The sequence below is a fragment of the Tinamus guttatus genome, unplaced genomic scaffold, assembly GCF_059628265.1.
Source record: "Tinamus guttatus ecotype Peru unplaced genomic scaffold, ASM5962826v1 Tinamus_guttatus_pri_ptg000639l, whole genome shotgun sequence".
Classification (NCBI taxonomy): domain Eukaryota; kingdom Metazoa; phylum Chordata; class Aves; order Tinamiformes; family Tinamidae; genus Tinamus; species Tinamus guttatus.
This window is the reverse complement of record NW_028289173.1, coordinates 2,796,831-2,867,674: the sequence shown is the minus strand read 5'-3', so window position 1 is coordinate 2,867,674 and position 70,844 is coordinate 2,796,831. Positions and strand designations below refer to the sequence as shown.

General features: G+C 45.3%; 3 protein-coding genes across 3 annotated transcripts in view; 1 reads left to right on the top strand and 2 right to left on the bottom strand.

The window, feature by feature from the left end:
• The window catches only part of CNDP1 (carnosine dipeptidase 1), a 12,984-nt gene extending 8,802 nt beyond the window's left edge, over window positions 1-4,182 (bottom strand). Inside the window, exons 1-4 of the mRNA XM_010223576.2 lie at window positions 4,081-4,182; window positions 2,945-3,088; window positions 1,226-1,388; window positions 223-311 (exon numbers count right to left, since the gene is read on the bottom strand). Of these exons, the coding sequence (XP_010221878.2) occupies window positions 223-311; window positions 1,226-1,388; window positions 2,945-3,088; window positions 4,081-4,164 (480 nt within the window). The 5' untranslated portion in view covers window positions 4,165-4,182. The remainder of the gene's footprint in view (window positions 1-222; window positions 312-1,225; window positions 1,389-2,944; window positions 3,089-4,080) is intronic.
• Window positions 4,183-24,748: 20,566 nt separating this feature from the next.
• Window positions 24,749-35,994, bottom strand: CNDP2 (carnosine dipeptidase 2). Its single transcript, XM_088535669.1, has 11 exons — window positions 35,917-35,994; window positions 34,822-34,965; window positions 32,820-32,982; window positions 31,334-31,422; window positions 30,278-30,478; window positions 29,696-29,780; window positions 28,959-29,119; window positions 27,094-27,258; window positions 26,456-26,597; window positions 25,700-25,847; window positions 24,749-25,432 (listed from the first exon to the last, which is right to left on the bottom strand). The coding sequence occupies exons 1-11, from the start codon at window positions 35,974-35,976 to the stop codon at window positions 25,363-25,365; spliced, it is 1,428 nt and encodes a 475-aa protein (XP_088391795.1). The 5' UTR covers window positions 35,977-35,994; the 3' UTR covers window positions 24,749-25,362.
• An 18,174-nt stretch (window positions 35,995-54,168) lies between these two features.
• Window positions 54,169-65,486, top strand: DIPK1C (divergent protein kinase domain 1C). Its single transcript, XM_088535666.1, has 4 exons — window positions 54,169-54,348; window positions 59,706-60,383; window positions 64,487-64,651; window positions 65,292-65,486. The coding sequence occupies exons 1-4, from the start codon at window positions 54,169-54,171 to the stop codon at window positions 65,484-65,486; spliced, it is 1,218 nt and encodes a 405-aa protein (XP_088391792.1).
• The last annotated feature ends 5,358 nt before the right edge of the window (window positions 65,487-70,844 follow it).

Below are 70,844 nucleotides of genomic sequence, written 5' to 3'. Positions count from 1 at the left end.
ACTATATTTACATTGCACACAGCCTATTCAAAATATAAATGCTCAGGACAGATGGTTCCTGGAGTGGGACCAGTGTCCTAGATGTAATATTAGAAATAAGCCAGTATTTTAAAATGCACATCATCTGTTGGAACAGACACATATCCTCTAACTCACAGGAGGGGAGGTTTATTCCTCCAGAGAGACACTGTAATAATAAAAATATTTCTCTCCAATACCTACTAATTTCAAGGCTCTGAAAGTTTCCACTGCATTTATCCAGGCTAAGACAGGTCCTTTATTATCTGTTGCTCCACGCCCGTAGAGATTTCCTTAAAAATAAAAGAAAAATCTCTTAGGCAACCTTTGAAACTTCTCTTGCCAGTCCAGTGCAATCAGAAATCCCTGCTGCCAGAGAAGGCACAGCAGTGTGTCAAGTGACGGGTCAATATCATGAGATTTTTGTCACCTTGTTTTAAGTGAGGTGAGGGATGTTTCCCAGTGGCCTCGTATGTTATTGCACCAATCTGAGCTTCACCCCGTTCTTGGAAGCTCTTAGCTCACCCCAGGCATGCCTGGCACCGCGGCATGTCTCGACACAACATGCAGCTTCTCCCCGTGGATCTGTTGGAGTCCCTGCTGGAGGCAGTGGAGTTACTGCAATGTGTTTGTTTGGAAACGATCCCCACAAATGGAAAAGAGGGACTTAATTGCTATAGTGCAGAATTGGCAATCACGATTTGAGTTCTCAGCCTTCCTTGGCCACTGACCCTCCATCTCTCCTTTTTCTTCCTTCAGTGCATGGTGCTTTTTGTGCCCAGCTGGTTGGAGCAGAGGGATTATTACATTAAGTGAGACCTCTCCTTCCTCCCCTGTGAATGCTCCTGCTCTGCAATGAGGAGGGCAGAGGGAGTACAGTGTTATGGAGCAAGAACAAACTGCGGGAGGGGGGGTCATGGTTGATTCAACGAGAGTGATAGAGCAGAAGTGCATTCTCTGTTTAATCGTCTATAAAGCAACACTAATCGCACGTGGCTCTTCCACACCACATATTGAACAGTAACTCTGAGATTTCACTACTCAGAGCATAGTCATCTAGACCCAAGTCCACAGGATTTGTCCCAGAGACTTTCATGAGAGAAGTCATCATGCTTCAATTAAATATGTAAGATATATAACCTCTTCCCTCTCCAGATCTCGGGGATGCATTCGCATAATGATGCTAAACCTACGATCAGGTACCCACCATTGATTTCAGTCAGCGTGTAGGGGTCAGTTTTCCAGCCGTCTTCTTTTTTGGCAGGCTGCACATCCACATGACCATAGAAGCATACAGTGGGTTTTTGTGGATCCTTGCCCAGTTCTGCAAGAATGACAGGTGGCAGCAGTAGGTTCCGCCCATCGGGCAACTATAGAAAATGTTAAAAAAAAAAAAAAAAAAAAAAGGCAAAAAGCTGCAGAAACTTGCAAGTGCTATAAGAAAAACAGCAATTTTCAGCAATGAAAATACTTTTACATTACTCTGATTTGAAATACTCTGATTTGATCAGATGACTGAATTTGACTTTGACTCCAGCTCCAAACTACACAGAAACTAAGATCCCCTCCCCACCCATCACCTTCTATAGGGACTTTATGGAGCATTTCTAAAGTGTTACTTTGGCAAACATAGTTTGCTGAGCTTTGCTCAGAAACAGATCTTGATGGTAGAGAAGACAAAGCTGTAGTGCTGTGTGACAAAAGTACATGTCCCGACATTGAAATAGTCAAAGCCACACAGAAAATAACTGGCAGGTTGGTTTTGCAAGAGACAGATACCAGGAGGCCTGTAACAACCTCAAAGAAAGAAATGAAATGAAATTGTGCTCGCAGAAAGCAGCAGCAGCTATTTCATGCTGTTTTGAAAGCAGGTTAAGGCTTCAGACCAATCCTGTAATGTACAGCTATGTGAAACAGATCTCAGCATTGGTCAAGGGCTGGGTGGGGTTGGGGCTGCATGTCTCTCAGAAGTGAGAAACGAGTCAGAAGAATGTGTGCACTACGCTGTATTTGCCAATAATATTAGTATGTTGCAATATTAAAGCATAGCAGCTTCTTCCTCAGAAAAACCCAGACCCAAAAGAAAAAACAAATTTGCAAAACAATAGTTCTTTTTTCAGCAGAGAAAGGCATCTCTGGGGTCTGCTCCAGAAACGGTTAATCTACTCCCTGTTGTTACTAACATAGACTGTTGCTACATATTTTGACAATCATAGTTGTATACCACATGCATGCTGATGTTTTAATTTTAACTGTATTTGTTACAACCAATGAATCACATAACCTTAGATTATTAAAGTTTTGCTGTTCTGCAATATCTTTGTGCTAGGACTATCATTGACCTTCCCAGAACCCCAGAGAAAGAAAAACACAACTGGAGAATTAATGAACTTTTAAATTCTTTTTAGCTTAGAAACCTAACAGCACAGGGCAGCAAAGAAAGATCCACTATGATAAGAAGTGGTAAATGAGAGACAAAGACTCCTCAGGGATTAACTCTTGCCTGCCATTTTCCAAGGATCATCATTAAAACAAACAAACAAACAAAACAAGGCTTGTGTGACAGAAGTTTCTGAAGAGATGATATTCAGGATATCTAGCATTCTTAGCCTGGTAAAAATTTAGCCTCACATTTTTGCATACTTCTTTCACCCAGTTAAAAGTGTTGAGCAGTCCCTGGTGTGCTGATAACATCCACTTGCATTTGGATTGTCTGAACAATCTCATAAGGTTTCATATTCAACCTGAGGAAGGACTGAGTTTGGCAGGGATTATCTGACTATGGGACTATTGAAAAACTCTTGCCCAGCTACAAAGAATATGAGTAAGTCATAGCATATATGTGCATATGCATAGCAGTGAATGTAATAGGTATAACATGGGACAAGAAAATCCAGTAATTTAAATACAGGAATGAAAGAGGCACCTGATGCGACCCCAGGTTTACTGAGTTAACAGTGGCTCCCAGTGCTCTGAGTCTGTCGGCTGCTAATGCCACCATTCGTATTACTTCTCTCCTGAGATCTGGTTGAGCAGAATCGCTTTCCACCGCCACCCATTCCTCAAGGTTCTGGATAGGAAGACAAGAGATACAGCTAAATAAATCAATGGGTCTAAAAAGCAGGACTCTGCTGTTTTTCCTGTGAACACAAATAGTATTGCTCTTGAAGATGCTTTCTTTTCTGGCCTGTCACAGCCTCGATAGAGACTCTGCACCTTTACTCTGTTAAAGGATCGTTAGGACCCTGGATCACCTTATTTGCATCTGAAACGTCCACTTCAGACTTGGCCCACGACAAAAGCATCAGCTCTTGACTCCTTCACCGTTCTCCTCCACAGGGCTTCCCCCAGAACCTCTCCTGACCACAGCAGGAGTCGGCTTCCTGCTACCCTCCTCCCTCGTGACATTGTGCCTGTCAGAACCCCTCTGTTCCTGGGAGAAAAGCTTCAGGCCACAGAAGAATTGCTGAGATGGCTTCCTGATCCTTCCTTTTTAAGCAGACAGGGCACCCACTGTCACCAGCAGATCTAAAATTCTGTCTCCAAGGAGTTAGACTGGATCACAACTAATAGTTTGCATTGCAGGAATGCCCTTAGGTCTAAATGATATAGGCAGTCCTCATAAGGATGCAGAAGTGCTCATAACTTCAAAGCATAAACAATATTTACAGGACTAATTATGCCTAATTCCTGTTTCTGCCTTTTCCCAGGAAAATGACCAAAAAAAAAAAAATCAGAAACAGCACAAGATTTGGATCTTTGAGAGCAAAGCTACGCCAAAAAAGCAGCTGTGCTGCAAAGCAAGTGAGAGGCCATCGTACCCAGTCTGCTTCTCAGGCCTAGCTAAGGCTTCGGCTCGGTGAAGCCCAGGTGTGAGGCCGCCTGGGGATTCCTGCGCCCCCTTCCCCCCGGAGGACCCTGGCAGCGGCGCTGCTCGCCCCAGGCGCCGAGCCCGGAGCCCTGCTCCTTCCCTTGGTGCCAAACACGGCCCTGGCGCGCAAGCACAGGGCCCTCCAGCATCGCCTCTGCGCTCGAGTCGCTTCACTGCCAGGTAGTTCCTACCGCAACAAAGACATTCTGATGCAGGTCAATGTATTGGAAGATCTCAGTCTCCAGCGCTGAAGATGAGCAGGAGGGGGAGGACATCCCTGCCTTGAAGAGTAGCAGAACGGCAGTATCTGAAAGTTAAAGATGAAATCCAGCATGTTAAGGACACACTTATGCAATAATATACACTTTCTTCAGTGCTAGAAGCCATAGGGAGTTGACAAGCGATAGCTTATTGAAGTATCATTTAAGTCCTTCAAGACAGAAGAATGTGTATCTGAAATATTTTATCATATACAGACTGCAATAACTTCATAATTGAGTTTACAGAAGAAAAAAAGTGTGAAAAATACAGCAAAACAAAGAATAAACAGCTTTGCATTTTCTGTTTTGTGAGTAAATTCAGGGATTCTAAAGAAACATCACTGCTTCACAGTTTTCAATGCACAAACTTCACATCATATGTTCTAGCCAGACAGCCACAAGGGAAGACTTGCAAACACCAACACCCACCAGCTGCTCAGTATACTCATCTTTCTTTTTCTTCATTCCCATAAGAAAGGAGAAAAACAGATTCAGTAACATAAATACCGTGTTTCGCATGGGTAATAGATAACATTCCCAACACTGGAGAGGATTGGGTAATAGTTTTTGCAGCTAAATATGAACAGTCGCAAAACCAAAACGTTTGATAAGTGCAGAAGTCTTTTGGTACTTACAAACCTCTCTGATATCTTATTTTTGACTAGATGAACGAAGATTTTAAAAAACATAACATTTGCAAAAGTGCTTTGCTTCCTTTCCAGAGATTTCTTCCGTTCTCCCGAGGTGGCTGCCAGTTTCTCGAGTCTGATTGCGAGTTGAGCAATCCTTCGAGGGTGGAGCTGAACGGAGAAGGGTGGCCGCGCTGCGCTGCGGGACGGAGTGGCTTCCAAGGCCAAAACTCTACGCTGCTGCTAAAAAATATCCTATACTGGTGACGCAAAACATGCAGCTGTGCCTCCATTCACTTCTCTACTTCTCCCATTAATTTTGAAGCATTGCTAAGGTGTAGCCTGCATGAGCCTATAGTTGTGATAAATTTCAATTCCATTTGCTTGACAGAGATAAAAGGTGGAAACGCCAAATGTGATGAACAAGAGGAGGAAAAGGAAGGGAGGAGTTAGACAGTGGCAATAAGAATTAAGATTATTCCCTCTGGAGCCTCCTGTGAGCAGAGGCCCTGCAGCGCCGGAGGTGCGATGTGGCATGGGGCACACAGCCGCCTTTACTGGGCAACTGTTCAGAACACACAAAAAAAACAGGAAGGATTTCTTCTTAAAAGGGTAACCATACCCTTTTAACCCAGTTGGAGCATTCAGATGATTGATCTCCCAGACCTTAATGACCCCAAAGAGATGAGAGGCTCGATCTTTGAAATATCAAACTAGAGCTAGCGCGTTTCCAGGAGGTGCCAAGCCCAAATGGCTCTGGTCATTTCACTGTGGCAGAAAAGCTTGCAGGACCTATTCTTAAACAGGAAACTGTTTCTACCTTTGTCAAAGTGTAGCGTTTGGCAAAAAACTACAGGGGTTTCCAGCAGAAAGAAATAGGGCTGTAGAGACAAATTGCACAGAACAGCTCTGCAAATACTTTCTGAAACATCTGCTTGTTTTAGCAACTAATTAAGTATCAGTTCTTAAAGTTAAGACATGATGGTGATTCAGAGCATCTGAGGTTGAGGCTGTGGCAGGACCAAGCTCAGGCCCTGCTTTCCAGCCTTTCCCAGGAGCAAGGTGGCACCACGTGGCGCTGAGCACAGGCCACTCCGGAGCAGAGCTCCTCTGCGAAAGCCTCTGGCAGCAGATGCAACAGTCAGAGGCTCCTGGTGCCTCTCGGCACTGGAAACGACCCAATGCTCTTTTTGCAGTAAAGTATCGTGGTGTTGCAAAGCACAGCTATGGAGATCACTTGTTCGCTGGCATAGAGAAAACCCACATTGTGGCAGAGTGAGGGATTAAATGTGGGAATATTGCTTAAATGCTAAGACTTGCTGGGGAAAATAACCCTCGAGCCATGATGGAAGTTTCACGTTCTTCTCGAATGATTTTCTCTGCATAGACGTAGCCTCCAGCAGGTGGAGCTAAGCGAGCATGCCCTCCCGTTTCCCTTCAGCAGCCACAGCTGCAGCAACTTGGCCTGAAACAAGAGGAAACTACCGCAGCGAGTCTTGAGGTGAGCCCGAGAAGGATGCAGAACATTGTGAGCAAGATAAACCATCTTCTGGGGTTAGCAACAACGAATTGGTGGAGGACAAGGTTTCTAGTTTTAGAGCCTCAGCAGGCATGGCTTATCCATAGAGCTTTTGAAACGGGCACCCCCTACCTCAAATTCCCCCTTTGGCTATTACTTTTAGCCTTGATTGTGCAAACAGCTGCAGACATTTGGCCCCTGCGTGTCTTTCCCGGGGCACGCGTGCTGAAGCACCACCACATGCCCATCAGCAGGGCTGCAAAGCCATTTCAGCAGAGCAAAGAGCAGGTCAGACCAGGAATCACAGGCCTGCACGATGCCAGCTTTGGTCCCTGATGAGATGTATTGGTGATAGAATTGAGACGTCAGTGCCTGCAGGTGTCCAGGCAGATGATAAAATGTTGTTTGAGCCAACCTTGCAGGTTGTGTCCCAGAGATCGCTCATAGAGGGTGAAGAGCTGCAGGGAAAAGCATGGAGTCCGTAGTTGCTTTTCCTTTTGTTGCCCCTCACTTCTGAAGTGTAGGCAGCTCTGATTGCCCTGGCAGCACTTCAACCAAATGCTGGTCCCTCATGGGAGAGGTTTACATTTGTGCTGGTTGTACCATGGGCATTGCCGATAGAGATGCCAGCACTTGAGGACTTGAATCAGAAGTTTGTCTAGAGAGAATTAGGGGCTCTTGCTTTCATTTATTATGAAACTTGCTTTGTGGTTTTATCATCCTCTCTGCCATTTCCAAACCTTGATGGGGAAAATATTTGCAGAAATCCCTGTCTCCTCAGTTAACCCCACCAAACACAAACCAGGCATCTCTGGGGTCCGCTACTTGCAAAAAATCTCTCTTGGCTCTGCCACCTTTTCACAAGGAAGCAGCACAATCCAGAACGTGATTGTCAATATAATGGAGTTTGTACGACGAATAAGTACCCATTTCTTCATCATACGGTATTCCCTCTCTGCTCTTATATGCTATTTTGCTGAATCATTCTAAAAAGAGCAAGCATCACTGGCAGGTTAGGATGAGTGAAGAAAAGCAATGCTGCAATACTGTAAGGACAGAATGTCAAAAACGCTTTCTCATACTTGGGGCTACAGTGAGGGTGGTCTTCCTCCTTGTATCTGCCTTACATGCAAGTGATCAGGAAAGATGCAGACAGGAGGTATATGTCTGCAAGCCACACTTTATTAGCTTTTAAAATGCTTAAGAAAAAAAGTAAAATATTGCAGAAGACCAGCATTCAAACAAGGAAAAATTCTCTAGAAATAAACTATATTCTGTAAAAATTTCTAAAGAGAGGGAGACATTAATAGAAGCTTATGGAGAGTCATGAAAATAAACGCTTTCATAAGAGAAACAAACGTGAGCTGTGGCAAAGTTCAGAAAATGAATGTGAGGAGATACTCACGTGGTCCTCCAGAGGGGCAGAACACCCCCAGTACTAATAATTCTCCCAAGGAATTAGAGAGCAGCTTCGTTGTGCTGTGCTTTGGGGAGGAAGGGAGGGAAGGAGCGGACGGGAGTACGAGATAACGCACCGCTCATGTACGGCCCGTGCTGCTGGACAGCACTTGGCGAGCGCCTGGGAACGCTTGGGGGAGAAGGGGAGTCTGTTTGGTAAAAGAGTGGAGAGATTTCGGGCAAGGCTAAAATAGCTCAGTGTTGCAGGACGGTGGAAAGTGCAAATTTCAAAGGAAGATAAAGCCTGGGAAAGAAAGAAAATACTCTTCAGTGTTCAATTTCAAGGTCATATGATTTAGTGTCATTTTAAAGAGGGCTGATGCTCTGATGCTGATGCTTATGGAAAAATGAAATATAACTATTTTTAGAAGTAACACATGAGAGTCAGGCAGTTTCTCTTCCTCATTCATTAGGAAAGAGAACATTTTGTCTCACTTCCCTCCTATCTTGTCAAGTGCTGCTAAAAGAAAAGTTAGCGCTCTTCAGGGCTGATTTAATGAGATCCTCTTGTAGCTGTGTCTTTGGTGCAATATCCACTAAACTTCAACACTGTGGGGAAGCTCCGGACCGTGCGCTGCTGAGCTCCCAGAGCTCCCGCCAGATCCTGGTGTGCTCCATCCCCACGCAGCTCCCACACGAGAGAGCTGCAGCCTCGTGCGGGGCAAACTCTGCTGAGCCTTGCAGTCCTGGAAGCCTCCGGGAGCGCGAGCTGCTCCCAAGGGTGAACGTTGCCCTCGGAGCGGCTGGGTCCATGCAGGGGTGAAAATCTTGGCATTATAAGAAAATAAGCATGGAGAGAACGGCAGTTTTGCTTGTGTGACTCCGGTCAGTGTTTGACCTCTAATTTTGTCTGAGATGAGGCCAACATAGGAAGAGACACAAGGAATTGTGGTTGTTATTCCTAAAATGGATAGCCTAAACCTAAAATGGATAGTACAAAGCAAATAAACTATCCCGAAAACAGAAAAAAAATACACATAGAAAGACAATATGAAGCGTGTGCATGTGTGTGTTGAAAAAAACCCAAGCATTTTGTAACTGACCCAATGGAAAAATCAAGTCAGCATGTTACAAAATTGCAAATCACATGAGGAACATTTGACATGAAAAGAAAAAAAAAAGTCTGTGGTAGTAGAAGCTCATTAATCAAACAGATGTTGGGCCATCCGGAAAAGAATGTTCCCTCTAAGGAATTACAGTCAAGGAAGATAAACAAGATAACTAGGTTAGTGTTTAACTAACTTAATAACACCATATTCACTGGAAAGGGCCCTTCCATTGGTGGCAGCAGCCTGTCCAACCTCAGTCTCCTCCCAGCTGCCTGGTGGTAGGGGAGGCCCTGGGTGACAAATCATGACTCTTCCCATGGCACCTTCCCGGGCGAAGCCCTGGCCACAGGCAGCCCCTGCCCTGTGATGACAGCGGGGAGCTGAGGACAACCCGGGCACATGCAGGGGTACCAGTGTCTGACCAAAAAGCCTGACCCTGCTTGAAGTGATTCAAGACATGGCATCAAATCCAGTGAACTGCAACAGCAACGAACGCGTTCGGTGGAAAGTGTTCAGTGAAATCTGGCGTTTGCTGACAGATGTAATCCTGAGTGAGGACTTTCTGCAGTCAGCTCTTACGAAGTGCTGCAGTGGGAGCTAAGGGCATTTCGGAGGGCGGGAGTGAACAGCCCTGCACTTCTTGCTCAAGCTGACCCTTTAACAACAACAACAAAGGGACTGTTCATTAGTTGTGCTTTGCTATATTACAAATGATATTAAAAAGAAAGCCCTTACCTCTCTGTGCCTTTCTTTTTCAGCTGCCTTTATGATTGGCGATGAGACTCTGAACTGGAAAAGGCTGTTCTTCTGCCCTTAGAACAGGGACATTTTATCTCTGTTCACTGATATGTTCTATAGTTATGAAGGGTTACTTATAAACTAAAGATTAACTTTCAGGGTAGATTTTTAAGCCTGCTTCTCTACCATGTCATAGTGCAAGCAAGCTACCCAAGTAATGACATCAGGCCATAACAAATTTCCTCATCTCTTTCCTCCTTCTTTTCTCTTAGGCCATTTTGCAGAAGTACCTATTTCAAACAGCAATCTTCTAATCTTCTAAGAGGACTTACAGAAAAGAGGGGACTTGCGTTTGTTGTTTGGAAGTGAAAACCTAAAGAAAAGCATTCTGCCACTATTATTCATGCCACTCACCATGTGGTGAGATTCAGTAAACATTCTGTACTAACAAGTACCAGTTCTAACAGGAATCCAAAGTCCTGTCTTAGAGTCTTAAAAATACCTTTTCTTCTTTCAAGTACTTGTTGTTCATCTGATTAATATATAAAACCTCCTTTGCAAATGAAATGCAAAAGGTTAGGGAAAATGATTATTTGCAGTATTGATAACTGGCTTGTGATAAATAAATAAATAAATTCACCCTTTCCTAAGTGGCAAAAATTATCCAATTGAAGACTTAATTTTCCTAGTCCAGAAAAGTAGGATATGGCCGGAGAATGCCACTTCTTAGCTTTCTGTAAAGGCTTTTTGCAGTAGGCAAATCAGTCTTTGGGATAGCTACCCTAATTGGTTTGAGAGTCAAAACTAGCCTTGGACTATCATAGTGGTTTTGGTGAAACATAAAATTGTCTAATAAGAATAACTGCCCCTGTGGCTTACTGAATATTTGGTGTGTAACCAAGTTGTATTTCAAAGAGATAAAATAAGAGTGGATCTTTTCACACAGAAGTGCTTTGTGGAGAGATCATTAAATGCACATAAAGTAAATTAAATTTACTGACATTGTTGCACTGCTGTTGATTCTGTTTGATGAATGAGTGAGGTCATGTCCATCTTCAGTCTGACTGACAAGCCAGTTTCTTTCTCTGCTCTCTAGGTGATAAAAATGGGACATAACTGTGATGTAGATCTGCACCGTAAGATAATCAAATCAAATAAAAAGGGAGCTTTCAAAGCAGGTTTATGTAAGCGTCTAAATAACTAGTTTTCAAAATCGCTTATCAAAGGAGTTCTACCTAGTCCTATGGTACCTCACAGGCACATAGCACCTTGGAAAACCATCTGGTCTGCCTACGAGGTCCCATGCTTTCTGTAGGTGCATCTACATGGCCATGAGGATGCAGAACAAAATATCACTGTTCCTTCAAAAGCAGATTCACATGTTACACAACTACTCATTATTCCAGGCTCAGCTTTTCTTTCCTGGAGTAGCCAAATTCAGTTTATCCCCAGCTGAGAGTCTTTGAGAGACCTCTGCCTAAGCCATGCCACAAGGCTGTACTCTTTCTGAACGCTAATGCCCACAAATCACCTTGTTTGCCATCATGTGCATGTCCAGCTTTGCCACATGCTGCTGCTAGAATTCCATTTGAAAGTCTGTGAAGCAATATCACTGTTGCTCTTTTCACTGTTAATATTGTAACTCTGGTTTGTCATTGTAATTATGAAACTGTGTAACTAGTATATCAGTTCCGCTGTTTTGAGTATCATTTTGTCATTCCCCACCTCTGTAAACACCTTCACTATATCTAATAAAAAACAAGAAGTAATAATAATTAAAAAAAAAGCATGAGATACTCAAAGACATAATCTAACCTCTATATGATCGAGAAAAGTGCTTTGAACAAGCATTTGGTACAATGTCTGGGCCTTATTAACAGTCTTACCTCTTCCCGATACTACTTGATTAAACCTAAAATGGCAACATCAATGTCAGCATGACATCTTCAAATCCCTGCTATGATTTTCAGTATGTGCACAGCACATTTCTGCCTGGAGCGGCAGGTGGGCTGCTCCTGGCAGGGGCAGAACCGCATGATCAGCTGTGTTTGTGTGCTGTAAGCCCTGAAATGTTTTCTCCTTATGGAACAACTCACCTTTGCTCCTGCATATATCAGGGGCAATGTAACTAGCAGCCATTGCTGAATTCGGGTGATGCTGCTGGGCACTCTCATGTCTTGTTGTAGCTGTTGGCTCCTAAACAAAAAATGACGAAGGAAAAGCAAAGAAGAATACATGTAAAGAAGACAGTTTCTGAAGGCATGCGTGAAAATCCTGCAATGAAAGTAGGTCCTTCAATAGAATAAAGCTATTTCCTACTTAGGCCTTGGTCTAAGCCTCAACAACCTCAAGGAGAATGCTTTCTGCTGATTTCTGTGGCCCATCAATCAAATTCTTCGAGCAAAGTTACATACATCCTACCTGCAACATACAGAAGTGGCTATGGTTTGTAAGAAATAGGAACACAACTTCTTTTTGCTCCTTTTCCTATATGAAACAACCTCAAAGCTCTGAAGTAATGCTTGCTTCGGTAGCCTTAAGCTTAAAAGGAGCTCAACTGCTTATATGCAGGGCCAGCTTTTCAGAAAAGCTCAGCTTGCATATAAAGACCAACCCAAGTAACCTGAGCCATGAAATGAATCCTGAGCTGCCATAAATTGTTTTAATTCAGTCATGGTATTAGGACAGTATATGACTGCTCTGAGCTTGTCCAAGGGCTCCTAAATGCCCCTACCACATTAGGCTAACATTGACTTTGAGCTCTTTTGTAAATCACAGCAAAATTTGGCTCATTTCAGGTGCCTAGAAACATAAGCTGAGCCCTTGCTGTGAGTCTTCATTGAATATTTGGTCCCCTAGACCTCTCTGCCAAGTAGCCCCATATTAACACTGTGCCGATAGAGAGATTGCAGGAAATGTGGGAGCCACACTTGGCACCCTTGAAAAAACAAACTTTTGTCATTTTCCTCTTCAATCTTATCTCTTCTGACAATATTAATCGGCCTCAAGTGACATATTTTCTGATGGTCTTTTTTTTGTATGAAGTGCTAAGCAAAACCTGTATTTCTGCAGAGCACTAAGGGGCCACTAGTGTGAATTTGTCATTAACATGCTGAAGAGGTCTGCTCCAAGAATAGTGTGACCTGTTCGTTCGTATGTTAATAGAACTCACGCCTAGAAAGATTTGAAGGCAGCCTTCCACCAGACGCAGATTGCTCATTAGAACAATGAAAAGGACTCCTGTGAAATAATAATAATAATTAATACTTTTCTGCTTCTGTAGTGCCTCTCATTCAAACAACTCAGAGTACTCTGCAAATTAATGAGGCCTCTCAGCAATTCTGGGAAGTAGCATCCCCGACCGATCTGTCTTAGGAAGTTAGAGGGTGTAGATGGAGAAAGAGAATGATTTGCCCTTGACTTCATATGAGATCTCGAAGGGCAGGGCTCTGGAGCGGACGCTCGTGCCGCAGTTCCTTGTCTAGAGGCGAACAACAGAGCGAGGGGCAGCCCCAGCGCCGAACCCCGGTCCAGGCAGTGCTGAGCTCCGGCCAGAGGCGGCTCTGACTCAGCGGGCGCGGAGCCAGCAGGGCAGGCGGGAATTCAAAAGCTGCCCCAGGGAGCGCGAGCGACCAGGAGCGCGGTGGGGCAGTTAGCGCAGGCAGGGGTCAGGGAGTCTCCCCCCCAGGTATGGAAAATAATCTTCTCCCCAGACTCTTCCAGCAGCGGGAGATCAGGTAAAGCCATGGTCTCCACTCGGCAGAGAGCTTCCACCAGGAAGACTGTGGCGACACAAACTGAACTGCCACAGAAACATACAGCGGCCCAGGTTTCTGGGTGTGGGGAATGTCTGAGCCTCTCCATGTTACCGGGGAGTGGCGAAAACACCGTCTGCCTTAGGTGTGAGCAGGTGGACGACCTGCTCAGCCTGGTGGCGGAGCTAAAGGAGGAGGTAGAATGGCTGAGGTCCATCAGGGAATGTGAAAAAGGAATAGACTGGTGGAGCTGCGTTCTGCAGTCTTCCCAGGAAAGCCACTCAGAGAACCCCCTGATTCAGTCTGAAAATCCAATACCCTCTTGCCATAGGGCAGAGGGGGCAGAATTAACAGTATCCAGGGACGATCAACAATGGAAACAGGTCCCTACTCAAGGTGGCAGAAGATCCCTTCCACGGCCCACCTCACCTCCACCTGTGACCACATCCAACAGGTACGAGGCCCTGGAACTTGGGGATCAGGTAGAGGAGGCCTTGAACCAAGGCCCATCTACAGAGCTGTCTCCAGAGAGGCAGTCTGCTCCATGCTGCAAGGCTGCTCCCCCTAAGGAGAAAAGGAGCACCCGGAAGAAGTGGCGGGTGGTTGTCGTGGGTGACTCCATGCTACAGGGCACGGAGGCACCGATATGTAGACCGGACCCCTCATCCAGAGAGGTCTGCTGCTTGCCTGGGGCCCGAATAAAGGATGTCACAGAAAGGCTCCCAAGGCTTGTTGAGGAGTCTGACTATTACCCTCTGGTACTGTTTCATGTGGGCACTAATGATGCCATGGGGAAAATGAGGGATATCAAGCAAAACTTCAGAGTCCTAGGGATGGCCATCAAAGGTACAGGTGCCCAGGTAGTGTTCTCCTCTATTCTGTCAATGAGGGGAATGGATTCAAGGAGAAGGTGAATATGGCAGATTAACAACTGGCTGCACCGCTGGGCTTGGCAACAGGGTTTTGGCTTCTATGATCATGGGACTCTTTTTTTATGACCACCAGCTAGTGGGGAATGATGGGATCCATCTCAGCAAGAGGTGCACACGTCTCTTTGCCAACAGGCTGGCCAACCTGGTTAGGAGGGCTTTAAACTAGACAAGAAGGGGGAAGGGAAGCGTCACACAGACACGGCAAGCAGTACCACACAGCCTAGGTCAGATGGCTTTCAGCAGGAGTATGCTAGTGGGGAAGTGAGGATAGGAAATGATCACGGAGGGTCCTCTTTCACCCCTCCTGGGAAACCTGTGGGCTCGGTTACTTCCCTGAAATGCCTGTATACCAATGCACGAAACATGGGGAATAAGCAGGATGAACTGGAGATCTGTGTGCAGTCCCAGCTTCATGATTTCATTGGAATCACAGAGACGTGGTGGGATAGCTCGCACGACTGGAGCGCTGCCATGGAAGGCTATGTGCTCTTTAGGAAGGACAGGCTGGGAAGGCGAAGTGGTGGCATTGCTCTTTATGTGAGAGAGCAACTGGAATGCATGGAGCTCAACCTGGGAGTGGATGATGAGTGAGTTGAGAGCTTGTGGGTAAGGATTAGAGGGCAGGCTAATGTGGGAGACACTGTGGTGGGTGTCTGCTACAGGCCATCTGACCAAGACGAGGAGGTTGATGAGGCCTTCTGTAGTCAGCTGGATATTGCCTCACGGTCACAGGCCCTGGTTCTCATGGGGGACTTCAACTACCCCGACATCAACTGGAAGGACAACACAGCCAGGCACAAACAGTCCTGGAGGTTCCTGCAGAGCGTCAACAATAACTTTTTGATGCAGGTTGTGGAGGAGCCGACGAGGAGAGGTGGGCTACTGGACCTCGTGCTATCAAATAGGGAGGGCCTAGTAGGAGATGTTAAGGCGGGGGGTAGCCTCAACTGCAGTGACCATGAATTGGTGGAGTTCAAGATCCAACGAGGAGGTGGCAGGGCTGTAAGTAGCCTTGCAGCAATGGACTTCAGGAGGGCCAACTTTAGCCTCTTCAGAGACCTCCTCGGAAGAATCCCATGGGCTAGAGCTCTAGAAGGCGGGGGGTCCAAGAGAGCTGGTTAGTTTTCAAGTGGCACTTCCTCCACGCCCAGCAACAGTGCATCCCTGTGTGTAGGAAGGGAGGCAGAGGGGGCAGGAGACCTGCGTGGATGAGCAAGGAGCTTGTGGCAATGCTCAAGCAGAAGGCGGCGGTATACAGAATGTGGAAAAAAGGACAGGGCCCCTGGGAGAAATACGGGAACGTAGTCAGGGAATGCAGAGATGCGACAAGGAAAGCTAAGGCGCAGTTGGAAAGCCATCTGGCAAGGGATGTTAAAAATAACAAGAAAAACTTCCTCAAATATATGAACAGCAAAAGGAAGACCAGGAAAAACGTGGGTCCGCTGATGAACGGGATGGGCACCCTGGTTACGAATAACACAGAAAAAGCAGAGTTGCTGAATGCCTTGCCTTGCCTTGCCCCTTACATTGCCCCTTGCCTTGCCTTGCCTTTTGCCTTGCCTTGCCTTTTACCTTGCCTTTTGCCTTGCCTTCCCTTTTGCCTTACCTTCCCTTTTGCCTTGCCTTGCCTTGCTTTTTGCCTTGCCTTTTGCCTTTCCTTGACTTTTGCCTTGCCTTTTGCCTTGCCTTGTCTTCCCTTCCCTTGCCTTTTGTCTTGCCTTTTGCCTTACCTTGCGTTTTGCCTTGCCTTTCGCCTTGCCTTTTGCCTTACCTTGCCTTTTGCCTTGCATTTTGCCTTGCCTTGCTTTGCCTTGCCTTTTGCCTTGCCTTTTGCCTTGCTTTGCCTTGCCTTTTGCCTTGCCTTGGCTTTTTCCTTGCCTTGCCTTGCCTTTTCCCTTGCCTTTTGCCTTGCCTTGCCTTTTGCCTTTTGCCTTGCCTTTTGCCTTGTCTTTTGCCTTGCCTTGCCTTTTGCCTTGCCTTGCCTTGCACCAGATCCTGGCACCTCTATCATTTTGGTCTCTTAAATCCCAGTGGGCAGCTCATCGAAACAGTCACTTATTTCTGGACTTACTTCTTCGGCCACAGTCTGGAGCACGAAGGACTAAGGAGGCTCCAGGACCAGGCTGTGCACTGAGTCTCCTCGGGCGGGATTTCAGGTGAACACCAAGGAACGACTGACTTTTCAGAGTTGTGCAGCATTCCCACACACACACAAAGCTGCCTTTTAATTATCCTGACTGGCTCCTCTTAGCTGGGAAGGGAGGAAATGCCCTGCCAAGAGATTAGAAAGATAAGGCAGTGCCCACAGCTGAGACTTCAGGTGAATTCCACAGGAACGAGGGGAAAAGAGAATAAAGGGCTTTTTCTTCCCCTCAGAAACACTCAGTTTTCAAAGAACTGCATTTTTAGCACAAAAAAAAAGAGCATCATCCTGAAGCAATGTGTGACTGATTCCTTTTGAATCATCTCAGCGTGGTGTCGTTTTATTGGAGATTTCTTTCATCCTCATGACTAGTAATTGGGCCTTAAACCAGATAACCAGCTTACTGGGATCAAGCTCGCAAAATCAGAGCACCATGAAAAACGTATAGAGAGTTTTTTTCTTTAAACGAAAAGATAAATGGATATTTATTCAGGTGACATGCGTCAATTTAAATAATGAAATACTGGGTTGGCAGTTGTTTTTCCTTATTGGCATTTTGTGTATTCCTTTGATAATAATAAAATGCAAGTCACCCTTCTTCCTCCTTCCCCAGCAGTCTTGAAAAGCTGATACATTGAACATTGATACTCTGAGCACTGATAGATCTGAAAAATGAACAACAGGCTGAGCTTGCAAATGTATGCACCCTGTGCCACCATGCTCCAGTCTTACCTGAAATAACCTGTTCTCCTGATCTCAGATTACAAGGAGCAGGCTTTTATATCCATTTTGATAGATTTGTTAGTTTTGAGATGCAAAATAATTTAGTAGGTGGAAAGCAGCTAGGATTCTATGATTCTATGATTCTGGCATGTCAATTTATAATCAGCATAAGTAAAAATACTTAGAACAAGTTGACTACAATCCATTGATTTGCATTAAATTCTTAACTAAAGTATGTGAAATTAAGATGTATTGCCCTGCTTCTGTTATAAAGCAAGAAGTGTTGAACAGTTATTTCGTATCTTTTAATTTAGATCCAAAATTAAATTTTCAGGTTTACAGATCACTCGTTCTATCATCCCAAATTTTTACATTTCATCTGCTAAGAAACAGATTAATATGCAATGTAGGAGAATTTTTTGAATTACTCGTGAAGACAGATTCCAGTCATTCTTATTGAATGAGTGGCAAATAGGTGGCACATATCTAAATTTATGAACAGATTAATATGTATTTCCGTATATATTCTGTGTAGACATATTTGTATACATATAAATGGATGAAAAGACTGTTCTATCACAGACTTTCTGTGCTATGGGGGAAAAATACTCTTATTGCAGATCTCTCGTATTTAATTTTAGTGCTATGGATAATGATTTTTGGAACCTTTCTCCTACAAGCTTAAAGATTTCTGGCCTGTTAGTGGCAGCGATCATGTCGTTAAAACTTTCTTCCATTTAAATCAAGTTATTAGGGGAGCTGGAGGGATACACCCTGCTGAGGCCCTTGCGGCGTCCTCTGAGGCGCCGCGGGAGCTGAACCTGTGTCGCGTTCGGGAGCGACGGCGCTAACCAGCCAGCGCTGAGCACAGCTGCACGGTGCCTGCTGCGCCCGGGAACCTGCCTCCTGCCTGCCCAAAGGCAGATGTGGAACCACAACGCATTGAGAAAACGGAGTGCAACATCTTACATATCAATACTTCATGCTGGTAACCCCATTGCTCGTCATATCACGTGGGAATGCTTTCACAGAGGGAGTGGGCAGCGTTACACAGCATGGTTTTCCATTGCTTTTTACACGCGGCCTGTCTGGTGCTCCTGTTTTCCGTAGCTGCTTCCAAGGGAAAAACAGCTCAGATGTGTTTGTTGCTTTTTAGGGCATTTCTACACTAAACTGATCAGCAGTTCATGAAATCATCTGCAGAAAAAAAACAGCAATTTATTCTCCCTTTCCTCAGAAATCCTTTCCCCAGTAAAACTACTTTTAGCTTAGTAAGGACTTCCAAGGCCGGTCTCTCAAAGTATTGAAACTTATCCATGAGTGCTGGCAACTCCAAGATGTGGGTAGAGCTTCCAAAAACTATATGCAGCTCTATAAACCCACAAAAGTTCATAAACAGCCCAATCTCATTAAAAATAATTTCCAAACCAGTGCAAAGCCATGTCAGCAGACGAAGGCCTTGGAGCTAATCGATGCCAGATGCCTCATTCTGGGTATAGGCTTGTACGTTGACTTGTACCTTTTTCATGAAGCCTGTGTATGCTGTTTCTGAAGGCTGCCCATATCCAACCCACTACTGCTTTTTTTGTGTGTGTATGAGGTAGTAAGATCTAACAAATGGCTAGGTGTCAAGCAAAAACTGTACTTTAAGCAGGACCAGTGTAAGCTCTGAAATCAAGCAGCACCTCTGATAAGGACCTCAGGAGATGCATAGTTCAGATATTGAGTGCTGCATACACTGCTTAGAAACTGCTCAGGAGTCCCAAGAAAAAAGCCCTTAAAAAAACTCTTTACTAACACCTCTAGGGAGTTGTTTTAATGCCAGATCCAAAGGTTAGCAAGCTTCAGTCAACTTCTTAGCTTATCCGTTTGCTTCTCTAACAGGCTGGGCTATCATTTCACATTAACTTGGGTCCACCACTCACTCGTTGATTAACAGGTGGGCAAGGGAGCCCCTGCACGGCGAGGGGGGCTCTGCCTCAGTGCGGCAATAGCAAGTGCAGGCAGCCCGTGTCTCCTGTAGCAGCCCTTCTGAAGCAGCTGCACGTTGCAAAGCCAAAGGCAGGCAGGGGCCCATCGACCTTGCGCACCTCCCTAGAAGGGCCCAGGAGCTTCTGCCCTTTGCTAGCCCTGGGTCAGGACGTCCCTTGTCTCTGCCCCCAGGTCACTCCTCTGAGCGCTGCAGCGTTTTGCAGAACTAGCTTCTTCCCCCCACGGAGCTTGCTCCAGTTTGCTACACAGAGCTGACCCTCCATTTGCAGTTCATCATCACAAAATTCACTGTGATGCAGGAAATATTTATTTATTTATTTAATTATTTATTTGGTTACAGAGTCATATTTTAGTGAGTTCCTACCTCACCAACTAATTGTCCAGTTGGCTTTTGGGGTCTCTGGTACCATCTGGAAAACATCATCTCCACCGATTCTGTAAAGCACATTTGTCACTTTGATGTGCTGCAAAAACCTTGTAGGAACATCAAGCAGCCCACAACCTTTCACTCGCCTTTCTCCATTTATCCTTCAGCATTTGCTGACACGTTGGAAGCTGATGGGACGAAACACTTTGCTTTATCAGCACAAACCTGCAGTAAAAGTGAACTAACGATAGACCAAAACACAGATGCTAAAAGAAGAGGAAGATGTCAGCTCATTACTTATACAGGAGAACAGTCTAAAACAATACACTATCAAGGCATTTTCAAGACAAACATACATTACACAGCAGTCTTTGCCAAGGGTTTTTTGCAGCTGTTCTACTACAACACTTCAGCTAGCTTAGTTATATTGTTGCTTTCCAAGGTACCGCAACTCTAGGGAAGAATCGTTTTACAGGTTTTCTTGAAATTAGGTCATGGTATTTCAGAATTCTTTCTGCTAGCACGTAAAATAATCCAAGAGGTGATGGTATTTATTCTCATGACCCTACAAAACAATTCAAGGTAAGGCAATGTTTCTTCTCAGATCTCTTGTGTTGACTACACTGTTCATTATGTTAACATTCAATCCTTTAAGTAGTTTAGAAACATGAGGAATTTGATTTTCAGGTATCTTAACAGCTGTCTGAAAATTCAGCAGCTAGCTATGATTGTGCACATTTTAACAGTTCAGAAATGTAATTGTCTTTACTTTGTCCAAAAGAGCAGGAAAACATGGTCCACCTAAAACTCACCCTGACATCTCAAGATATTTCATGTTATAAATGTAACAATAACTTTTGAAGAAGCCTTCAGCTACTCCTCCTACTCACTTCTTATGAATTGTTCTTTTATACTAAAGCACATGAGTAACAGCTAACAAAAGAAAAGATGACTCTACACAAAGTCTTGGGTTTTAAGCATCTTCCTAACATTGAACATACTTAACTTCCAAATAGCCGGCACTTCTGTGCTGCAGGTCAAGTCTGTTGCTGTAAACTACAACTATATAAATACTTTTAAAATTATCTTGGGGAAATTAGCTCCTATTTTTTGTGAACTGACCATACACCTGAAAATACAGTTTGTCATGTGTTTCAACAGCAGTGCTTGGAGGAGAGCTGCTTCTCCAAAGGAGAGCACAGCACAGGAACAGTGACAAAAGCAGCTGTCCAAATATACTCAGAATCCTGTTTTTCAGTCTAAAGGGCAGAAACATAAGAGGCTCATGTGCTGTCTCCCTGATTAGACTCCCATGAGTCTGATCAGACAGGAGGAGGACATCACTCACCAATGTAGCAGCATCAGCTCATGCATTTCATTGGCATGCATTTGGAACACTCTGCAATAATCTCAGAATCTCTAGGAATATGCAAATTAAAAGAAAAATTAATATTAAAGTCATAGAAAAAATGCATTACCATTCAGAGTTTGTCATAACCTAACATGATGATAAGAACAGTATAATCAAGCTAGCAAGGGACTGGAATCAAAACCCTCCACTACTGAGACTGTGTAACCTAAGCAGGTTCTCTAAAGAGTGATAAAAATCCTCTGCACAACTTTAATCACAATCAGGCGAGTGATTTATTCAGGCTGAAGCCTAGTAATGTAAGAACATATTTAATGGGTGAATCTGTTCTATTTTAATTAAGTGTGTTCAGATGACATTGAAAAAACTCTAATGTTTCTAAACTAATACTTTGAAAAAAAGAATAAGCCCACTCTCTTTATCTAAATCTACCTCAGTTCTTTACTTTGCCTCAAGGTCAAGATCCCCAAGCTGAAGTTCTTGAAGTTAAGATAGTCCATCACATAGTCTTATGGAGAAACAAGTTTTAATTTATTTGTCAGTACATCAAAACTCATTATGCTAAACTAAAATCTGTTTTTAAAAGTTAAACAGTTTTAAATTGGGAAACATTGTGCCTTGATAAGCCTAAAATGGACTGCCACATAGTAGAAACTTGGAAGCATTTTTAATACACAAAGTATTCTCTCCTGGTAGCAGAAAAAAAGGGAGAGAGAAAATGACACTTGAAAAAGTATGGGCTTATTCAGCTAGGGATGATAGCTCAGAGCTGCTCTTGTGAACACATGCAACAAAGTACCCCTAGACAGGACACGGCTGGGCAGCCGCCTCACCACGGGGACAAAGCCCAAACCTCCTCCTGACGCCTGCGGGCGCAGGGTGCAACCTGCCCAGCGCCGGCAGCCCGTGATCCGGAGAGCTCCTGCTTAGCTACTAACAAACAGGCCTGTAGGGCCGGCTAGAAAGCAGGGCAAGAAGAAGATGCTTTGATTTTGTTGTCAGTGGCCTGTTTATATACTGCAATTTCTTCTTTGCAGCTAGTTCTACTGGTTCCCTGTTTTTCCTCCAGAAAACCGCTGCTGACTTGTAAGTTACTTACTCCAGTGAAAGAAAATTATAGGTTAGGATGCAGATGCCTTTGCATTGTCTTTGAGAAGTTTATCTGGAAAGAGATCTGAACAAGGAAAATGAAGTTATCTTGGAGATGAGAAGGCATCAATGGGGATCTAAATACTTTCATTCTAGTTTTTGAAGTTTAGCACAGCGACAAAATTTGGCTAACTAGAAGCCTACAAAAAATCTCACTGATCAGCAGGCAGTAGCTGGGTTTCTACTGAGCTTAGCCTTAATAGCCAAGCAGATGAGAAGTTAGATCTGGGGAGGAAAACAGCGGGAAAAGAGAACAAACAAACAACACAGTGCCTTTAAGTAAAGGCACTTAAGTATTATATAAGTTAAGAAGACATATATCGGTAGCCCTTTCATGTCGAACCAAGACTCACAAATACTTACCATGTTACAGAAGTACACAACCACACTCATTTTGATAGGCCTGTGTTTACTTAGAGAGCTGATGTTGCTTCTCTGCTCAACAAAACTGGAGATATTATTTGCTCACATTTGAAGTTGTTTCAAGCATAAGATTCAGAGCAACAACTACGTATGTACACGAGCACCACGAGGAAGAAATTGCAAGCCAGCAAGGATGTTCTTCTGTAATTACCAGCTCTTAGAAGCTATTAAGTACACTAAAATTACATGACATAGTGACTAGGATAACCAAAACCAGTTGAACAGTCTCACTTCTTGGTACTTTCCCCAGTCAGAGGTGTGCTTGGGCAGCCAAGGCAGCTCACGCGGGAATCCTGAACAAGCGTGTGCTCGGGGCTGTCGATATGTAACATCGCACCTTGTATAAAGGGTTTGGCCACCTCTCCAGGAAGCCACGCCACACAACCGTGCTGTGAGGTGAGGTTGTGTGCGAGCCCAGCCACCTCTCCAGGAAGCCATGCCACACAACCGTGCTGTGAGGTGAGGCTGTGTGTGAGCCCAGCCACCTCTCCAGGAAGCCATGCCACACAACCGTGCTGTGAGGTGAGGTTGTGTGTGAGCCCAGCCACCTCTCCAGGAAGCCATGCCACACAACCGTGCTGTGAGGTGAGGTTGTGTGTGAGCCCAGCAGGGGTGCCGCGAGCTGCTCCGTGTGGCGGCCGCGTCGCCTCACATGGCGGCCTCACCGAGCCGGGCACCCGCCGCCCCCACGCGACACCGCTGCCTTTCAAACTGCAGCTATTGAGTTTAAACAAGTTTGTTTATACAACCACAAAGGTTCAAAGCAGCAGCAAACTAGACCTCTGCAGTGCACGTTAGCTTCTCAAGAGTCTCCAGGAGTTTTGAGGCAGGCAGACTACACCAGCACACTGGCTGAGCCAGGGGACACCACCTTTGGCAGCAGCAGGAAAGGCTGCAGCTACGCTGAGCTTTGCTATAGCCAGGAATGGTGCACGTACAATTTGAGACTTCCCTAGAGTACATATGGGCTTCAGTGCTGCAGCAGCTTTGAAGTGCTTAAACTAGGCCCTTTCACTTTATTCAGGCTTTAGCCTGACTCATTTTAATCTCCTTTTCACTGCTTTCCAGCATTTACTACAGACAAAATATTCCTGCTGCTGAATGAGTGGTATCCACCTTCCAGCCTTTTCTGCAACTCCCCAAGCCATGTTGCTGTTTTGAACATGCTTTGCAACTGTACTGCAATACCACAACTCTTCAGTAAGTGTATGGTGCATGTCCTTGGTTGCAGTACAGGAATGAATTAACTGACCAGGAAAAAACACAAGTGAAATAAGTTCCTTTGCAGGTCTTTGTTTCTGAACATCAATCACTACTTTATGTGCTTATCTACAGCCCAAATAAGTCTTCCTTCCATTTGTGAAACCAGCAGCCCATAGTCCAGCAGTTTTGCATTTCAGACTCAAACAGGACTAACCAGCTGTACAGGGTCTCAGCCTCCAGCTGATCCGTGACCATGGGGACACAGCAGCCTTGTCCTGCCACTGGTCCTGCAGGCGCTGACTGCAGGCTACAGCAGAACAGTTTCACTGTCACTGAAGGGCAAGGCCCTAGACGCCCTGAGCCATCTAGGGCTGCTTAGTGGTAAGAAATGCCTTTGGGTACACATGGCAGGGCTTAATTTGCACCCAAGCTGGAGGTAGAAGTGTCAAGTTTAATGGATTTATAAGGCTGCCTCAGCTGCTGCAGTAAACTACCCAAAGTAATCAAGCAATGGAGGAAAGGTTTGGAAGTTCCACAGTAAGAATTCTCTCTTCTCTAGCAGCCACCTCCAGTTAAGGCTGCAGACCAAGCAGCCATTAGAGCCAGGTGAAGGAGGCCTCCCTCCCTTCCGGCCCCAGCATGGAGGCACCATGTGCCCTTTGTCCTGGGGGCAGCCCCAGCCTCTTCACTTGAAATACTTGACTACCTGGCTGCTCAGGAAGCTGAGAAACAGTGAGGCAAAGGCAAACCCAACTCAAGGGGGTTTAAGAGGTTTTTGCACACAAGTGCTGACTTACATGTTTAAAAAACAAACCTTGAAGTAGGAGGAAGGAAAAAAGGCTGTTCTTTTCCTGCCCCCACTACAAACTACCACTCCCTTACACTATCTTTGTGTTAGAGCAATAACCTAGCTCAAAGCTAAACAAAAAACATACTCAGAATTTGTTAGCCCTCCTGCACTGAGGAAAACAAGCTTTAAGTTAACAAATAACCTTGAAAGCACAGCTTACAACTTGTTTTTCAGGAAGCAAGGTTTATGCATACTGCCCATCTGCCTTTTTAGGGTATAAAGGCTTTCTCCCAGATTACCCTGAAGTTTTATACTTTCCCTCCCAACCAATCATTTAATTTTTAGAGACCAAGAGCCAAATGCTAGAACATGATTTATTGTCCTTAAGGAATATAAAGAGTTTTACAAAACGATGCCAGTTGTCATTACCACAGTGACTTTGTTTCAACTTAATTTGCTGTAAGGAAAACTGCAGACTTGTAGGAGATTATAAGAATTAAAGTTCTTCTGATATATTCAGTAAGATAAACAGATGCACCAGTACAGTTTGAGCATTCCAGTACCCCTTGTACTTCCAGGACTTTTTGAAATAATCACCTTTAACTTGGCTGACAGCTCTATAACCCATGTGGCTGGTTAACAATTGACAGGAAACAGATCTTCTTGCCTCACAGAAAGAGGCAGATGAGTGCAGCAAACCACAGCTGGAATCAAAGTGACACACAGGGGGACAAAGGTGCAATTCAGCACTACTGGCAATCAAGAGCAAGAATGTTCCTTCTGTAGTTTGAAGTAGGCATCTGAAGTAGTATTTTGCAATACAGTATTTCTGGTTTCTTGAGCAGAAGCAGATGCTTCCCTCTCCCCCACCAAAGCCATGGAGTACAGGTGGAAAGGAAAGCCCCATAAGATTGTTAGCTGATGTTGTGTTGTGCAGGAACTCAGACCTCAAGCACAAGCCAGATGGTAAGGTCTTAGTCCTTCAGCTGAGACACTTCATAGAGGTATGCACCAAGCATCTTCACCCCCTGGATGTAGTTGGACCTGGAGAGAAGATGCTTAGATTAGCGCTGCCTTATTTTGGGCTGCATTCCTAGCAATTGTGCTTTTTGCTGCATCAGTCCCAAAATGAGATGAAGACTCAACTTCAGATCAGCTATCAAAACTACCCACCAGCTATCCTGCTATTGGGTGGCACTATCTCAAGACCTGAAGGGAAGCAGCACAAGCCCAATTCTTCAGTCATTTTCAGAATGACTATCAAGATCCACAGTGCAGCCTCAGTTTGGTAAAGGGATAAGCATTTCTTACCTATTTAGTTTCTCATTTTGAGAGTGGGCACCATCATCTGCAGCTCCAACAGGAAGCAGCATGACATTCTTGCCTGTTGCTTCTTGAAAAGTAATAGTAACAGGAATGCTTCCTCCCTCCCTTGTCAGGTCTGGTTCAACTCCAAAAACTGAAATAAAGAGTAATACTCCAGTCACTTGGAGATATATTTGTTTATATGCAGTCAAGTAACAAGCATGTCTTACCAGATGACAGCCTAACCTTGCTCTCAGATCCAATCAGCTGGACCAGAGACCTCAAAGGTAGAATTCCCCCCAGTACAATACTGTCATCTGCAGTTCAGTGAGCAGTTCCACAAATCATATTTCATGTGAAAGCCTGCAGCTGCATTCTAACACAGAAGTTTTTCCCTAGTTTTCCATATAGTCTAGCTCCACACAGAGGAGCCTAGGACCATAAGAAAACTTTAAGAGGGAGCTGAGGACAACTAATCTTCAAGGGCTTTGGCAAAGAAGTCATCTTCATCCAAAAGCAAAACAATGCCAGAGGACTTAGTTTAACACAGTAGGAGCAAGCTTGATAGCAAATTATCACATTCCTTCCCTTGCAGTACATTGGGCTCCAGTTCAGGGTTGCATGTTATGTGCTTTGTTACACAGTACCCATGGCCTCACTAAGTGAAGAAGAATGAAAGCATCCTACACGTGACTTCCACAGCATTGAGGTGCTGGAAGGGGAAGTCTCATCTTTCCCATGCCAAGTGAAAAACCTACTGACCTGTCTTCATAGCCCTCCTCCCAGCCATGTAGTGAGGATGGTTGAAGTCTGACACCCATGGTTTTCCACCATGGCTCAGGTATACTCTGAATTTGTTGGGGCTCTGCAGCTCTGCAAACTTTTTGCTCACATAGTCTTCAACCTAAAACAGAGTTTGAGCAGTCAGGTCTTCTGTTGGCAGTTGTATAAGCACTAGTAAAAACAGGACACCAGAAATATTTAGAGACTAACAGGTCACTACAGGTATGCAGCAAGTTTTTGTATTTTACTAGGTAGTTTTGCTCAGATGTTGGAACCTCAAATTCATGCAACTATAGTATGCAGAAAAACAAATAGCCATTATATCAAGCTCTATTTAATTATATTCCTGTGGCAATCTGAATGTCCTTTAGCTATACATTGGCCTCCCAAGCCTTTTCCTCAAATTAGTTACCGAACTCAAGCAAGGCCACAGCAGTTTGCGGGGTGGGGAGGAGGCAAAAAAAAAAAATCACACAGTGATCCTTTCATATCTGAGCTGAGGTGTAAAGCAGGGAAGACAGTAGCTAAGAAAAGAGTGAATTGCTTAGTAAGCCTTTCTCCGCAAAGGAGAATTTAGAAGCACTAAGCTTAGTGACCATTAATTCATCTCAACATACATGCTTTGTGACTTCTTCAGGAATCATATTTGGCACAAGTCTGATTGAGAACTTGCCAATCACTTTCTTAGGAATCACAGTCTTGACTCCAGATCCAGAGAAAGCTCCTTCTATTCCATGAAGAGACAAAGAAGGGTATCTCCACCTATGCATAAGGATATCCTTCTGCAGAAGGAAAAACACAAGGTTATATGAAGTTTGACCAAGTTCCCAAAATCACTACTTCACTCAAGCCATTTTCAGGAACACAGCTTCCCTCCTATGGAGTATGCCTCCTTCAAGGCCACTCGGGTCCATTGTAAGAGGCTGTTACTTCCATTAGACACAGTTTAATGAAGCAGCTGGGTTCCTTCAGCACCATAGCAGAGATGCAGTAACTCCAGCATGGCTTTCTCCTGGTTCTGTGGAACTTGTTGACCATGGCTTGCCTGCCTTGACAGATATCTTCAGGAAGATACTCAGTGTGCAGAAACTACACTGCTGCCTCAAACAAGCAGGCAGGTGCTTTCACTGGGGCACTCACACTAGATCAAAGTCTGCAAAAGTTTTGCAACTGTGAAGACTGTTCTTCTATTTCAGCTATTTATATAATACATTAAGCATGGCTGAGCCCTAGGCTCATTAAAGCATCCTCCTGTCACTAAAAGGCCACTTCAGACATGCTTGCATTTCTTTCCTTGCTACTTTGTACACAACTGCTCAGTATACCAAGCACTATGAATTCAAACACTTAAGCCCTGCATGGGCAGCTACAATATCTTAGAACTGACCTTTACTGTAGGAACTAAGGAATTAGAACTGTTAATGTTAAAGGCCACAGAGCATTTTCTTTTGTTTCAGGTACTGAGCAACCTTTTAGTTCAGTTCTTTCCTGGAGAAGACTATCTGCTCAAAGCTCACTGTTCCTCTCCTAGAGATTACAACCTTATCTCTCCTATCTTCCCTGAGCACCAAGGCCTTTGTGTGTATGTCCAAGTCAGCAAGGTGGTCCAAACTAAGATTTCACTCCAGCTAAAACTGAACACACTAATTCAGGATAATATGAAAAATCTCTTGCCAGCTCTATAGCATCATTGGTACAAGATGCCTTGTTATATACAAGCTATTTCACCATATCATTACAGGACAAGGAAAAATGGAAGCTTGTATGCTCTCAACTGATATGAAGCAGGCCATGTAAACACAAGATTGAGCATATAAAATTGTCACATAGGGGTGCCTAGTACTGCCAGATTTCAGACTACCTAAGACAAAAGACAGACCTGTGTATATAAACATCTTATAGCACTTAAGGTATTTTAACATTAAAATACCTTATGTAAATCAGCCTCCTGTCATAAAAAAGTAAGTAAAATCTAACTTGCAAGATTCCCTGCTGTTAAAAGCATTTGTTTGAAGAGCTCCCAGGATAAAGATTTGAGGAGTTCAGACATGAGTTTAATAAACTTGTCAATTCAAACATTCTTGCTTAGATCATTACTGTACAGTGTTTACCAGGTCCAGGAAGCCACTCAGAATGCAAGCTTAAAGTCACACTCTACTGTTTAATCTTATGAGAACAGCAGTTCAACTACTTCATTTTTGCTATCACACTGAACTTTGTGGATGGATATAGAAGTTCACAGGCAGTGTGTAGGTTTAGTATCTCAGTTCCCCTAACCCCTTCCTGCACTAGCTGTTCCCATCTCACCTTAGAAACAGCACATTAGATATATAAGCAATATTCTTATGCAAAACTAATTTCTCTGCCTACCAAGCCACTTGGTAGCTACAGGAACATGCAAAAAAGCTCACTGCTACCAACAAATACACACAGTCTGGATAAAGACAGTTAACTCAGGTACAAAGGGAATACAGTGTCATACCTTTGTATCATGCAGTAGTTTCATTGCTCCTATATCTTGTGCATATTCTTCCATGTCAAAGTCAATCTTATCATAAAGTGCCATCTCCTCATCACTAAGAGATGCTACTGCTTCATTAACACCTGGGATCAGAATTTTCCCTTTCTTGTCTACAAGGGAGCCTGCAAAACAAAGCACTTAAGATCAGCAGCTAACCATATGAACTACCATGCCAGTATTTGCAACACTTCCCACATTAAGTGGAAGTTTTAGTTTTGTCTTTTGACAATTTCTATACACAAAAAGGTATTACACTTGATCCCCACCTACAACAGCCTTTTGTACTAGGCATGGAAGGGTCTTATAGAATCTTGCAGGTTAGCATTAATCATGGAGTTACTTGTTCCTGCAGCTATCCAGTCTGCCCTCTGTACCTTTAAACCTATTACTATCTGTTTTATCTGACTTTGAACTTGGGAGACCCTGTTGTCAATACAGTATCTGTGTCAGTCTGGAGCAAACAGTGGCTTTGGTTAGAAATTATATTTTTAGGGGAAGCTAAAAATATACAACTTCCTGGCAAGACCTTTCTTCATCTTTGAAGCATCTTCCTATTTTACACATAGCTGGGAAGCACCATTTCATCAGTTATGACTTTGCTTGTGCAAGCAGCCATTAAGAGCCCCTCACTGGAAACAAACTCTTCAGTGGGTCTTAAAATGCATTTCAACTGCATTCAGTGAAACCTGCTTTCTTACCCATCAGAGCAATGAGATCTGTCATTGCCTCATGCACTGAGCCACCATAAACTCCTGAGTGAAGGTCTTTGTCACTACATTCCACCTGGGTTTAAATGAATTCAGAGATTCAGGTTAGTTTTAACATGAAGACACTGACAACTGAACATAACACCTGCTATCCTATCTTTTTGCTGCATAAGTTTTGAGAACATCTGTTTTGGAACCAAAACATTCAGTTTGAGTATACTAGAGCCTAAGTGCTTTTGATTGCTCTGGAGAATACAACCCCAACTGTCCTAGTCTTGGAGACTTAACAGTCACACATCCTTCTCCATTCAGGGAAGGATCTGTATGAAGGTATCTACTTTGTAGAACAGTTCTCCAGTAAGACTACTAGCTTGTTTTGCTATTCCTTCTCCATAGCTGTCATGCAGGAGAAAGGAAGATCTTTAGACAATTACATTAGAAATTGTTTTGCTTCAATGGTTTAGTTCAGCTTCTCTAAATGAAAGCTACTGTCATGGAAGTTGACCACTCACCTACACTACTAAAAATATACAACTCGGTAGTACTGGTGTGACCATGTATTTTAGAACTTGCCTCTATGAAGTAGTAGCAGATACCCCTCAAACCATAGGTGATACAAGGCTTGTTCTTGCCTAACCAGTAGTTGTCAGAAATGCAAATGTAATCCACATCTTTGAAGAATGCATCTCGTTCAGCAAAAATCAACTCATCAAGGCCTGCAGACCCAGATTCTTCCATGCCTTCTAGACAAAACTTAATGTTTACTGGAATCTCCTACAAAAAATAACAGATTAAATGTGTTGAAAACATTGGACTACTTTAGCTGTCAATTGTTTTTGATCCCTGTTGCATACAGGCTGGAACAGGCAGTTTTGTTAATTGTACCCAAAGCAGGTTTCAGAAAGTGTGGACTATACTTAAATTGAGGGCACTTTCTACCTTTTTTGAAAAGCTGAAACTTTTGACAATTCAAGCCAAGTTCTCAAACTAACATCTCCCAAACAACTTCACTGTGCACAAGCAGAGATTTCAGTTGCTAGATGTCACAAGTTAGGAGAGCTAACATTAACCACAAGAGAAGTTGCATGCAGCAACAAATGATTCAGAGTTACCCTGTCCGCTCAGTTTTCACATTCTCTGCCTAGGCAGCACTCAAATTGCCAGTTCTCTTCATAACAAAGAAGTCTTTTTAAATGCATAGCAACACATGGGGATCTCTACTTATGTCATTTGCTCTTGAGCAAAACCAAGACATCTTCTAGTTTAATGTAACCAAGTTAATCTCCTCTCTGAATTCAGTGTTGAGGCACTAAACTATCAAAACACAAAGCTGATTTGACATCCCTGTGTAAGAAAAGTATTGGTTATTCCTCCTGCTTCAAGTGCTCACATAAGCACTTTCTTTACATGCTGCATTTAACAGAAGTGTTTAAAGGGCAATCCAGCTATCAGTGAGACTAACTTATCAGCAAGTCAACTCATTCCTACCACAAAGTCAGCAAGTTTAGAGTATTGCATCACTTGTGATCAGCAGAGTAAGCACACCCACCTCACATGGGTTTGTGGCTTGGGTAGCCTTTATTGTTATTCAGCTATGCATAAAAAAGTAGGATGATTTTGGCTGCATACCTGGTTAGTTTTTTGATAAGCCTCCAATACATTCAGCCACGCAAGCACTGGACCTTTATCATCTGTTGATCCTCGTCCGTACAGCTTTCCTGGGGAAACAGGAGAAAATTAGCCAGGGAGAAGTTTCAGATGAAGGCTCACACCTACAGCAGACTTTAGAATCCTTTTGAATGAGCTTTTTAACCTTGCTCAGGCCAACCTGCACTTCCAATTCTGAAGCACAACTTCAAATACACATGCAGTAGGTACAGGGCTGCAACAGTTCTCCCACTTAAGCTTATCCTCTAACTTCTTCCTCAGTAGGAATTAAAAAAAGAACAACAGTGCAAAGGCAATTGAATCTAAGTCATTGCAGTGTCTCACAAATATGCATTGCAACACCATTTTTCTACAAAGGTATTGTTAAGAATATGGAAACAAACCACCACCATTTAGCAAGAGCATAACCAATATTAACTTTAAGTTGGTAATTCTTTGCTTTGACAACATACATGACTTAAGTAGCTAGTGGCCAGACACTTCCCTGAATTTTCTGAAGTGAACCTCCCTGGAAAGCACCAGGGAAGTCCCAGGAAGTGTAACACAATAAAGACAGGTATTTTTACTAGTTGGAGCTGTGGCTACATTCCCTATGCACTAGGTATAAGCAGTGACAGATCAGACCAGAGTTTGCAAAATGAGGAGCCAGGGGGTAAATACACCAGACTGCACAGAGATAAACCAGTCAGAGGCAAGCTTAGCTATGAGATGAGATAATCCAACTTATTCTGCTGCCTATGACAAAGTTCCCAGGCAAGAACACTAGTTACCAGATGCTTTTTCATGGCAATGATCAACCCTGATACTGACACAACAAGAACTGTTAATGTCCTTTTATTTCTGTTACCTAGGACTCTTAAGACTGAGAGACTGAGACACAGAAGACCAAAGCTTAGCACCCTCAGTGGCTCCTGGCAGCATGATGCTTCAGCAAGAGCAACCGTGCCATTTTCAACACCATTTCTGCCAGAACCACCTTCCTGCAGGTACTAGCTGTGTACGACCAGCTGCTGCAGCAGTTACAGTAGCACTGCATGCAGGAGGCTGCTGTGCCACTCCTGTCCCTAGGCCTAAGCAAGCTGGGCAGAATGCTTGTCTATGCAGTGGCTTGAAAATCCTCCGGTCTCATGGTACAGGGCCACTCTGCAGGCTGCAAGCAGAGTCAGCTCCTCTAGCAAGCTTGCTGGCAACAAACTGTTACACCCTAGTTAAGACAGGAGTCTTAACTACAGAGAAGACAGACAGGTAGAGCCTGCACCCTCAGAAAGTGAAATAAGCCTCAACAGCTGAGATCAACAACCCTCCTTTATTTACCATTTCACCCCTGCACCATTTACTTCCATCATTTAACAACAAAAGCCCACTTACATCTTTGCTTCACTCCTTCCCATCAGCAGGACAGCTTCACAACAGTTGATAAACCACACTGAAAGCCTGCAGCTCTTACCATCTCTTTCCACCAGTGTGAAGGGTTCGCTGTCCCAGCCATCTTCTAGAGCTGCTGGCTGAACATCTAAGTGGCCATATACACACACAGTTTTTTTGGATGGATCTGAGCCTAGTTTTCCCAGGAGAATTGGAGGTAGAGGGATCTCTGATCCATCAGGCAGCTAAAAATAGTAGAGAAGTTCAATAAGTGTGGAACATGATATTTTTCAGATGAATGAATTAACATTATGCCTCTAACTTCACAGCCTTTTCAGACAGCTGGGCAAAACTAAGCTACCTAACCTGCTTGCCAGAAGCAGAGCGAAGCCTGTGAAATATCAGCACCAGGCCAGTAAAAGTTTCCTGACATGTTTCAGTAAAAGCATTCAGTTTCCAAGCTAGTCAAGAACTGTTTTAACTAATATTCCTACATCAGATTTCAGCAAGGCAAGCTGTCCACATGCCAAGCTGCTTTAAACAAAGCAGACCTAAGCATAAAAGCTTAACTCAGCTTAACACTATTTTGCACTGTCATTGTACTTTGGTCTTGTCCGCAATAGGACCTCATACACAAAGCCTCTCCGCACAGTATCCACAAGCCTAGCATGTGCCTCCATCCAAATAAAGTTAGCACTTCTATCTTTTTTACCAGTCTATACTGCCAGCACTGGAGCTTGATACTAGTTCAGGAGCTGAATTTGATGCTTCTTTTTGAACATCCCAAAAGCAATTACCACATTATTCCCAAATACATACTGCCTGAGCAGGATCACCAGCAGCAGCTTTTTTTGCTCATACAGGCTCCAAGTTTAGATGTTTATCAATAGATTGCCATCCTTGGCCAGCTGCAGCTTTAGAAATTAAGGCAAAAACAAGTGCTTACACTTAATTCATACTCATTACAAGTTTCTTTATAGCAATAAAATAAGCCAGAACAAATAAGTTAACCAGTTACTTTATATTAAAGCTATATCAAAGTACAATGCATATTGCACTGACTAGTTTTACAAAAACCCTAAATGCTCATCTCTAGTTTGTTCCTGGAAGAGAGTTTTCTAAATGGAAGTTTTATTTCTAATAAGCTTTGAAAAAACAGTTGACCCCAAAGTTATCCTGAGGAAGGGAACTAAACTTGCCTCCGACTGAATTCTGAAACACTTTAGATGTTATTTTAGGCTGTTGGTGAAAAGAACTAGGATTCTCCTAGAGATTCTCAAGAGCTTCCTCCCCTCAATAGGGCATATGAGGGCTAGTCAGCTAGTACATTTCTGCAGTGCAATGCAGAACTTGCTTTAGTTCAATGCAGGAGCTGCTCTTCTGAGCAGTGATTTTAGATTTCACACAGTAGTCATTATCACTAAATACAGCAACCATCTTTCAAAGTGAGCAAACACTCTATCCAGTAGAGCAGCCTTTAAAATCTCATTATCTACATACTAGTCTAACAACTTTGGATGGGCCTTATTCTGCAAGGCTTCATAGTCTCCTCTGAAGTGCCCAGTAGCTATGAGGTAAATGGCTCCCAGGATGAAGACATTAATGCTCTCAAACACATTTGTTTCTCAGGTGAGGAAAAGTTGTCTGGACAGCTACAAAACAAGAAGGGTTTCACCCTGTAAGCATCTGCCCCCACCTGAAAGGCAAGTAGGGCAACCCTGTGATACTAGAAATGCTCTCCTGGAAGACTTCCTGAAAAATAATGTAACAGCCTATACATGTCCAAGGGACACCACCAGCCCACTGGTGTTCAGAATGCCATTAATTAATTTCTTTTTGCAAGCACCTGTTTGTGCTCAGTTAGAAAAGTTAGAAGAGTATCTAAAATATTTTAGACTCACCTAATTCCAATAGGACATGCTTAACTAATATGGATCCCAAAATTTATGACAGTTAGTTTTTCACAGGAAGCTCAGACTAGTAGGAGAGATTATCCTCATCAAGAGGTTATCTAGGCCATCATCCACAAGACTCTTATCTTTAGAAAGACTTTCCACCAAGCTGACAAGTAGATGCTCACAAACCTGCTGCTGCCCAAGATCCACAAGTTGGGTTGTGCCCCCGAGCCGCTCAATATCCTTTGCAGCAACCTCCATCATGTGCCTGATCTCAGCCCTCTTCTCTGGCCATGCTGACACACTCTGGATTGCCACCCACTCAGCCAACCGCTGCAGAAAGACAGAAAAGTTAGAATTTTTACTGCAATCACAAAAATACAATACCTCGCAACTCCATCAACACTGTTTAAAGCTTAAACTTGATGCAAGTCAGCTGTTCTCTAAGCAAAGAGCACTAACCATTGGTATTGTACTCAAAAGACCTCCCTAAAACTTTCATACAACTGTGCTTTACAGGGCAGTACAAAGACACTCTACAGATACAGAAGCAGAGATTAAGAGCATTGCTGCTGCGTAACTGAGTAGTTATTTAAACATCCACAGCCAGCTACTTCCCTTTGAGCTTCCCAGAAAGGTCTTATCTTTGCCTCTCATTGAGTTCAGCAAAGGGAACTGGCAAAGAAACAAATCTGAACACTTGGCATAGTTCAGAACCAGCAGCTTAGTGTGCTTACAGGCACGTTCTCCACAAGATTGGGTGAAGGAAGCGCAGGATAAAGTAAAATTAATTAGCAGAGCTAATCTGCCAAGTGCAGAAGGTAACCTTCCCTCCATTCCAACATGAACAGTTTCACATGAGAAAGCTTTTTATTCTAGTCTGATTTATGCTAACTCTCACTCCTAGGTCATGAAGATGACAACACAAATCCAGTGTTGGGATTAGTCCTGGATGGGACAAATCCAGGACTTACTGTGTCAGGGACTTATTCTACCTCTACCCAAGTCATTGATTTCACTATACTAAACAATTTCCTAATAAAATGTACCATGGAAAGTTAAGTCTAACCAAACAGAACCTCAGCAGAACTCAAGGAACAAAACAGGAGCGCTCTGACTCGACTCACTCATATCTTGAAAGGGAGAACTAGTTCCCTACAAAGCTACAGGCCTTCAGGTGTATTATACAGGCATAACTTAACAGGCTTGAAGTTGACCACTGGTCTGTTTTTATTAGGCTATAGATGTCTGCAGTGCAGGACACCCCTTTGAAAGAACACTTACCTGAACATAGAGATCTTGGTGGTCATCAACATATTTAAAGAGTGTTTCAAGGGCAGACATCTTCTGACTAGAATGGTGCTTCTGAAACCGAGATAAAAAAAATAATTTAGCCCAGAGGCCTAACCAAAAATACACTCACAATAATCAAGCAGCAAAAAAAGACTTTCTCCTTACAGCTATAAGTGTCAAAAGGCACTCCAAGAGTCTGAAACTGAAGCAACTCCCTCTCACTCACTGCTAAAATATCCCAATCAGTATTCACCTCAAATCCTCCATTCTTCCCTCCAGAAGGGACTGAAAGATATGAGTTTCAGTCTGTAAAGATTTCAACCAACCTGTACACTCCACTTCACTGTGGGTAAGCAGACAAAGCGCTATTCTAGTCAAGTATACTATTATAGCTATTAAATCTATATTTACATTTCATCTTCCCCATAGAGCACAAAAAGCAGGCAGTTATAGCTTTGTTTTATTCATCTTTTAAGTCATAACCTGCCACCTGGCCCTTCAAAAATGGTCAGAGTAGGAACTAGCTCTAACCCCATCAAGCTATAAACAAGCAGTCTGACACTAGTGATTCTGCTGCCTAGTTTGGTTTCAGCAGAAAGCCATAAGAACCACCCAGACTCTCTCCCCTCAGTTTTAACAGCACAAAATTTGATAGACTATTTGAGACCATGAGCAAACCTTCCAACACCAGCATCCTATGCTGAACAACTATGTTCAACAGCATGAGCTGCAGCAATTCCTTAGTTTCAGTCAGCTTTAACTAAGAGCCCTCACTCTTTTGTGCTTCAAAAAGGGAAGTCACAAGACAACTGTGATAGTTGTTTGTTAAAGCACATGACCCAGTGTTTGCTCTGGGATTTAAGCAGGCAACTCCTCTACACAGGAGGAAAATACTTTCAAGCTGCAGGCTGCCCTACACAGCACACTGATATGAGCACATCTTATCACACGAGGCTTACAAAACACTTTGAAGATGGTTTTTCCCTGCAAACAGAATCTCTCACTTGCAGACAACAGTTCACAGCCACATCAGTAGTGATTCACAGTAGCAATAAAGCTTAAGAAGATATTCAATTTTAGGCACCCGTTGAATCAAACCCCTTCTTAACAACGGTGTCAGAATCAAACACTGAACTGCTGGATGTCTCAAGCACTCCCTAAGAGCCAAGAAGAGGCCAAGGCCTGAGAAAAATGCAGCATACTCAGAAAAATCACAGGGCCCTAACTGAGTTAGGGCAAGGCTCTGGCTGAAGCTCCTCCTCCAGGAGGATCAGCACTGAGCATGACAGCAGCCATGGAGCACAGTGCCAGCAGCCAGGCTGCCATTCTGCCAACACAAGCAGCACAGCTGCTTGCTCAGCTCAGAGATTACTCACACGATCACCCTACACACACTGGAGCTCTCCTAAGAAAGGCCAAGGGGCACTCACCCACTGGAGCCTCCGTGCAGCGTGGCAAGGACACAGTCCTGCCCAGGGGACCTCCCGAGGAGGGGCGGATGCGCTGCAGGGCCGGCCGTTACTTACTCACCTCTCCACAGCCAGAGCTGCTTCCCGGCCCGTTTTTCAGGCTGGAGAACGGGCTCGCTGCCTCCCGGGCCGGGCCGCGCCTTCTGCCGCCACGACAGCGGGACAGCCCTGGGCCTTTCCCCTTCACCCGGCGGGGCGCCGACCCCGCGTGAACGAGCCCGTCCTCCCCGAGACGCGGCGCCCAGCCCCGGCCGCACACTCACCTGCCCCGGCTCCCGGTCACAACTGAGAGCAGAGGCCGCCGCGGAGCCTTAAATAGCCCTGTCTGTCCCCGCCCCCAGCCACGGCAGCCAATCGGCGTGGCTGCCGCGGCTCGCGCCGCTGCGGGGGGCGGGGCTTGTCCCTCACGTGGCGGCCGTTGCTTCTGGGCGTGGGGGAGGGGGCTGAAAGCGGCCCCCGGGGCGGGAGGAGTTGGCGCTGCCTGGGTGGGGGGACCCGCCGGGGCCAAGGATGGCGGGGAGGGGGGGACACGACACGACACGACACGACACGACACGACACGACACGACACGACACGACACGACACGGAGAGAGAGACCCGGGAGAACCCAACCAGAGCTGCTCTGGAAACTGTGTTGTTCCTATACAGGAACCTCTGCAATCTGGACAGGTTGGAGAGTTGGGCAGAGAGGAACCTGATGAGGTTCAACAAGGACAAGTGTAGGGTCCTGCACCTCGGGAGAAATCATCCCAGGCACCAGTACAGATTACAGTTGACCAGCTGGAAAGCAGCTCTGTGGAGAGGGATTTGGGAGTCCTGGTTGAGCGGAGTGCTCAAGTTTATGTATTCATCAATAAGGGGGTTTCTCCACAGTTTGGCTGAAGAGCAGGACAAAGGGAGGGGAGACTGAGTGGAGCCATGAGCGACTGGGACAAAAAGAGTCATCTGCAAGGAGATGGGGGCCTTTACAAAGGAGGGAAATAGGGCAATTCCCCCACATTCTTCAGCAAGGGGGACAAAGGAGTTGGTGAGCTCAGGTGAGAACAGATGGCGGGAGGCTGGAGTTCGGTGTAGGTGGGCTGGGAAGGCTGTAACTTCTGAGTACCTTGGCCAATGGGGAAAAGAAGAGGGCGTCCCTCGGTCGGGAAATTAGGATAAAAGGGGGGCTGCGTCCCCCAGCAATTTGAGACACCCCACAGGGATATGCCTGGTGGACTCTCCCTTTATTCGAATAAAGTTTTAGGACTCCTCTGTCTCCTTTTTGGACATTCAGTTCTTGACAGCGAGATTTTCCGCACAATTGGGGGCTCGTCCGGGATCCTTCCACCTTCGGGAATGGCAGACGGCGATTGGAGTCCACGGCGCGCCTCACCATAGCTTTTGGTGATCGACTCCCTTCGACGGCAGCCTGCACCGGACGACTGATTGGGTTCCCGAGACTGTCCGGAGACAGATGAGAAACAGATCAGGGGGATCCGCAGGTAGGACCAGGAGAGGGTCCTCAAGTGGTCTGACGGAAGGGACTAGGTTTGACGGAAAGGACTAGGTCTGAAGGAAAGGACCTCCGGGTAGCGCTACAGTCCGATGGAAAGGACCAGGTTTGACGGAAAGGGCCATTGAAATCTCACTGGTGAGCACTATGGGACAGTGGGGAACAAAAGGGGTGACGACCCCGATATGGACATCCAGGGAGGGCAGCAAAGGGAAGCCAAAAGAGGATACTGGGAAGAGGAATGATGACCTCGACTTATCCCCATATCTCCCTTGGGGAGACTTTTGAGGGTTTGGAATAACTTGTGCATACCCCCAGAAATAACCAAGGAACTAATAATAAAATATTGTTGTTTGGCCAGAATATAAGTTACCGGGGGATTTAGGTGGCTCCCTGTAGGGTCGGATGACGATCCTCATCTTTGTCAGGTTTTGTGCCAGTATCTCAGTGATACTGAGAAGGGTCTCATCGAGAAAGAATGTGCGTCAATATGGTTAAGGGCAACATCTAGGGGAATCTATGTAACAAAAGAGAGAGGCAATCTGCTGAGGGGTTGGAGTTGATGGCTGGATTGGGAATGTCAATTGATATCGTCGGGGATGATAAAAAAGTTAGCACTACTGTAACTTTGTGCAAAGTGTCTGATAAAGCTAGGCTGAAGTGAACTCAGAAGTGTGAGCAGTTCCAGGAAAAATGATAAAACAGCAATTGACATGGACAGTCCTCCTGCAAGGATACACCAAGGCACCGGTCCTGTTTGGACAAGCCTTGCAGAAAATACTGAAGGAATTTATCCCACTGCCAGGAGCCAGGTTATTGCAGTATGACTTGCCCCTATCAGGTGAACAAGAGAGGGTGGTGAAGGAAACTGCTGTGAAGTTACTGAATTTCTTGGCCCAAAAAGGGTTTAGGGTGTTGGGGAAATATATATATATATATATATATATATATGTATCATATATATATTTGGGGCATATTTTGGCTGGAGGTTTAACCCAAAACAGCCCCAATGTTGCGGTACAGACATGAGAAGGAGAACAGAGCTTTAGAAAATTAGAAGATGAGCTTTTGGGACACAGAGAAAGACTTTGAATTATATGTGGATGTCAAACAGAGCCATGGCAAGAGAATTTTGGTGCAAAAGCATGGAGGCATGCGAATACCAATAGCTTATTTTTCTAAAATGTTAGATCCAGTGGCTAAGGGGTGACCTTATTGTCTGCAGAATTGCACAGGTATGGCCCTAATGGTAACTGAGGTCTGAAAATTGACCACAGGGGGATCCCATGTTGTCAAGGTCCCATACGTGGTCAGGGCCTTGCTACCTGAAGGGGCTTCTGAATGGATGATGAGATTTAAAATTAAGAAGCAGGGGAGGGTTTAACCCAGCTTCTTGCCTGACTGGCCCCAAGGGAGAAGCATGGAGGGTGGCGGATCTCCAGACTCAATAGGACTTGCATACCCCTTGGCATCCTCAGAGTTTTGGTAAAGTGGAAAGGATGAATGGGAACATTAAAAAGCATCTTTTGAAATTGGTGTTAGAAACTAAGATGCCGTGGACACAAATTCTACCATTAGCTTTAGCAAGAATAAGAGCAAAACCAAGGGGAGACATTCAGCTGTCCCCCTTTGAAATAATGTTTGGGATTCCCTATCCTGCTAACACCCAACCTGACAAGGAGGTGGAGATAAGTGATATACATTTAAAGCAATATGTGGCCAGAATACATTCTCTTGTGAAGTCTCTCCGACAGGAAGCCCAGCTAGCACAGACCCTCCCCTTGGATTTTGCAGTCCATGATATCCAACCAGGGGATGGGGTCTTGGTCAAAGAATGGAAAGAAACACCACTGCTAGCAAAGTGGCGTGGACCTTATCAGGTATTGCTAACCACAGAAACGTCAATCAAGACAGCTGAGCATGGATGGACTCATCATACCAGAGTTAAGATTTCCAAGACTCCAGAAATCTGGACTTCTCAGTTGAAGGAAGAGGATGGAAAGCCCTGGCTAACTCTCCGTAGATCTGTACCGCTGGCTGGGAGTGGGTCTGGAAAATAAACGCTGGGTTGCTGGGTCTGTGGGAGTCCAGGAGGATACGAAGACTACCCATGGGTACTAGACATGCTGAACGCAGGTTGTTAGTTAATAACCTAGTTTGTAAAAACAAATATTGTCCAAAGGAGGGGAAAAAAAAAAAGAAAAAAAAAGAAAAAGAAAAAGAGGAGGGATTGAGCGGAGTGCTCAAGTTTATGTATTCATCAATAAGGGGATTTCTCCACAGTTTGGCTGAAGAGCAGGACAAAGGGAGGGGAGACTGAGTGGAGCCATGAGTGGGACAAAAAGAGCCATCTGCAACGAGATGGGGGCCTTTACAAAGGAGGGAAATAGGGGAATTCCCCCACATTCTTCAGCAAGGGGGACAAAGGAGTTGGTGAGCTCAGGTGAGAACAGATGGCGGGAGGCCGGAGTTCGGTGTAGGCGGCTGGGAAGGCTGTAACTTCTGAGTATCCTGGCCAATGGGGAAAAGGAGAGGGCGTCCCTCGATCGGGAAATTAGGATAAAAGGGGGGCTGCGTCCCCCAGCAATTGGAGAGACCCCACAGGGATATGCCCGATGGACTCTCCCTTTATTCGAATAAAGTTTTAGGACTCCTCTGTCTCCTTTTTGGACAGTTCTTGACAGCGAGATTTTCCGCACATGGTTGACAACAAATTAACCCTGAGTCAGCAATGTGCCCTCGTGGCCAATGGGATTCTGGCCTGCATCAGGAGGAGCATTGCCAGCAGGTTAAGGGAGGTCATCCTGCCCCTCTGCTCAGCTCTGGTGAGGCCGCAGCTGGAGTATTGGGTGCAGTTCTGGGCTCCCCAGTGCAAGAGGGACATTGAGCTTCTAGAGAGGGTCCAGCGTAGAGCAACAAAGATGATTAAGGGACTGGAGCATCCATCTTTTGAGGAAAGACTATGCGAGCTGTGCCTGTTTAGTCTAGAGAAGACTGAGAGGGGACCTGATCAATATGTACAAATACCTGAGGGGAGAATGTAGGGAGGATGGGGCCAAACTCTTCTTAGTGGTGGCCAGTGATAGAACAAGGGTTAATGGGTACAAATTGAAACACAGGAGGTTTAATCTCCATGTGAGGAAGAACTTCTTTCCTGTGAAGGTGACAGAGCCCTGGCACAGGCTGCCCAGAGAGGTTGTGGAGTCTCCTTCTCTGGAGATCTTCAAAACTCACCTGGATGCCACCTGTGCCATGTGCTCTAGGTATCCCTGCTGGAGCAGGGGGACTAGATGATCTCTAGAGGTCCTTTCCAACCTCAACCATTCTGTGATTCTGTGAAAGGTGAGAGTGTCCATGTAGCCTTCTTAAATCTAGGAGTTTCGATCTAGGAAAGGAAATTGTAATGGGGATAATATGATATAAAAGCAAAATCAGTGAAGTGTTTTCTTCTCTCCTTGCAGCGGCAGAAGTGCATAATGTCATCCCAAATGCAGGGAGATAAAAGGTGAGGGAGGATAAGGCACGCTGTTGCCCCGAACTGACCCCAAATGAAGCAAGTCATTAGAAGATGAGAGCTGTTGGAGCCCCTTCTGTTCATGAGTAATTGAATAGCTCTGAGGTATGTAGCTGGTAACTATGTATGGATATAGCAATCCAGCCACTAATATTTTATGGCCATGCTTAAAAGAACTGTAAAAATCTTATTTGGCCCTGGGCTGTAATAAAATATTTGTTACCTGAATTACTGAAGGAGGTTATACCACTCTATCAAATCTAGTAGGTGGTATAATTCTCAGTGTGGCAAGTATTAGGAATATGCTGGTAAAATTTTTTGAGGGCATAAAACTGGGAGTTAGAGTCAATGCAGAGAAGGAAAGAAGAGCAAATAGATGACTGTAAAAATAAAACAATAAAAAAATAGGCTGAAATTCAGTAGGTAGGAGCTTACGGGTTACAAATGAGTAAGGAGAAGGAGTAGGGAATACTAGCAGGTCCCAGGCCCTCCTTGAGCTACCAGCAGCTGCCATAGAAAAACAAGACTGTAATTTGGGAGTGCAGCGTGTGAAATGGTTCAGTGTGGGGAGCGTGCACGAGGCTGTGGTGAGTTTTGTTTCGGGCAGTGCCGGTGCAGCCCTGGTCACCCAGGAGAGGGCAGGTGAGACGGGGCTCCCGCCCACGCGCTGCACTACAGCTCCCACCGGGCTCCAGCCCCACCGTGGGATCCCCATCCTGGTCCTGCAGTGGTGCCCGAGGCCCCCGGGGAGAAGAACCTGCTTCTAATGTGTGGTTTGGTGAGTCTGTGAAGGGGATTGTGTAATGTGACGTGAGATGACCGCCTTCCATTCTTGGGTTCCTATAAGGACCTTTATTTTTGTACTTTTCTCTACATTCAAAAAGCACCACACAAAGCAGAATCACAGATCACAAAACAAGCTCAAGAAGAGTTTTAGGAAACCATGTAGGGAAAATATTATGTATTGTGAAAGTTTTTTGCACGGTTGTTTTCATCTACAATCCACAAAAGATTACGTGAAGAACAAACAAAACCACACAGTTGCTTCCTGAGCAAAGATAAACACTCTTGAAAGATAACAGGCAGAATTACCAGCTTTGAGGGCCTTGTAAACTGTCTGCAAGGAAAATGCGATTTTGTTTTACAAGGCTGGTAATTTGGAGGCCAACAGAATATATACATACATAAATAATTCTATGGTAACACAGGAGAAAGAAAGGGTAGGAAAGGACACTTAATTTTTTTTTTTAAGACAAAGGATGAAAAAGCAAGATTCTTCATAAAAAATTAAGTACCTTCAGCCTCTCTGGGCTGAGGGAAGCCATACAAACGCAGAGAGTGCTCTGTTTCCTTTTGTAATACGTTCTCTCAGAAGCAGTTGTGTCTGAAGAAGTCAGGCTTTGCTTTGGAAGAAGAACGCTGCTTCAGTGACGCTGCTGCCCTCGCTCTGCAGTCCCGTGGGCCAGAGCCACCACTTGGCAGGTGACATCCGGGAACCAAGCGCTGCCTGGGGCAGGTCTGGGGGTCACGGCCTCATGGGGCAGCCACACACCGAGAGCTGGTGGCTCTTGGGACCCACAGAGATACCCCCCGTGGTACCCTCCCAACCGGGAGCTGGAAACATTCGTGCAGAAACAAGGACTAGAAGGGGTTAAGGGATGCTACAGTAAGCATGAGGTCTCACTCTCATTTCTCTTTTGAAATTAATTATAAGATGCAGTTAGGTCTTTGCATGCAGATGTCTGGCATCTAAAAACTTTACATTTCCCAATTTCTTTTCCTTTTTCCTAAGTAAGATACATACCCAACAACTGCTTTGCTGTACACTGGGAAGAGTAAAAAAAATAAAAAGCTGCAAGTTAGCTGTCTTCAGCCTCTGTATTACTCTTGCTGTTTCCCTCTCTTCCCGTTTTTATCTCATGTTGCTCTGCTAGAGTGGCTCCCCAGGGCAGCTCCCTCAATACCGGGCAGTGCGTGTCCCTGCACGAGGCTGGAAGGCAGGATCGTGTCACGTGCAGACTTAGACAACGCTGAAGCTTTGCTGCATTTGTTGGCTTTGCTGCACACAGTAGTTTTTGGACCAGTGACAGTGAATGTAAAGCAGTAACACAAGTGGGTTCGAACTGACATTTATGGAATTCCTTGCCTTAATCCCTGCAGCCGAGGCGTTCTTGGGGCCTATCACATACACGAACATGCATCTATAGGGACATTTTGACTACACTAGCATTGCTTGCCATAAGTATTGTTTTAATTGTATCAGCCTAAGTGCACAGAGCATATTTATGAGGTAAAGCTAATGTCAAAAAGTACCTGTTTACCATCTTCTTTTGGGACCACGATGCCTGGGAATACTTGAATACAGCTGTGTAAAAACATGTTTTTCTAGCGCTCTTCTGGAGCCTGAAAGCCATTAAGATGTCACCAGGCTCTATTAAACTCACACAGCTCGGTGGATTTGTTGCATATCTGCAAGATTTACACCAGCCCTTGCTGGTTTGTGTATCCTCTACAGATGTGTATGTTGCCATATACACTCTGTGGGATGCAGTCCATAACCGGCTGGGGCAGTTATGAGGTCTCCCGAATTCATTTCCCTTCCTCCCCCACCAGAGATACTGGAAACATTGATAAACTGGAGGCCGAGGGGAGTGCCAGGCACCACGGTGGCACCTGGCTGGGTGGGTACCCTGGTTTGGGATGGGGACAGGGGGTGCCCCCAGGGTCTGACCCTGCACACTCACACGGCAGTTTGTCTCCAGCCCTGCCTCCGGCCCCGCTCCCGGCCTCTCTGCTCCCACTTGGGCTCCCTGATTGGACCCCGGAGCTAGTTCATCACTTGCCTTGTCCAGGCTGTCCATGGACCCTGTCAGCAGCCCCCATCTCTATCATGTGCAACTGCCTTTTTTAGGTGTTTTGCATCCCTTAGTGCTAGGAGAGACGTGGAGGAAAGGTGAACACACTTCCAGCATTTACGAGCTTCAGGAAAAACTCCCGTTACCCCATTTTGGATAAAACTCTTCCCAGGGCAAGATAATAGTTTTCCTTTCTCAGATTTTTCCCCTCTTGATTTGGATGATAGGGTTATTCCAGACTGTCATTCTCTATATTGTCTTCCCCTTTCTTTCCCATTTTAGGCAGATTGGCCACTTCTGAGCGCCTTAGTTCTCAAGTAGCTGCACAGCACCTTCCTGCAGGGGGGAGGCCTGTGTGTAACTAAGTTCTGCCACGCGGCACTGCGAGCTGCTTGGCAGGGAGAGAGTGCCCGTGCCTTCAGGAGAGTTGTCTTCTCTCTCCACCCTCTAGTGACAAGCTTTATAGTTGGCCAAGTATGAAACCTGCGCAGGGAACGGAGCAGGCTGCTCTTTGTGTCAGGCTCGGCTGAAGGAGATAAAGCTCAGGAGCCAGAGGCAGCACTGGAGCTGCGGCCACCTCAGCCAGGTTTGTCTTTGGCGGCTGAAGGTAAACAGACTGACTTGCGCCTGGAAGCTGCCTTGCTGTTGGTCAGCCATCGCTCCAAGCCTCACCCGTTGCCTCTGGCTTTTCAAGGAATGTGGCCTCAAGGGCCAGATTCATTTCAGGGAATAGCTCTAAACTAAAGCAAGGCAAGTCATGGCTGTGTGCAAGAAGCAGTTAGTAGCTGCTAAGGAAGCCTGTTTGGAAGACCATGGATCTCGCAGTTTCTTATCTTAGATGCTAATGTTACAGGCAAACCAGGAGAGCACAAGCTAGAGCACAAAGGTCCTTTGCACTGCTGGCTGATTCTTCACTCCTTTTTTCCTGCCTCAGTATAACGTTGCGTTGCCCCTCCCTGTACGTGCTACCTTGCTGAGTCTGCAAGCTGGATAGCAACCAGTGTTTCTGGAGTCCTCTTGTCAGGGTGCCGGAGGGCTGTAACAGGAATGAAGTTAGCCATTAAGAACACAAAATAAACCTGGCTAACCTGTCTAGAGGGCTGCAGAGAGGGACTCCCTCAAATTAGGAGAGGGGGCAGAGGGCAAGGGACCTCTCCTAAAGTTCATGTGCAAGGTTGCCCAAGTATTAACGTGATTCTGGCAGCATCCTCCAAATTATGCTGCCCTAACACTGTCTGGCACAGGCAGCCTTTCTGCTTTGGGGATCTTGGTCTCGGAGAGGGCAGGTACTGCTCCCTCTTCACATTTTTAAGTGCAAGTTAAAGGAGGGTGGGAGAGGTTTTAGCAACTAGTTCTTCCCCAGGAGCTTGCAGGACTGGTTCAGAACTTACAGAGCCAGCAGATCTTGGAAAGTCATTGAGCAGACAGGTCAAATGATTCCTTGTTTTACTGAAAGGCTAGGCCAGCTGTGCCAGCACTCTAAAAGGAGTAAAAAAATGTGTTCAGGAGTTAATTCTCTGCCTAACAGTCACTAAAGCACTTCATGCTGCTGCCTGTTTCTCTTGCTACTCTGCAGTAATAAAGCAAGGCAATGGCTCAAAGGAGAGCGATGGGATGCATGTCATGTAACAAGTAAGTATAATAGTCAAGAAAGTGAAGGGTCAACAGCCCAGCTAGCTGTGGTCTGACTGCAGATGAGAACCACAGCCCTTGGAGAGTGCTTCAGTCCAGAATTTCTCTTTGGAATGACCATATAGCCCAAATGCCCAAACCTTTAGCCTTTTCGCAACTTAATCTCATCTACCCTTCATTTTGTCGCAGGTTTTCATCCAACACTGTGCCCAGTTTATCCATGAGGACAGGCTGAAACTGTTGAACAGGCTGTGTGCATGAACAGGTGTCATTTTCAATTTCTCCTTGAATATATTCAGGAGCGTTGGGAGACTTTATTTCGGTCTTTTATAAGTTGCTGATTTGCCAAAATGAAAGAGAAATCTTAAAGAGGCTTGGCTGGCGTTACATGCTCTCATAAAGGAAATGGAGTTTAAGTGCTTCCCCAGACGGATTTTCCTCCAGTGCTGAGCTCCGCAGGAGTGTTCTGCAGTGCCCGGCACGGTGGTTCCCATCCCCATCCTTCAGCGGATCTGTCCCCTCCGAGGATCACATCCAGAAATCACATTTCACTGTGGGGAGTAAGCGAGTCGACTCAATACCCAATTTAAAAATAGCATAGGAAGAGGTGGAGAGGAGTATTAAAACTTCTACAAGGCCCACCTGCAGAGTAGCCTATACCTGCCAGCTTGCCTCTGTGGCGAGAAGCAAATTCTCTGTGTCCCTTTCTTCTCTGTGGGGAAACGCTGTACTTTGCAAATAGAGGTGCAGGGTCTACGTCTGTGGAATAAACTATGAGAATCGCCTCCCGAGGCTTCGCAGGGGTCAGGAATGCTGTTTGCAGTGGGGGGCAAAGGCATGGCGTTCCTTGTCTATGGTGTTGGTGATGTCTGTGTAGCGTTACCCCTTTACCTCTCCAGAACCGCGCGGGTTTCTGGAGGAAGCTCCCCTGCGGCAGCAGGTTTGTCAGAGCGCTGCTGCACTGACACCCATGCGGGACGTGCGGGCGCCTTCCTCGGGAGGAGCGCACGGCAGCCACTGGCACCAAGGGATATTTAGACGGAACATGATTACGGTCTGCTTGTCAAAGGCAGTACAGCGACCAAGTTGGCTACTGTTCCCTACACAAGTGCCACACAACAGTGGGTGCATGCAGAGTAGCATTGCATTACCCGGAGAAAAGCTAATTGCCTACAAAGACTGACAGAAAATTGAATCCCACTAGCAGATCATTTTGCAGCTTGCTCCATGCCCAGCCATTTTTCATTCACAGCGAAACTGCAAAGAACAGCTTCAAGGAAATAACAGCAAGTGAGTAACGTCTACAGGACTGTTGCTCAAAGTCAGCCATGATCCTGCTCAATTTTTTTTCTTTTTTATTTTCAGATTTGAATTCATAGAAGAGAAATCAAGAAATGGGCAAACCTACCTGTGAATGAGCTATGATATGACATGGCAGCTGTGATATCTACATGTTTTTTATTTTATTTTTATTGTTAAAACATAGAGAACTAAAGTACACAGTCCTTAATCAAAAGAAAAAAAAAAGAAAAAAAAAGAAACACGCTGTAAATTTGTAAATTCAGCTGTGCTTATGTGAATGGAGAAAAGCAGCAAGATGCTCGTGCATTTCTAGCTCACAAACCCTTTCGTCTGCAATATCTAAAGCATCCACTTGGTGGTCTCTTGCGCCTACAATGAGGATGCCTTTTCCCATACCCAGGAATCCGTGCTTGCTTTTCCTTGCTCTCCTAGGATCAGACAGTGCTTGGAACTCTGGAAATGCTCAGACTGCTTCCTTTGCATTGTAAACACTATGACCTAACCAGATATAAAAAGGTAGCCCTTGGCTACCTGATAGCAGTTTTGAACTTGAAATGCCGCAGATTCCTAAAGTGGACACAATCAGAGTTTGCAGTTTTTGTTCTCTATTACAACGTGGTAACTTTTCTGATGATATCAAAGCCTAAGAAACTTCTTCTTAATCGATACGCTGGAATACATAATGCAATAATTGGATTAGAAAATATGGCTCTTAATTCCCTTTCCTTTTCAGTGTACCACAAACCTAAATGCTCTGCGGAGCCCTGCAAAATACGTAGGTCTAATGTGTAAAATAATCTACCTGTTATAAGGTTGGTGCAAACACCACAATGCAAGAGGCCATGTCCAGCTATCAGATTTTTTTTTTCTCTGCTGCATAACCTTAGTGCAACTTCAAAATATTTCTGGAATTTCTTCAGAATCTCATATAGGGAGGCTACAAAGAGCCAAATTCAGTATTCATATGAGATCATTTGGCCTGAGCTCGGTACAAAGACTAGAAACTGCATATAGAAAGACTGGAAAAGAATAGGAACATTTTCCTTTCTTTGGTCTGCCCTTCATACATTATGGACAGATACACAACATGCCACACACCAGATGTTTACATCAGAAAATAACCTCTGTGATATAAGTCAGAAAAATTGTTCCCAAGTCACCAAATCCAATCTCTTCAGTCTCAGGCAGGGCCAATTCCACTTCCAATTCCACTTTTAAACTGATTAAGCTCCATCTTCAAGCTAGGCTATTTTCTTTCCTGTTGGTGACTGGTAGCAAGGATGGACAAAGACTGAGGCAGAGGAGCACCAGGCAGTGCAGGGCTGGGAATCATTTCAGATATACGGACAAAAACTCCAGAGCACTTTTGCGTCTTGATTGTTCCAGCTGATCTGAAGCATCACAAGGAAGCAAGAATTTGCTACAATCGTCTGAGTATCTGATTAGGTTCCTCAGATGCAACTGTTTCCAAATGAGAGTGAAAAGTTGGCATGAGGTTAATGAAGAGATTAACTAGAAGCAGTATCTGAGAAGAAGAGCAAGACAAACTGTCCTTGAAAATTGCAGTGAGGAATCTGGGATGTGGTAAAGGGAAAAAGAAGAGAATAGATTTATTTGTCTCTGATGGGCAACTATGTCTAGGAAAATCTGCAAAAAGTAAGAAGCAAGTAGGGTAAAATATATTAGAAGTTCTTCAGAACACATATATATGGGAAAGCTTTTTCTGTTCACATGCTTTCTCTTGTTTAAATCATTGAATTACTCTAGGCTCCTCTCTTATCCACAAAGCTATACTCTATTTTTATATTATGCCATTTTTCTGCCTCTGGTTTGCAATGCAACCTAATAAACTCACCGCACACTGATGCAGTAAAAAGTCTGTGACTACTACTTGAAACATTTTCTTTTTGATTAATGGCATATATGAGAAAATACATTTGGATTCCACTGCAGGCTCAGTACTCCGCAGGAGAATTTCACTGCCTGAAGGACATGTTCAAATGTACGTCAGATCTTGCGATGTTTCTCAGTCGCTCAACGTCGCCACAGGAAATCAGAAAGAAATATTTATATGTTATAGTATATTTTTAAAGTATATTTGAACAACACTTGAAAGTTTCCTGAGCCTCAAGCGGGAAAAGAGGAGATTTATTTGTACCTTGTGAAAGTAATGTACTGTATTTTCATAGACAACCAGAGCTAATGACACAAGGTGGTAAAATCAGCCAAACAGAACAATAATTCCTAATGAACCAGGTTTGCATTTCATTAGGTTGGGTGGCAGGGCATCCTGATTGATTTAGCTTTCTTTGTTTTGAACTCTCCTAATGAATTAAGTCATTAGGAAACCAAGGGCTCTCAGCCTGATACGACCTGAGGCTGCCCAAGGCGGCCGCTGGCAGCAGCGGATGCGGGAGCGCGGGCTCAGCGGCTCGCGGCGCTGCGGCTGCCGCGGCCCTGGCTTGGCTGCTCTGCGGGGCCAGGCCAGGGCAGCCGCTTCCCGGCCCGCGAAGCCTCCAGCTTTGGAACCGTCTCCGGGGAGGTGCGTTTTGTCATGGGCTCACGCAGCGACCAACACGAGCCTGAGCAGGTGCTCATCACTTACCAAGCAATAATCCAAAGGTTTCAGCAATTCAGGATGCATTTATTCTGGGTTTATTTTTACTACTCTTTTTGCCACTTGCTTTAATTTAAAGTCTTCTAATTAATTTTCATCAAGCTTAATTCTCAGCTAAAATGAAATGAGGAATGTAGCTTTCTTTAGGAATAAGGAAATGCAAAGCGAAAGAATCACATTTTTATATATACAGGGAACAAAATGTTTCTGATGCAGAGGTTTTCTAGGGAAATGTGCAATGGCACACAGAAACACTTTGATTCATATTTCACAGTAGATGAGATGCAGTTAACTCGGTGGTCCTGAAATCCTTGAAGTTTAGGGAAATTTAAAACTAGATTTGGATTTCACAGCTGGCTACTGATCTCTACAAAGTAGAAAGCCCCCTAGTCCCAAGGCATCTTTTATTGAATCGAAGCTTTCTGGGTTAACTCTTGTTCTGTTCTGAAGATGTGCATGTATAGGTGTGCATGTATACACCTTATACATACACATATATAGGTACGTGTGTACACACACACCCAGACACGCTCCCAGCAAAATGAACAGGATCTTTGAGACTTCAGAGGCTGGGAAGCTCTATGCAAACTCTGCATGCCATACAGAAGTCTTTTGGAAAGACAAGGCTTTATTCCTTGTGTCACTGCCTCCTGGGGGATTTAGCATAAAATAAGGATAACCGTGTGTGTCATGTAACTTGTATTTATTCATTAGCTTGCTTTCACTTAGTACTTTTCTAGCTGTTACTCTTTCATAGTCTCTTCCTGCCTATCAGAAATTCCCTAGTTTCGAAGCAGCAGGCACCTGCATGCAAAAGGTGGAACTGTACTTGCTGCCAGCAGCAACTGTTTGCAGACTGAAGGGGCTGACGTGGGCTCCTTACATACCCCGAATGCAGTTTAAGCCAGATGCAGTGATGCACAGCCACAAGGTGAGTCACTTCGGGTGGCTGAAAGATCATTGCTGCAGAGGGAGTTTTCTGCCGCATCAGAGAGTTGAAGTGGGTCACACTGTGGCTATATGATTACTAGAGTTGTCGTGAAGGAAGCCATGCAGACATATGCTGGGCTGAAAATGGGGCCAGGAATGTTTCCGTCTGTAGATCACCTTATCTGTAACATCAAATTGCATCCTTAAGGCACAGACATGTGATACAGCTGAGCTCTGCGACAGCGTTAGCAGCGTGTCCTGCTGTATGTTGGGACACTCTGACTTTCTAGCCTGTCTGAAGACTAATTCAGCAAAGAAAGAGTGAACAATGACCTGCCCTCTCTGTGAGCCGAGCCCGCTGATGAGACAGCAGGACACATCTTCAGTACGAGGGGACCAGACTGCGCGGAGGGAAATGGGGAGGAGAAGAAGAGGGGACAAGGGTGCCTCTGAGCAGCATTTAAATGCTACTATTTACTATTTAGTAGTAGTTACTGGTTATTTAGATTAGCTCAGCTATGCCACCCAACCAGACCCGAAGCTGCCTTGCTTTGTCCCTAGCCCAAAGTTAGGAGTAAGTAGGAGATGTTTTCAGAACTGTAGCTAAAGCAGAAACGGCGCATGTGCAGAACTTTACAGATGTGTAATTATACCTCATATTCTTTGGAGGAGAGAGGTCAAGATCCAGATTTTAAGAAATAATGTGTAAAAAATACGTGCTGCTCTGCTAGTGCCTTAACTGTTAGACAGACAGTCCGTAGGGAGGCACTTTGACGCCTGAGTTTCTCCTGCTGTCCATGCTCCTATTTCATGAGCTTCCCTCAGAGCTTCCTCCCTCCCGCTCCTGCCTTTTCCTGAGGTTGCTCTGGCAGACCTGCAGTGGCAGCAGCTGGGGATGGGCGACCATATCCACACCTCCTCCATGGGCATGTCCACATAACTGCTCCTCTTGCTCTTCCCTACCTACTACCTTAGGAATGTCGAGATGAGCACTGCAAACTGGGGAGAGGCAGCTTCCGAAAGCATTTGTGCAAGGGTGGGTGAGCAGGGGATTAGAGGCTACTGTTCTTAGTTGCTAGACAGCCTCTCCTATGGGCTACGTTCCCACTAAAATCCTCGTGTCCCCCAGCTCCTCAGACTAGAAAGAAAGCTTTGTACAGGTAAAAGGGCCAGAAATGAGAAAAAGGAAAAAAAGCATAAAAAGGATGGCCACAGGCCGTCACTACAGGTGAAGAAAAGGGAAGGCAGAGAGAGGGAGCAAAACACACAACAGATGTGGCTAGTGATGATTCTGCCTCTGGGACTCTCAAGAGCTGAAAGTTTTTGCTTTTATTTACGACATTGCCCTCTCCACTGCCAGGCTCTAGAAAACTACAGTATTTTCAGTAATGCTTTTATCTTTCCATTTCCTTTTGGTCCGTTACACGCTTAGAAAACATACTTCAAGCACTACTCTGCCATGTAGGGGAGAACTGCACTAATCCTGCAGAAGATGAAGAAAGCAGAGAGCTGGGCGCAGCTGTGTTCTCACCTTGCTGCCCTGAGAGGTAACGCTGAAGCTGTCAATAGATGCACCTTTCCCTTTAATCATTTTTACGGGGAGAGATTTCTCATGATGAAGCTGGACACGATGGTAGACACATCCCTGAAGCCAGCTCTCCAGCACTGAACCTCACGCAGCAGGTGAGGTGAGTGGGAATGCAGGGTGAGAGGCGAGGCGAGGTGAGTGGGAATGAAGGAGGAAAGAGGGAAATCAAGGGGGAAAGAAGGGAACGTGGTGCCCTAACCGGACACAGCGAGTGTCTGCACTGGGCTGAGGAAAGGTTGTCAGGATCTTCCTACGAAGGAGCAAATCTCCAACATGTGTTTTAGCCCCTTGGAAACACTCATAAAATCGAACACGTTAGAGAGGGAGCACATTTGCTCATGGAGCTCTTCAGTCCCCAGAAAGCAGGGACGCTTCTCTCTCTTTCTCCTGTTGGCACCAAAGCTCCGGGAAGAGAAAACTGCACAAATTATCCGTGAATAAACGGCTTTTTGTCTCCTTCCTCGCGAAGGAGCCGTGCATCGCCAGGCAGCAGCCTCCTGCAGGGGTTTCCCAGAGCGGAGCCTTCAAACGCCCTTTCACTCCCGCGCGCGAAACTTAGCGGCGAAAGAAGGCGGAGCGGGGGGAGAAGGGACGCGGGGCCAGGAGCTGCCAAGCAACGAGCGCCTCGGCGGAGCGTGTCAGGGGGCACCGCGGAGAGCGGACAAAAGGCGACGGAACTAACGGCTTATACCCAGCGGCGGAGCGCGGGCCCGGCTCGGCCCGAGGAGGCCGGCATGGAGCGGGACAAGTGCGTGTGGAGGAGGAGGGCGGCAGCGCGGCGGCGGCGGCCGCCCCCCGCGCGCGGCTGAGGCGCGCGGCGCGGCGGCCCCGGCCCCGCGGGCCATGCCCGGCTGCCAGCGGCTGCGCCCGCGGCTGCGGCGGCGCCGCGTGCCCCGCGCGCTGCTGTGCGGCGCGGCCGCCGCGCTGCTGCTCGGCGCCCTGCTGCTGCTGCTGCTGCTGCGCGCCGGCGGCTTCTCCGAGCGCTGCACGGACCGGCGGAGCCGCCGCATCCTGGCCAGGCTGGTAGGTGCCCCGCCGCGGCGCGGCCGTTACGGCCGTTACGGCCGTTAGCGCCGCGCGCCGCCCGCCTCGGGCGGCTGCGCCCCGCGCCCCGCGCGGACAGCCGGCCGAGGGGACAGAGCCGCCGCGCCGCGCTGCTTCACCCCGAAAGGATCCCCTTTTGTGTGTGTGAAAGTAATAATAAAACCCTCAAGAAAGGCTGCGCCGCTTAGAGCGTGTCCTTTATGTCTGCTAAGAGTTGGGGGCTGGCGCTCAAAGTGCGGTTATTCAAAGTCCAAGGAAGGGTTGGGGAACAATCATTAAAACCTGTCCAAAGGCAAGGAGAAAAAAATATCAAGTGGTTTAGAATGATGTAGGAAAAGGCAATTTCAGTACTTTGACAAGAGGAACAACATGGGCGAGCACTTTTTGTTGTTTAATGAAGATTTTAAGCAGAAAGACCAAGGAACGATTCTAACAATTGTTACAATAGCGAGCTGCTGCTGCCCATAAATTTCCTAAATTCTGCATAATAAAGGAAGATTAATTATAGCCAGCAGCCCTGACAGCGCACGCTATAAACGGCGGTGAGGTTCGCTTTGCTTTTCCCCCGACGGTTAGCTCAGAAGCCGAGCGCTGCCGAGCTCAGGGCTACTGCAGAAAGAGTGAGCTGCGTGTTGCTAGGAAGAGCACAGAAATGTGGAGCTTCAAGGCACCCCGGAGAGGACGGAGCCCCGTCCTTTGCCATCACAGTGACCATGGGTAAAGCGATGGGGAGAGATATGTGGCTGCCCTTCGCTTTAGAAAGCAGAAGCCCAAGTGGGGATAGCTTTCAGGCATGAGAGTGGAAACCTGTCCCTGTCAGTGTGTTGACTGTGGCGGGGTCTGAAGGTTCAGTTCACAACCTTCCTCCAAGGTACAGCAGCTGAAAATGCTGTGGTTTTTTGACCCCAAGGGTGAGTCTGCAATCCCAATGGTAAAGTTTGCAAGCAACAGCTTTCCCCGATGACATGTACTGGGATTGTTATTCCCATGGAAGTATTAGAAAAGGAGTGTTTCTTCATCACCCTGGTAAAAGCTTCTTTATGCATCTTCTGAGCACTATTTGGATTTCACTGTGATAGCAAGTACAACCCATCTACAGAATAATCAGATAGCTTGAACCTGAAATGTTTTATAAAGCAGAACCCAACTTCCAAGAAAAACTTTCCCTAGCCATCTACAATATTTCCAGTAGGAGAGAGGATGAAGACAAACATTTTTAGGCAAGTGAGTGAAAATTGCATGGTTATATACTCTTCCATACGGTGCATGTATAAGGGGTATTTTCTTTCTCCTAGAGTACGTACCTCTATGCAGAAGATATATCTACACTAGGGAAGCCAAGTACCGCTGGGCATTTTGCAGAGGTGAACTTCAGTTCTCCAGAAGACCCTAGTGTTTCCCTATACCAGTCTCATTTTCATTTACTTTAACCACACTAAATCACATCATGATCACTTTCTGTATTCTCCAGAGTAAAACCTTCATTTTGAAGCTTTCTCAAACCTTGATCAGTGTTGCATTTACATTGGAGAAATACTTCACAACAAGGCAGGACTCAGTCTCTGGCCTGACCCTCACACAGAGCAGTAGAGTAAACAAATGTAATGGAGATAAACCTTAACTAGGCACTTCTATATGAATTTAAACATAGCCAGCCTTTCAAATTTGTCTTGGTAAGTGTACTAAGGACTTTAAAAATAATGTAGTGAAATTTAAACAGAAACAGATGACTGAATCCAAATCATTCTTCTGTTTGAATTTTTATTGTGGTGTAGCTGCTTTTCCGTAAGACATTTAGCTTAGTATCACATTCATATTTTGGTTTAAAAGACCTGGCAGTTAGTGGCATTAGAAGGGCACAGGCATTAGGTAGATTTAAAAGTCTTTCATTGTCTGACCTTAAAGTGCAACCATAATATGGAGATGTTGGTGTGAAGGGCCATTGCTAGAAGACTTCTTTGGGGAACTGATTCTTCATTCTATTGGTAGCCCTGGTGATGCAAAATTGTACCCGGTAAAGTGTGCAGTTAATGCAAAGGTTGCTGGGTTAGAAAATAACAAAGAGACTATCTTTTCATTGCAGGGTAATCTGATTCACCTAGTGAGAGGGTTTCAGTCCACAAAAAATGTGAATTAATACAGTAAAATGCAAGCTGATAGGTTGGGGAACAAAGACTACAAGCTATGCCAAGTAGATGGCAAACTGCCTTGAAATATGGTATAATTTTGGGAAGGACAAAGGGGTCAAATAATTCCTTCCCCATGAACTACCGGTGCAGGCAGCACCTCAAAGGGTAATTCAACTTCTGAATGAATTCAAGAAGAGTCAGGGGACAGATGCTGCCTGGTTTGGCAGCATTGGAACCAGCATCGACTTCTGATGTCTCTGATGCTTCTGAAATTGTTCAGGGAGAAATGAAGAGAAGAGGGGAAGGAACAAAAATGCAGATGATCTGGGGACTGCAATGTAGGGGTTATACAGAGAGGGTTGACAAGCTAAGCTTACTCAGTGTGTTAGGCAAAGCATAAAACAGTAAAAATTGGGACACTGTGGGCTGATCAGCTGAGGAGGTAAAGTTGAAATTAGGCTTTGCTCAATTTCCAGGTTTTAATAAACAAAACAACAACAACAAAGTTTTTTAAAGCCAGTCAAACTTCTGTGAGCAGAGGAATTTTTGAATTACTCAAAATATTATTTTTATTAATATTATTTAATGAAGCATTTTGAAATTTTTACTTGCATCTGTGAGCAGGAGGAAATGTCGCTTATTGAAGTTTAATTTGCCTTTCATCATTGTGATACAAAGATCTTCTTGGTTGACTTCCATTTCACAGATGACAGTTTCCAAAAAATGGTGCAATTTCAGTAAAGAAGAATCAGATTTGGAGACTCTGTGTTTGTCAGATATTAAGTTAATAATCAAAGATTTTCTGGTTCAAATGGAACAGCAGGCAGCTCTAAATATATCCTTTAGCAGGTTCAATATTGACTCAGCTCCTTTGGGAAACAAAATTGAGACGATTTATTTTTTCTGCAGCTACTTTTTGTCACTAAGGCCATTAAGAACATCATGATGGCAACACAAGATATTCTCATGTTCGATTGCATGTTTTCTGGGCACTAGGTGGAAGAAGCCTCCTGTGAGAGAACGTGGTCCATAATGGACCACAGTGAAGTCATCCACAGGGGCAAGAATTCGCCGTTGTCGATGCAGTTACAGGGCTGAGACATCCTGAGATCTTAATGCAGCAGAATAACTTCTGCTTGAAGTTGTCGCCTTCATAGCCAGAAAGTAATGAATTTAAATCTGATTGTACTTAAGCTCTGAAACAACCTCCCCCACAATTTCTTCTCTTCAATATCTTCTTTCTAATAGAGCACTAGGTGGTAAGAAGTACTTCCATTCAGAATCTCATGTTTCTTTCTGAAGCCTGGTCAGCCCAGGGAACTCGCTTTACCCTCCTGATGTGCCTGTGGATGCAGATGTGTGTGTGACCTTGGACTCGGAGTCACACTGAACATGTCAGCGTTGGCCAGCCCTGGTCCCCATGCTGGCACTGACCATTTTCCTTGGGACTACAACAGCTTTGAAGCTTTCATATTTTGCGTCTCTGAACTGCTCTCTGTGAGATATTTTAACCAATTTATCGCCATTTCCTGCACCATTCCCAAATTTTAGATTGAATCCAGCACCCATCCCCAAAGTCTTTCTTAAGGTTGAACTCCGAGTATTACCTGGCATCAGAAAGCATTTCCTTGTTGCACACCTCAGGGGCTATATTAACAAAATACATCCCTCGAATCTCTATGTTTGTGCTTGCTGTGCCTGTAACAGCAAGTTACAAATGAGGTGGGGCCAAGCAGCCATTGCAAGTATCCCACAAGCAGAGGGAGCTGCCAACTTGTTTAAATAAAAATGCAAGTGCCAGAAAGCAATTGAGAAGAAGGCTGATGCTGTCAAGCTGCCTCCCAGGTGTTTGGCTTTCTCCTCCGCCACAGTCTATTCCCCATCCGCCCGAGACCTCTGATCATCCTCTTTACTGATTTGTCCAGAGCAGTCCCTGCAGCTGCACTTCTGAATGCCCACAGGAATATATCAACTGCCTACAGTTTGGAAGAGATGGTATGGAAATAATTACGGGTGGGAAGGATTGGAAGGATTGGTGGGGAAATCTTTGTAGTTCTTTTACGAATTTACAGTGACCACTAAACTATGAAGCAGTAGTTCCCATGTTTCCATGGACAGCTTTTTTTTTTTTTTTTCAATTAAAAGATTAACTCTTTATACACTTGATATTAAAATGCCACGGAGCTTCTGGTAAGTATATATATATGTATATATATAACCTAGAAATGTCATGTTGTCCTACAGAATTTAAGTTTAAAAGTTCTGAAAGTTCTTGACCCAAAGTGCCTTGAGTGCAAGCTCTCTGTTTACCACTTGTGGAGAAGGAGCTTCTTCGTGCTTCATTGAGGGCATGCTGAGTGTAAGGTGGAAATACAGAGATTGCTGAGGTATTCGGCAATCCAGGTATCCTTGAGTTTAAGTGGGAGGTAAGTTACACTGCTCTGAACCTCCTAGGAAGGTTCTGACTTGCACTGGAAGTTATCCCCTGTGCTCTAAAGCATGGCACACCAGAATCTCTGTGCAGCAAAGTGTATGGAAAGCCTCGTCCCCCAAACTCCTATGAGAGAATCACGAAATGGCTGAGGTTGGAAGGGCCCCCTAGGCGTCATCTAGTCCAAGCCCCCTGCTCCAGTAGGGACACCTAGAGCATGTGCCACAGGGTTGCATCCAGGCGGGGGCAAGAACTTGAGAGTAGCAGGTCACCTAATTCACTTCCTTGCCCAAGAAAAAAAAAGATCCTTGTGCAATCCCCAAAATCCATGTTGTGAAGTGAGACTCTCCCTGGATCTCTAGAATCATAGAATGCTTAGGGTTGGAAGGGATCTCTAGACATCATCTAGTCCAACACCCCTGCATACGCAGGGTCACCTAAAGCACGTGGCATAGGGTGGCATCCAAACGGGTTTTGAAGATCTCCAGAGAAGGAGACTCCACAACCTCTCTGGGCAGCCTGTTCCAGTGCTCTGTCACCCTCACTGTTAAAATTTTTTTCCTTAAGTTCCTGTGGAACTTAGAACATTCTGAATAGCAAATAACAACAACAAAACCCACGCTGTATCTGGTGGCAGCTGTGGAAGGTGAGTACTTGTGGTCCCACAGCCGCAGCGAGACCCTTCTGAGCTCTGAGCTGTTGCTGCTTCTCTGAGGTTCTTCTAAGTGGTACAGGGGCATGTGGTCCTGCTATGAACACTCTGTTCTTTGTTCTAGTGTCTGGACTACAGCAGTGGAGCCCTGACTGGTGACCTCTGTGAAGACTTGTGCGTGGCACAGAAGCTGGTATACAAACACTGCCTGTACTATGACAGAGGTAAGAAGGTCATCCAGGCTGACTGGAGAGGCCAGCCCATCATCCTGAAATCCAAAAAGGAAATCTTCTCTAGCTACCAGCACCTCAGTATGCTAGAGGAGATGGAGACACAGGACATTCCTGAAACAGAGCTTCTGCTGATGGTAGCCCTGGAAGTCAAAAATGTCCTGGGGCTAGAGCTATCTAACAACACCATGGGGCCCCTGTGGACGAGGAGGAAGGGGCCACACTGGAAAGCACAGGTGGCCAGCATGTGGTCCTTGCTCCAGCAGGAAGAGTATATCTACTTCAGTGTACTGCAAGACTTCAGCAAACACGTGCTACGCATTATTGGCTCCTGCGGACATTTCTATGCTGTGGAGTATCTCACAGCTGGACATGCCTGGCACAAAACTCTTTTTCCCTTGGAAAATGTGGTTGGTCCCTCCCTTGCTGGCAGCCAAAGCAGGGGGAGAGCCATCATCGACATTGCACTCAGCTTTCTGGATATGGTGCAGCATTTTGACAATGATTTCTCTCATCGACTGCACTTGTGTGACATCAAACCAGAAAATTTTGCTATCAGGCAAGACCTCACGGTAAGTTGGGTGTGTTGCAGTAATCTGGTCAAATTCTAGTCTGAAAAGTGGCTGTGTAAAAATCATTCTTTCTTCCTCACAGAGATCTTGGCCAAGTTCTTGCAAAACCAACTCTCTTAAAAGTGGCATGCGAGTTTTGTTGCTTTTCCCCTTTGTAATATCTGCAGTGACAGTTCAGAGTGCTGGGTCCTGCTGCTTGCATTAAGAGGAGCTGTTTATTCCCTTCTGAATTGTTTCCCTGCTCAAATGCACTGAGACCAACAGGGTCCATTGGATCTGGCAAAGAGTGGCTCCAAGGGCAAGGAGATCTCAGAAGCTGTCCATGAGCCACAGCGATTATTTCCAGTAGGGAGGCTGAAAGGAAAAACTTCGAATTTCGAAGCTAAAGCTAAATTCTCTGGTTTGACACGAGGGGACTCACACACACAGAGAACACACACATCTTTCTGCTTTAGTGCTGAGCAAATTTGGTCTGGAAATCATTAAAGGACAAAGACATAAAACTCGCTGGTACTAGTACTGTTTGACTTTTCATTGTACAGCTGTCTCCCCAAATTTAATATTTTTAAATAGTAATATGGTCCACCACTGTATTGCTGAATATATCCTGCATTCACTCTGCAGAGAGGAATTCCACTGATTGCAGTGGGAATTCTGTGTATGGACTGGAGGCACTGTGCAATAAGCATTTGAATCAGACTCACAATTTGCAACGACATCAGTGGAGTTTGTGCACTGTGAGTGAACATAAAATATCTCCAGGAACTTGAATAATAATTGCTACTCACTGAGTGTTAATATAGTATTTGTACCTTTAGAGTCCTGGACAAATCTCACCTAAACACGTAGTCATTAAAAGCAATTAATGTGCTTCCCCCTCACCCGTCCACTCACTTAACATTGTTTATTCAGGTGCAGTGCAGCAGGAGAGCAGGGAATGGGTGGGGAACTGTAGCAAAGATAGCAGAAAAGGCACAGCAGTGTTCAGGCAGCATGAGATCACAGAATCACAGATTCACTATGGTTGGAAAAGACCTTCAAGATTATCAAGTCCAACTGTAAACCCTTCGACACTCTATCTGCTAACCCATGTCCTAAGTGCCTCATCCACATGTTTCTTGAACACTGCGAGGGATGGTGATTCCACCACTTCCCTGGGCAGCCTGCTCTAATGCTTCACCACTCTTTCCGTGTAGAAATTCTTCCTAATATCTAACCTGGACCTGCCCTGGTGCAACTTGAGGTCATTTCCTCTTGTCCTATCTGTAGTTATTCTGGAGAAGAGATCGACACTCTGCTTTCAGGGAGTTGTAGAGATCAAGATATGGCAGAGGTTCTTCAGGACAGGCTTCACTTACCTTAGTCACACAAGGCTATTACTGGACATGGCTGAGCACACATTAGAGCATCTGTTCTACTACCTACTCAGAGGAGATGGCATTTAGAAGAGAAAGAGTTGGGTGCATCTTCCCTCACAAATCCTTTTAGTGAGGAGCAGTTCTCCAGGATCCTCCTGTGACGTCTAGGTCTGCAGGGACTGCAGACACCCCATGGAGCAGGAAAACATTTTACTTCAGTGTTTTCTAGGAGAATTAATGACAGAAAAATGTGAGATGCTACCTCTCTCCCTCCTGGGTGTTCTGGCTGTACCTTGCAGACATGAGGTGATGTGCCTCCTGCTATCCCTGCATGAGGTGGGCAGACAGGAGCTACACATTCAGAAGAAGGAAGGAGGAAATAAATACTGCTTCTGATGAGTGAAGATGGATGGAGAACAGGAAGTAAAAACTCTCGGCTGTTTTCCAGTCAGTTCCCTAACAGAGACAGGACGAGGGCAGTCTCCCTTCTCTCACTCCCATGCACTTCTCTGAATGGTGAGGCTACCTCCGACTCTCACCGCAGCCTCCAGTGCTGCTCCTGCTGCTGTCACAGGTCACCTGGGGGAACGTGAAGCCGCTATGGGGCCGTGGAAGGGGCAGAGCTGGGAGGAAACCTGGGTGGAGATGCTTATTCCAGGGGTGATTCCTCTTTTAACAGCACCTCAGGGAGAATCAGAGAGGTTACGGCACCTTTAACATGAACTTTATATTAAATCAGGAGTAAAATTGTTTCCTTCCTCAGGACTTCATACCCCTCCATTGTTGTTTACCACTATAACAAAGCTGGCTAAACCGTTCAGTTACAGGTTATCAATTACAGCTGGACTATCACTCAGCTGCATCCTGCATTTACAGACTGCCCAGTGGGGTTGTGGAGTCTCCTTCTCTGGAGATCTTCCAAACCCGCTTGGACGCAGTCCTGTGCCACGTGCTCTAGGTGACCCTGCATGTGCAGGGGGGTTGGACTAGATGATCTCTAGAGGTTCCTTCTGACCTTAAGCATTCTATGAATTCTGTGAATTCTATTCTATCCTTATAGAGCCTGGCTGGGCGCCTGCGCATTTTTGTGCACGTTTTTGCGATCTGCAGTGAAGCCCCTGGCCCCTTTGGCGGCTGCAAGTTTAAAAGCCAGGGCTGTTCTGTGTAGCAGAACAGAGCCTCAAAGGTGCCCAGTGTCAGCAGAGACATTAACCAGGGTGTTAATGATCAGGGTCTTGGGGAATGCCACATCCCTTTTACTGTCTGCTCACCCTGCTCTTGCCCCAAATACACCAAGGGCAGACACAAGGGTCTCCAAAGAATTTATCAGCAAAACTGCAGAAATCTTCAGGAAAGAAAGAAAGAAAAAAAAAATTGCTTGTCCAAATGTGTGAAATTTCCCAGGCTACATGATGATGATCATGCTCTCCAAGAAGTTTAAAAATACTTGAGTTTTTAAGCTATGCTTCATCACTTTACGATTTTCCCTGGACAAGGGAGAGCAAAACAAAATAAAGATTAAACCCTGTTTTCTCCTTTGCCTAAAGAAGTTTTGCTTGGCCTTCTACCAGGCCAGACATCTTTAGTTCCTGGGGTTCATCCAGTTGCTGCTCCAGCCATGCAGTTCAGCTTCCCAAGTTATTTGAGACGCTGAATGTTAAACACGAGAATATCACTTGAGCTCAAGTAAATCTGCTTTGCTCAGACCCCAAACATTTCCCTCCATGCAAATTTACCTTAGCTGCGGCAGAGTCAAGGTTCAGGCTATTAAATGCCAAGCACCAGGCATTGATTGCTGCATTCATAGAGCTGAAGGGTGATTTTCATTTTGTTCATCCTGTTTTTCTCACATCAAGCAACTGCCAGCATATCATTCTCTTCCTTTCTTTCCCTGTTTATTTCTGTGATTTCTTTGAGTGTCCATGGGTGGAGTGACATTGATAGAAACTGAGACTATAGCCCTTCATTCACAGAACAGTTTTGAATCCAGCACAGCTCTGCAGTGCCGCTCCTGCAGTATTTTGTGAGCTTATACCAGGACAAAAAAAGTGATTTGTCTCTTCAGTCCTCACTCATTGGCTGAGACCAACTGCTGACTGAACCCTGCTAGGGACTTGCTTTTGGGCAAGTGGAGTAAGAACCATGCATGCTAAATGAAGAAAGCTGCAGCCAACAGGAGCGGACAAAGCCAGTCCCGACTTAAACAACCTCAGGGAGTTATTTCTGCAGCTGCGCAGATGCAGATCCACTGAATGAAATGACAGGATCGGGGCAGCCCGTGCCAGGTGCAGAAAGCTGTGCATGTCACACTGCTCCTCGCCGTAGCATTAAAGTCAGGGTGACCAACAGCCAGGCTAAGAGGCAGATTGTGAAATCATTCTGGCCCCCGGATAATTCTTGACTGTCATATAATTAAAAGGTTGAGTTGCCATCTGCATAAAATACAACAAGTCCTCAAACTTTTTAGTCCTGGTTTAAGAGGAATCAATCCAATTGACTCCAGGGATTGTACATAAATAATTTTGCCTTTCTTGGGGTCTTAAGCATTGTTTGTTTTTGATTAAAAAGTGCTATTCATATGACTGCTGCTGCTCAGTTAAGCACAAGAAAGCCCTTGCACTGTGATCCCAGTTCTGTATTGGCAGATGCTCTCAGCACAGCATTTCCAAGAGAAAATAGCGAAGGAATGTTTGCTATCCCAGAGTATGTGCTGTGCCAGGCTTGATAAGTTGTTTTGATCCACAGGTTGTAGCCATTGATGTGGATATGGCCTTTTTTGAACCCAAAATGAAGGACATCCTTGAACAGAACTGTACATCAGATGAAGATTGCAATTTTTTTGATTGCTTTTCAAAATGTGATCTGAAAATCAGAAAATGTGGAGCACAGAGAGCCAATAACAACTTGCAAGTGAGTAGACACAGCTGCTTTATGCATCAATTTCTTTTAAAATCACATTGACAACAAAAGGTGTGTTATGCACTAGAACACCGAGGGAAGATAGACTCCTTTCCAAATGTGGCCACATAACTGCCATTCTCATTCAGAAATCCCATCTCAGGGCATGCAGACAGATCTTGATATTCTCTAGCACTTATTTGCCTTATTTCCATGCCAATCCACTGGCATGGAGAGTGGAAGGGGGTTAGTTATAATTCCTGTCACTACTCATGGCAAAGTCAGGGCTGTCTACCTGCAAACTGGGGGGTTCTTCTTCACCCTACCTAAGTTGCATGCAGATGTGGTGGCAGGAGGTGGGATGTAACCCACCTAAGTAGCGCTGCAGACATGCAGAAAGGCTGGGGGACACAGCCCAGCTGCCTTTTGCCCGGTTCTCCCCTTCCCTCGCCTTCACCACTTGCAGCAAAGGGGGAGTGCTCAGCTAGAGAGCGCCGTGGTACAAGTGCCTCTTCTGTATCGTGTTCTTAGAATGGCCGCAGGCACTTTGGACTCTGCTGATGCAGGATACCTTGCTACAGCCCCAGAGGAGCAGCAAGGCATTAGTTCCACTTCCTAAAGGCCAACAACATGCTCTTTTTCCTTTCCTCAGGTCATCTGTGACAAAATATTCCGCCGCTGGTTTTCTCCCAGTCTCAGAGGGCCGGCGCTTCCCTTCCCGCTGCGGCTGCAGCTGCAGCAGGCCGTGCGCGAGTGCGCGGAGCCGGCGCGCGGGGCCGCCGCGGGGCTCCCCGAGCTGTACCGGCTGCTGCGCGTCAGCCAGCGCGAGCTGCAAGGGGCACGGTAGTGCACAGGGCTGGGCTGCAAGGCTCGCCACGGCCACGGCAAAGGAAGCGTCGTGACAGGCAGCTTTGTTTCTTTCCTCCTCGTCACCCATCGAATTATGCTTACAGCACCTAACTTGTTTCCCTGCTGTGCAGATGAAGCCTGTGGCTGCAGGTGCAGCGTAGCCTGCCAGTAGCCTCCAAAGAGTGAACTGGCTTTGTGTTTCCCGGATTCCCGTGCTGCTTGCGGTGCTCTCCCCATCAGCACTGAGCCCGTCACCTGCTCAGCCGGGCGCTGCATGCGCTGCTCAGACAGCACCTGCCCCAGTGCAGCGCTCAGGGACACGATGCATTTGCACAGGGATGCCACTCGGAACACGAAAGTGTAAGCGCAGCAAAACTGCTATCAATAATTTAAAACAGTGTGGGGGTAGGTATGTGAGTGGTGTCTCTAACACACAGTAGAATGAGGGTTTTAAAAGCAGGAACAGAGTGCTCTGTATCAAATGACTGCCTCAAAGAAGGAAATCTTCACAGGAGTGAAGAACTGCTTTTGTGCAAGATTCTGCTGTCCCCAGATGCAGTCCCTACTGTATTGCATTACTTGTGCCATAAAAAAAATTCTGGGGAGAGACTGTATGAAGGTACTTTGGATTTTTCCACAGAAATATAATTAAGTTTCATTCCCATATGGATGTTTCATTCTGCAATGAGGAGATATGATTAATGCCACTGAGTTTTCCCGTGTGAACAAGCCCTCCAGCCCTTGAACATCAGAGCACTTGATAAGAAGCACTAGCTTGCCAGAGAGCTAATGACCCGGAGATGCCAGGAATCCTTGCTTTGCACTGAACAGAATACCCAGAAATCCCAGAGATTTCTTATACAGTATTTTTATTGAACAAAAGGAAGTTTTGGGAAGAATTCCTGATTTTTTTAAGTATGGTAGTTTATTGAAAAAAAAAAAAGTCCTACTGGTAGCTTGCACATTTGAGCTAATCTTGGGTTAACCTCAAGGTTTTCTAAGCAGCGCACATTCTTTGGTGACAAGCACTCTTTATCATCACTTTACAGAACAACTATGCAACTCTGTTGCCCAGAGATAAAAATCTTAAGAATAGTTATTGCCCAGAGGCTTCAGGACTGCCATAAAGCTGAGGAATATGAAGATGAAAAACATGAGGTGTTATATGTCTCACACGCACAAACCAGTACAGTCAGGCTTATGACTGAGGAGGCCTTTCTTAACTGAGGACTGTCACAAGGTTTCAGTTTGTTTTTGTCAGATTGTCAAGGTCTTCGTACCAAAAACAGCTCAAGGGTATTGGTCAAGTATTAACTGATACTGGACCTAAACACATATAACATCTTCTGAACTTTTGTATTAGATTCTCCAGAGACAGCTCTACAAGTTACAAAAGTAAAGCTAATGTCTTTATACTAATCTGAGCTTTTTTCCATATCTACATGGCCTTCTCAAAAAGCTCATTGAGAGCACAAGGTCAGCTTTCTTGCCTGAGGCAGCACTGAAAACAAATTGCTGCCAAAGCAGAACTAGAGCTCAGGAGTCCCTGACTTGTGAAGTGGTGCTCAGTCCACGCTTCTCTAACCGGGAAGACCGAAAATATTTTAATATTTTAAGATCATTTTTTTGCAAAAGCAGGAAAGTAAAACAGTGTAAGGAGAAACGCAGTAAGGAAATCTAGAACACCCCTGTTACAAAGTTGTGAAATTGATGAAGAAGAAAGGTACTAAGGATATTATCTGATTACAGTAAATGTAGGGGACAGATAAAGTATTTTAGGTAGAGATACGTTGGAAAAGGAATAAAAGAGAAACAGGGAAAAAAAGAATTCAGAAATATGGCTCACTTTGTGAAAGTTTGGTTTACGCTGTAAGACTGAAGAGACTGACGTTTAGTCTGGAGAAGCTGAGAGTGAAGGGAAATATGGTAACAGTTTTTAGAGGCTAACAGAAGAAGGCGAGCGCCCTGTCCTATCCGATCTACCTTGGTGGATGACAAGCAAAGAACTTGTTTATCTGCGAGCTACTGTGAGTGTCTGTAGGGACTGATGTGAGCACAGCTGACTCCATGATCCTGCTGTTGACAGCCCTTTATCCCCAACGTCCGCGATCATCGGCCTGTGCTGGTGCTGTTGCCATTCGCTCCCGCCTGAGTATGGACTCCCAGGACATTAGGAGAGGTCCCTCTGCTTCTGGCTGTGTGCACAAACCCACGCAGAAGCGGCACCATGGGGAGGCCACGCGTCCCCCCAGGCTGAGGCACCAGCAGCAGCTCGGGACGAACCCCGCGCACCGCTGGGCAACCTGAGCAGAGTTCCCATGTTACGGCTGCCCCGCTTCCCGCTCCCATTAATTCTTTCCCTGCTCGGGGCTCAGAGTACCAGAAGAACAGAACAAGCAGAGTGTTTCAGTTTTAAAATAGAGAAAAAAGACCTAGTAAAGTGAAACCCGGTGGCAGCAAAATTCTGGCAGAAACAGCTTTCTGCTCAGAAGGACATTGTCCTTGGCAGGATTTAGAAATGTAAATTGCCTCTGACAAATTTCTGGACATCCTTGAGGGTTTAGCAGCAGCCACCTCCACCCCACAGGGACCTCCTTCCCTCACACTTTCCCAGCTCATTAGGTTTCCTTTCTTCCTTTCAGGAGCCAGAGAACAATCCTCACGAGCAGTGCCTTAGAAACCTCTCAGGAGCAAAGCAAAGGGGTTATTTGTACTTGGCTGGGCCGTGAGATTGCGTATCACTTACGCGGGCAGCCTGTGCCCGCTTTGATACACCTTCACTGATGGATAGACAGACAAGGAGAATCCAACAGACGGTGTGAACACACAGGTTTTGATTCTGCATTGCCCCCTGTGCACCTTGTAAGGCCACTCAAAGTCAGGAAAGGGAAGAGAAAAATACTGCTGTGATGCAAATGAAAACTTGCAACTTCTTCTGAATAGATACCAATGACACAATGAGGAATAATATAGTAGAAAACTGAGTCTTTGTCTCCATAATATTCAAGGAAAAGAAAATGGAGATACTGTTTTTTTTTTTTTGCCATTCATCTTAAATGACAGATACAAATTGCGATCAGGAGAATGTACTGTTTTATGCCTATGTTTTATAGTGCAAAAGTCTATACAGGCATCGGGCAGTGAAGAATCAGGCCCACATGGCCCATTTCTCTCTTCTCACAAAGGCCTCTTCATGATGCCGTGGCAGTAGTGGCTACCAAAAATAGTGCTGGCGCAACGAGGCAGCCAGCTGGCTCATGCATGGAGGGCACGGCCAGGCCTGAAGAGCCTTGGATGAGGCCTGTGCCCCGGGAGCCCTGGCTGCTGGCACAGGCTGCTGCAGAGCAGGAGGCAGCCCCTGGAGCTGGGGATTCTCCAGCGAAACTGAATTCCTGGGCCGGAGCCAAAGCAAAAAATTTGTCAAGAATGGTATCAGTTAGATATATTATATACTCAGCTTTGGAAGCTTCTAAATGGAAACATTTCCCAAGTTCTCAAGCTAATTTCTCAATTTTACTCAATTCATATTGAAAAAATTTGCAAGTAAAAAAATGAAGATGGAAAGTAGTCACAATTTTTAAAGTGTTTTGACGTCTACATGGTGAAGCTTGCTAGTGTCTCCAGCATTTTGTGATGTTGACTTTTTATACCAATTCAGATGAAAAAAAAATTGAAAGCTCACTATCTTTTGCAGGGATTTTCTCACCCTGCCCCAGTGGTCAGATTTTACAAAAGAGAAGATCCACAAACCAGTTTTAAAGTCATCTTTGCTTCCCAGTTCATTTCTGCTTATTGGTTAGGCTGTTAGCATTGCCTTTCATGGTTTCTGCCCGACTTCCCTAACTTTGAGGATCTTCAAAGCATCTGCCTACTTGGCATCCCTCCTTGGTATCTGCTTTACTGAAGCTTTGTGAAATTACAGGCTGCGTGAGGTTCTCCCTGCTGCTCTTCCTTCATCCCTTCCACATAAAAGATGACTTCCCTGGCATAGATTTACTAATAGCAGTTGGCTGCCCTGGAAATGGCCACTTAATCCAGCAAGTCTGTTCCCTTTAAATTGATCTCAGCCTCATCTCTTTGCTTGGTCAGTCTGTTCCTCACTCCTTTTCTCCCTATAAAAATGGCACTACCTCTTGATTCATTTCTAGCACTTGGTGCATTAGTGCCTTACTCAGCAACTTCCTCCCCATATTTATTGCTCTCTGTGAAACAGGACTGACATTAAGTCATTGTTTATTCCCTCCCTGCATCGTGGCTAACGGCCTGAGTTTCAACTCTGCAACAATCTAAATACACTGTCTGTTCCCACATTTTACAAGAGGTGAGTACAGTTGGAGATCTGCCTCATAACCTTTAGGGAAGATTTATTTATCCCTTTTCTCAAGATTTGCGCAGAACTGCTACTTATTAAAATCAGATTTTTGTCCTTTTAGTATTATATGTTAGCATAATAGCACATAATATTATGCTCTGCAAGAATATCTGCAAGTGATAGTCATGCACCAGGGTGATGGGGAGCAGAGCAAAACACCCTGGGCTTTCGGCAGTGACACAGGGGTGACCAGCCCGGAGCTGCAGGGATTTGGAAGCCGAGGGAGACAGAGACTCCTCGTTGATTTCCCACCCTCTCCCCCAGTTTGAACAGTGTGGACCCAAACTACCTGATTTATTCCTTTATTCCTTTACATGATTTTCAAAAATAAGTAAATAAATAGATAAATAGATAAATAAATAAATAAAAGAAGCCATATACCGTGATACCTCGCTTTCAGCAGATCATACTATTGCACATAACGCCCCAGAAAGGTGATAAATGGCAGCTTTTAGTGAGTATCGGGTTGTAACTTTGGAGCCTTGTGGTTCTAGCATCAGTTTACACATCTGAATAACCAAGTATAAAATAAATGAGGAAAAAAACCTGGCATGAGTGGAGGACATGCTGGGTACAATCAGACTAGTGACCTTGGCAGATACCCCTAGAAGTCTGGTACAGACAAAAGTTGAAGTTGGCCTGTTGGGACTGACCTACAGCGAATCCAGGCAACAGGTGGTGTTGCCCTCACAGAGCCTTAGTCACTGGCACAGGCACTTTCCAGGAACCTCAGTGAAATCCGTGGGTGACTTTTTGGCAAGGCTTTCAGTAGCAGAGAAAGGCAGTAGCACATAGAAGGTGAAAGTAGGTAAAAAGGGGAAAGATCCGAGAGAAGAGAGTTCAGAACCAAAGGTAGTAAGAGGCTGCATTTAAAAACCAGAAAAAAATAAAAAATCAAGGACTTGCTTGGAAAAAGTCCCGAACACTCATTTGGCAGTTCTTTAAAAAATACAACAACAAAACCCCAAGGGATACAGATATCTC

Bases quoted from the DNA above. Each gene is read 5' to 3' on its own strand.
- DIPK1C (XM_088535666.1), top strand. From the start codon at position 54,169: ATGCCCGGCTGCCAGCGGCTGCGCCCGCGGCTGCGGCGGCGCCGCGTG. The intron at 54,349-59,705 runs GTAGGTGCCCCG...TCTTTGTTCTAG, and splicing joins GCCGCATCCTGGCCAGGCTG to TGTCTGGACTACAGCAGTGG. The intron at 64,652-65,291 runs GTGAGTAGACAC...TCCTTTCCTCAG, and splicing joins GAGCCAATAACAACTTGCAA to GTCATCTGTGACAAAATATT.
- CNDP2 (XM_088535669.1), bottom strand. From the start codon at position 35,976: ATGTCTGCCCTTGAAACACTCTTTAAATATGTTGATGACCACCAAGAT. The intron at 29,781-30,277 runs GCAAGTTCTAAA...ATTTAAACCCAG, and splicing joins TCTGCTACTACTTCATAGAG to GTGGAATGTAGTGACAAAGA. The intron at 25,433-25,699 runs GTAAGAAATGCT...TCTTCTCTCCAG, and splicing joins CAAAATGAGAAACTAAATAG to GTCCAACTACATCCAGGGGG.